The 60,948-nt window shown below is 40.8% G+C and overlaps 2 protein-coding genes across 17 annotated transcripts; one reads left to right on the top strand and one right to left on the bottom strand.

Annotated features, from left to right (window-relative positions):
* Positions 1-1,464: 1,464 nt before the first annotated feature.
* LOC108178570 (uncharacterized) lies at positions 1,465-27,153 on the bottom strand. Of its 15 annotated transcripts, XR_011383377.2 has the most exons (5): positions 25,723-25,882; positions 24,457-24,860; positions 24,048-24,110; positions 18,587-18,692; positions 17,105-17,634 (listed from the first exon to the last, which is right to left on the bottom strand). XR_011383377.2 is itself a non-coding variant. In XM_089317670.1 (4 exons), the coding sequence occupies exons 1-3, from the start codon at positions 26,272-26,274 to the stop codon at positions 12,665-12,667; spliced, it is 663 nt and encodes a 220-aa protein (XP_089173796.1). In that variant the 5' UTR covers positions 26,275-26,508; the 3' UTR covers positions 1,465-1,589; positions 12,542-12,664. The 15 variants fall into 15 exon arrangements, 3 of the variants coding, with proteins under 3 accessions (XP_089173796.1, XP_069916486.2, XP_089173797.1); XM_089317670.1 differs by lacking the exons at positions 17,105-17,634; positions 18,587-18,692; positions 24,457-24,860 and adding exons at positions 1,465-1,589; positions 12,542-12,712 and having other exon boundaries at positions 25,723-26,508; XR_016223957.1 differs by lacking the exons at positions 24,457-24,860; positions 25,723-25,882 and adding an exon at positions 27,082-27,152 and having other exon boundaries at positions 18,373-18,692.
* On the top strand, positions 25,973-36,349 carry KCNJ2 (potassium inwardly rectifying channel subfamily J member 2). Of its 2 annotated transcripts, NM_001082198.1 has the most exon segments (3): positions 26,100-26,149; positions 30,218-30,312; positions 31,132-33,327. In NM_001082198.1, a coding segment is annotated over 1 exon segment (1,284 nt). In that variant the 5' UTR covers positions 26,100-26,149; positions 30,218-30,312; positions 31,132-31,345; the 3' UTR covers positions 32,630-33,327.
* The last annotated feature ends 24,599 nt before the right edge of the window (positions 36,350-60,948 follow it).

Here is a 60,948-nt window from a genome sequence, read left to right as displayed (position 1 = left end):
AAAAAAAAAAAAACTAAATGAAAGATCTCTGTGAGTGAGATCCCAGTATAAAGAATGGGCCATCAAAGAAGGAGGTATCTTTCTCTGAAGGGAGGAGAGAACTTCCACTTTGACCATGACCTTATTTAAATAAGAGTTGGTGAACTCAAAAGGCTTCCATAGCCTTGGCAACTCATGACAAGAGCCTAGGGTGATTACTGACACCATAAACAAGAGTGTCAATTTGTTAAGTCAACAACAGGAGTCACTATGCACTTGCTCCTCATGTAGGATCTCTGTCCTTAATGTGTTGTTCAATGTGAATTAATGCTATAACTAGTACTCAAACACTATTTTACACTTTATGTTTCTGTGTGGGTGCAAACTGTTGAAATCTCTACATAATATATACTAAATTGATCTCTTGTATATAAAGAGAATTGAAAATGAATCTTGATGTGAAGGGAATGGGAGAGGGAGCAGGAGATGGGAGGGTTGCGGGTGGGAGGGAAATTATGGGGGGGAAGCCATTGTAATCCATAAGATGTACTTTGGAAATTTATATTTATTAAATAAAAGTGAAAAAAAAGAATAAAGGGATAATTAAAAAAACAGCATAGTCCTTCTTCATTGTTGACTTTAATTGAAGTCATTTATAAAATTGACTTTTATAAAATGTTCTTCCTATTATAGTGACTTTCTTATTTTTAAACTGGGATATGTTCCAGTAAATCAGAGGGGTCCTGAGAGGATCGGGTTAGTTGTCCGAAAATGATCCATCACAACCCCCAGAAAAGCTGCAGCTACCTGAACCTAGACAGCCTCGCTGTCTACAATTGCTGGTGGGTCCCTTGAATCTGCAACTCACTCAGAATACCTAGAACCACAATGTATGTTCTAGGAAAGAAGCAACATGTTGAACTCCCCTGGGATGGGGGAAGAACAATACATTTTTCTTTAAAATATGGCATCTTTTTGGTAAAACCAGGTAGGAGTAGATTCAAATTCCAGATGTGCCTGCTTGGCAATTTGTTAATTCCCCTTTAGATTGGCTTTCTTCATGAGTGTAAACACAGCAGATAATATTTGCCTTGTGGACTGTCTTAGTTTGTTTTGTGCTGCTGTAACAGAATACCACAGAATGGCTAATTTGTTATGAGAAGAAACTTATTTGCTCACAGGTTTTTTTTTTTTAAAGAGTTTACTAAATTTTTTTATTTATTTGAAAAGCATAGCGACATAGAGAGAGGAAAAGACAAGGGGGCAGAGATCTTCCATCCGCTTGTTCACTCTCCTACATGGCTACAACAGCTGGGACTATGTCAGTATGAAGCCAGGAATCAAGAACTCCATCTAGATCTCCAGCATGGGTGGCAGGGACCCAGTTCTTGAGCCAACATCTGCTGCCTCCCAGAATGCTCACTGGCAAGAAGCTGGATCAGAAGCAGAGCTGAGACCAGGATCCAGATACCACAACAGTGGGATGTGGGCATCATAAACAGTGGTGTAACCTGCTGTGCCACAACATCCACCCCAACTGGCTCACAGTTCTTTGAGGCTGGAGGTGGACGTCCAAGATTGATGGCCAGCATCTGGTGAGAGCCTTCTTACTGTGTCATCCCATGGTGGAAGATAGAAGGGCAAGAGAAGGCAAGACAGAGAGGAAAGGAGTCAGTGTGTCCCTTTAGTTATAAACCCTTTCATGGAATAAATGCATCAGTTTATTCAGGAGAGCGTGGCCTGATCATCTCTTAAAGGTCCTGCTCTAAATACTGTTAAAATGGCAATTAAATTTCAGCATGGGTTTTAGAAAGAGACAAACATTCAAACCATATCATAGGCTAATTATAAGAGTATATTCATATGCCATTATGCATACATATTGATAGGTGTCTATGCACATATATATGTATGAAGATATGTCAAAACATTCTTTGAAAAATAAAATTAAAAAATAAACTTTTTAAAAAGATTGATTTCTTTGGCTGGCGCCGAAGCTCATTAGGCTAATCCTCCGCCTGCGGCACTGGCACCCTGGGTTCTAGTCCCGGCGGGGCGCTGGATTCTGTCCTGGTTGCTCCTCTTCCAGTCCAGCTCTCTGCTGTGGTCCGGGAAGGCAGTGGAGGATGGTTCAGGTGCTTGGGCCCTGCACCTGTGTGGGAGACCAGGAGGAAGTACCTGCCTCCTGACTTCGGATCGGCACAGCGCCAGCTGTAGCGGCCATTCGGGGGGTGAACCAACGGAAGGAAGACCTTTCTCTCTGTATCTCTCTCTGTCTAACTCTTCCTGTCAAAAAAAAAAAAATTTGATTTCTTTGAAAAGATGAGAGAGAGAGAGAGAGGGAGAGAGAGAGAGAGAATTTATATCCACTATTTGTTAAATTCAGTTCCCAAATGTCCACAACAACCAAGGTTGGGTCAGGCCAAAGCCAGGAGCCAGGAGCTTCCTCCTGGTCTCCCACGTGAGTGCCAGGGATCCAGGTTTTGGGCTGTCATCTGCTGTCATCCAAGGCACACCAGCAGGAAACTGCTGGAGAAGCAGAGCAGCCAGGTCTAGAAACAGCCCTCCAATACGGGATGCTAGAGTCACAAGCAGTGGCTTAAGCTACTGCACCACAACGTCAGCCCCGAAAGGCAAGTTTATTTTGGTGCTTCCATACTGATGTGGTCGTTGATGTCTGAGGTCATGTTTCCAAATGTATCCTTTCCCTGGTCTCAAGAGAAATTGGGCTTGGTTCCAGCCCTGCTACTAATATACTCAACCTCTCTAGTCTTCTGCTTCTGACCATTTACCACACAGATGTTATTTAGATCTTTTCAAGGTTCCTTACAACTACAAAATGTAATGGTTTTTCCTCACTCCACTTCCAGCTTGCTTTTTTTCCTGTTGGATTTTTATGCTTTTTTCCATTAGTACATTGCTAAGTCTGAATGTGTGTGTCCACCAAAGTCCATCTGTTGAAGTTCTAACTCCCAAGGTGATGGTGTTAAGAGCTGAGGCCCTTGGAGGTGGTTTGTTCATGAATACAGAGACCTCGTGGGTGGGATTAGCGCCATTTCAGAAGAGTCAAGGGATTCCCCTCACCCTTTCTATGGTACTGAGGCACAGTCAGAAGGATCTGTCAATAGGCTGTGACCAGATACTGAATTGTCCTTGATGCTGGACTTTGCTGTTTTCAGACCTGTGAGAAATAAATTTCTGCTGTTGATAAGCCACTCCATGTATGCTGCTTTGTTATAACAGCCTGGAAAGAGTGAGACGCAGATGGAGCTTAGTGCCTTTCTTCTCCCATTTTCATGATTACTATCTGAATTTAACTGGAAAGTTTCAATTTCATATTCTTTTCTGCTTCTTTTTAAATCTTTCTTTAACATGCATGTGATGATGCAGTATATTTTATATGTCCCATGATAATAAATTGAAAATTCAGTTAAAGCAGTATTGCTTGAATTTAGTTTCCGGATCTCAAATTTGAACTATTTTAAACAGCAAAATTTAAGGGACTTAAAAATGTCACACAGTCTGACTTTTAAAAAAGGATGAAATACTGTTTTCTCCCCCATTGCAATGGCAGGAAGCAAGGAGGGTAGGAAGAACATAGGAACTAAGGTAGATCACTAAAATTCTGATCAGAGCAACATCCTTTTATGACATTAACAAAAGGCAGTAATCATGCTCTTATGTTTTGTGAAGTGCCACAGCTCTTAGTTTGTGGGAGCCAGGGGAAAATGTTCATTCAAGGGTGCTACTCATCCTTTATGGTACTATTAAATGGTGCATGTTCAACTGGGTGATTTATGCAGTGGGTGATGAGCCATCATACGTGGCCAGCCTGTGTTCATTTCTGTTTGGGAGAACGTGGCACAGCTCTTTCTCATCTTCACAGCAAGTGTATCTAACTTACAATACTACAGGCATATTATTATGCGTGATGGTTTCCTAGTTCCCTGAGCATGAAGAAAGATGCTTCTCAATGTGAAGAAATCAAAAGAAATGGAGATCACATTGGAATATTCTGAGTGCTCTTCCCAATATTATGTCTTGCATGAAATCCAGAGAGAAATAGCTATTCCAAAATAACCAGTTTGAAACTTTACTTAAGACAAAGTTTCTGGAATGATCTTTTTAATAGTATTTATTTGAGAAGGAGAAAGAGAGGGAAAGGGGGAGAGAAAGAGGGAGGGGGAGAGAAAGAGAGAGAGATCAAGCTCCCATCTACTGACCTCTCAAATGCCCACGGTGGCTGGGACCAGGATGACACTGAAGCTACAGCCTGGAAAGTAATCTAGGTACCACATGTAGGTGGCAAGAACCAATTATTTGAGCCACTTCTACTGCCTCAAGGGTCTGCATTGGCAGGAAACCAGGGTCAGGAGCTGGAGCTGGAAATTGAACTCAGCCACTCAGATGTGGGAAGTGGGTGCGTTAACCACTAGGCTAAACACCTGCTCCCAGAATGACTTTTATTCTTATGTTACAAAGAAATGTTAGTGTAATCATGGAATAACCAAAACCAAATTGAGAGCAAGATTAGATCCATCAAACATCGTAAAATTTTGCTCATCTTTATCCATAAATGTAACCTGTTATCTACATTATTCTTTGTTTCAAAACTTTGGGCAATAAATCAAAATAAGGGATCTGCCCTTTTGAGGGCTGATGATTGGAAGAAAGCAAACTATTAAAAAGGAAGAAGACAAAAAAATAAATAAAAGCACTATTTTAAACAAAAGGCGAGAGTAACATTCTAATGCTGTTCTTTCCAAATACTTAATAATAACGGCATTAATAATAACAGTTACGGAAATGCCTCCGGTAACTGCAATTCTGTTAGGAGGCTGAGGATTCTTGGTCACCATTGTGCCACCTTGTGGTCACAAGAGAACACAATTTTTTTTTTTTTTCCGTGAAGTAAACCCATTAAGTTTTTATTCCCTACTTCCCCTGCCACCCCACCCCCATATTGGTATGGGATAACATTTGGAAGAATAACTGGAAAATATGTTGCTAATGCCTATAAACCAAATATGATGGACACCACTCAAGTCAGAAAGTGGCATACACTGAAAAGCAACAAATGACATGGTCTAAGTGTAGATTCCATGAACTGAATTTTCTCCTGGCTATCTCAACGTGGGTTATATAATTGTAAGACAAAATTGGAGTTAGTTTAGGCTGCCATTCTCAATTCTAAAATAGAGACAGGGAAATCTGGATAAGGTCCATTGAGACTCTAGTAAATAATTCAGCAATCTATGCATTGCAAAATGAAGCAGCCAGAATTCAGGGACCAATTACCAATATTGCATGAGAATAATCACCATAAAACATTTATAGAAACAGCTTCATAAACACAGTTTTAATAACACGAGTAAAAAATTTCCTTTGTCAATATGTATATTATAATTTCACAATTTTTATGCCTTGTAATGAGTTTTGATATTTGTTTAAAGGATTTTTCTGTTTTCAGAATTCCACTTATGTCTGTATCCAGATGTGAAGAATGGAGAACGATAGGGCTGGCCACCTTCCCACAGAGTATTGTCTTCTAGGGACTAACATATCTGGTAACGAATTATGAAATTTAGTGGCCACTGTTTTATATCATCAGTGCTTGTTTGATCAAGGGTATAGATTTTCTTTTTTTTTTTTTATCAAGGATGAAAGTATTAAAAAGAAATAAGTTCTAATAATTCACTTATATTACTTAAGAAGAGGGTGTGTGTGTGAGAGAGAGAGTAATGAAAGAATGAGATACAGAAGAGTTTAACATGGCTTCACTGGTGCACTGCTGTACCAGTTTTGGTTTCAAGTGTCTCCAACCTTCTCTCAGTCTCTGCCCTCCATCTCTTTGTTTCTGTTTCTTTGACTTTATCAGTATCTCTGTTATCTGTTCTTTTCTATCTCTTATTCTCGATCTCCATAGTTTCTCTGTCTCTCATTCTCTTTGTTTCCTCATTTCACTCATTTAATTTAGATCAAAATCGAGGAGGTGCACTGACCTAGATTGGAATCCTAGCTCTGTGGATTATTGGTGGTGTGGCCTTAGAAAATTAATCAGACATCCAAGCCTCAGTTTTCTTATCTGTGAAACAGGCTTAAAGCACTTTTCTTATAAGATTATGACAATTTCATAATGATCCATTGCATGTAAAGGCATTTAAGACAACACCTAGCAGAGAGAAAATGGCCAAAATATGATGCCTATTTTTATTGGCTGAGAAAATATATGCTTTTAATATTCTAATCCCTATTGTTACAAAATGTCCCAACACATCTTATTTGTATGTATAATGTTACCATAAATTAAAGATACATCCCATTGAATTTTATAACAGCATCTTTCATGTATATCTACGGGCAACTTTATCAATGAAACACTCAGATGAAAAAGTATCTTGCCGGCGCCGGCGCCATGGTTCACTTGGTTAATCCTCTGCCTGCGGTGCCGGCATCCCATATGGGCACCAGGTTCTAGTCCCGCTTGCTCCTCTTCCAGTCCAGCTCTCTGCTGTGGCCCGGGAAGGCAGTGGAGGATGGCCCAAGTACTTGGGCCCTTGCACCCACATGGGGAGACCAGGAAGAAGCACCTGGCTCCTGGCTTCGGGTCGGCATAGCTCTGGTCGTGGTAGCCATTTGGAGAGTGAACCAACGGAAGCAAGACATTTCTCTCTGTCTCTCGCTCTCACTAACTCTATCTGTCAAATAAATTTAAAAAAATAGATGTCAACTTCCTACACATCCATCTATGTATGTGCACAAATGTGCCATAGATTTAAAAATATTCATAGTTATTATCAGCTCACGTATAAATGCTGTATCTGAATAAATATTACTTTAAAAAAAGAGAAGAAAAGGTATCTTGCCTACAATCACATAAGTAGAAGAATTGATACAGGAATCTGCATCTTCTACTTATACACTCTTACACAGAGTTCATTACAAAGTATAATAATTCTCATTCTAAATCATGACTTCATTTATCTTCCTCCTTTCTTCCTTCCTAGACTACAAATAATACAGCCAGTGATATCAGAGTTTTCTGTTACCATTATCTGCTTTTCTAAAGTTCATTAATTATATGCTCATATATTGAGCATATACTCAGGTCATTTATAGACATTGTGAAGACAATATGAAACTAAATAGACAAAAGATCTGTGCTTACAAAATTTAAAACATAGTGAAAAATATAGAAAGCAAAGGGACAAATATATAATTTATTGTTTGGTAATGTAAATGGCTATAAAAAAAACCAATTTACTCATGCAAAGGATAATAGGATTCCAGTTTAGACCATCAGAAGATGTCTCTCAGCTAAAGTCACATTCACTCAGGTGAATTCAGTCACATTCACTCACCTATAATAGAGAAAGCACACCATGAGGCTGCTGGCAAAAAGTTCTAAATCACTCAAATGGCCCTAAAGTAGAATTTAAGAATCTGAATAACAAAAATTAAGAATTAATAATATAGATTATAAAGAATGGACCTGGTGTGTTTTAGATTCCTATTTGGTACCCAAGTGGTACAAAGGGTAGAAAGTTGTATATATGAATTTTAAGTTGTTGGAGAAGAAGGACCTGCAGATATCAATTTGGAAGCCATCTACATAGGCAAATATTTAAAGACACAGTAGGCATGGGTGAGATCTCCCAGGAATTAACTGGAATAACTGGTGTTACTCAAACAAGCCAGGGCACTGCATCATTGTGATGTTGAGATATAAGGACAACTATTAAAAGAGGGTGAGAAGGAGAAACAAAGGAGGATTGAGAATATATGGAGTGGCTAATTAAAAGCCAAATAGAGAAACTAATGCAAGGTGAGAGAGTGATGGATTGTCAATGTGATGGAACCAAGCATCAGAGACAGTCTGGGGTAAAGGCTTGGCTGAATGAAGTTCCATAGAAAACAGGAAGTAAGAATGCAGAGACAAGTTTTGAGAAGTTTTGACATAAAAGGGAGAAGACAAATAGCAGGAGGGAGATGAAATCTCAAGGGAAACTCTCTCACCTTCTTTTCCCTTTCTTTGCCTTTTGCTCTCTTTTGTTAGTAGAAGATTGTTTTGTATGTTTATGAACAGATGGGAATGATCCCTCTCTAAGGAAAAAATAGATAATGTAGGAGAGAAAAGATAATTAAAGAAGCAGAATCTTTGAACAAATAAGAAGGGATGGCATCTAAACCAAAGGTAAAGAGAATGGAGATATCTTGGCTACAGACACAGAAAAAAAACAAGGATGTACCGTGGAGATGTAGAAGCAGAATCCATGTTGGGGTAGAGGTGACTGAGGGATGAAGTCTTTCTCTTGTCTCTGCTCCCACTTTTTCAGTGTAATAAGAAGTCATCAGATGAGAATGAATATTATTAGACATCTGAGTGGAGGCATGGAAGGAAGCTTGAGTGGACTGGGGAAATATAATAAGATTGTCAGGCAGTTACAAGAGGGTGAAAGTTTATGACACACAAAGTTTCTACAAAAAGTTCATGGAAATGTACTGTATAAAAAATGCACACACTTCAAAGTTTTTACACCAGAATGAACTTATAAACTTTTGATTCCATTTTCATGAACTTTTGGACATTGTTTTGTACTTTTAAAGTAACACTAGCCAAAATGTCTGTGTTTTTTTTCCTTCTTTTATAACATCTATTATAAAGATTCATTTTCAAGAACTTATCAAGAACTTGAAAAAGATCCAGCTTTCCAAAATAACATATTCATTTTTGTGAATTCATTCATAATTTAATACAAAAGATAATGAATTTGATCTTTCATTGAAATATTAATTAGGAGGATCTAGAAATAAATTACTAGATCCTCATTGTGGTTCAAGAGAAATATATTACCACTTAAGTGTACTAACAAGCGAGAACCTTCAACTCTTTGCAGTATGCCAGCTCCATTTGGCAACATATTACAACCAACTGTCGAAAGGAAGTGTGTGAAGCATGGCGGGACTGTCAAAAATACTTATACTAGCCCATGGGTCTGTATACTATTTCACAAGCTTTTTAGTATATCATATAAAGCATAATAAAAGAGGCTGAGTGCTGAATACACGAGTTAGGGAACTATGAGTCTGCTTAAACTGAAATTGTTCAAAACCAATGGCCACACGACTAAAGTAGGTTGATGACACAGCAAAAACCAATCAACCAAGAAATGGAATTTTCTAAACACCCCCACCCCCCACAAAGTGTTCATTTGAATGAAGGAACAACAGAGAGAGAGAGAGAGAGAGAGAAAGAGAGAGAGAAGGAGGGAGGGAGAGAGAGGCCTTCTATCCCTTGCTTTGTTCCCCAAATGCCTGTAATAGCCTTGGTGGACCCAGGCCAAAGCCAAGAGCCAGGAACTGCATCTAGCTCTCCCATAAGGTGGCAGGGCCTCAGTGCTTGGCCATCATCTGCTGACTCCCAGGTGCATTAGCAGGAAGCTGGATCTGAATGTGGAATTAGGACTCAATCCCAGGCACTCTGATGTGAGATGCAGGCTTCACAAGGGGCAGCTTAACCTGCCTGTCCTGAAAAATGGAAATTTCAATCAAATGCAATCCTTTATTACTTCTTAAATCCCATTCATGTTCATCTTCAATTTTCCTCCTCTGTAATGTTTCTTCATAGAATCAGTTCTAAATTTTTACCCATATATGCCACAGGATTTGAATGGCTGATTGTTCTCTATAGAAATACAGCAATTAAGTGACTTTATAAACATTAAGGAAAAATTTAAGAAATCAATATTAGGTAAAAAAATGATCTCAAGGAAAATTAGAATTTTCAGGAAGATTTTCAAGGTTTGTGGATTTAGTATTTCATATTGTTAATCATGCAATGGCAAATCTAGTGTAGAATTAATGGTGAAATATACTCTGATCTGTTTTGCCTTGAAAGAAAGTATTCAAATAAGTAGATGTCCAAAAGCCTTACTTATTTAAATGGGGTTTTGACCTTGAAATAAACTGACAGTTTGACTTTCATGGAATAGGATTCCATTGGACTTACAGGTAAATCTAACGGTGTTCATTGAGTGAAGACCATACACTAATCTTCATGCTCAGAGATTTCTAGTAGGAGTAAAGTCTTCAGTGCTTTTGTACCTACATTCCCAGAAGGGTTTGTCTAAGCCTTGCTTTCTGTGAAGCATGCTAGTAAAACCTGCACAACGAATGATGGTGAGAATGCATATTCCACTTTTTCTGTTTCCTTATTAAGCCAGTAAAGAACTTTCCTCATTTACTGTGGTCTAGAACTCTCTTTGTACTCATCCATTTAGTAGCTGAAGAACAAAATGGATGCATGATTCAGTGGCATTTCTAGACAGATAAAAGATATTTTTTCCTGATGAGTAGAAAAACAATTGCTAAGTCTAAGTGCATTGGAAGAATATTTACCCAATTCTCTATGTGGCTATCTCAAAAAATTAAAGATCAAGATGTTATCATGGCCTTAGTAAAGAATATAGACTTTAGAGAGACTATAAAAGGCATCATACCTTCTTTGTACAATCACAAATAATATAGCATATTAGGTTCTGCTCTTTGTTATGAAATGATAGAAACAGAAATATCAGAAAGTATCAATTAACAGACACATAAAAATAAGCTGTAGTTACAGAAAGTAGGTCATTGTTGTTAAATTATGTATGTGTGTATACTTCAAAAAGTTTATGGAATACAGAATTAAAAGATAATTTTACTCTGTAAAAAAACTGAAATCCATGCAGATATTTCCTTATACACATTTCCATGAACATTTTGAAGACTCCTTCATGTATGGAATTTCAAAGTATTTTGCACCAAAAGAAAGTTATCTTTTAATTTTATTTTCTACAAACTTTTTGACTCAGCAAAAATGCCATGGAGCCATCATCCATCCAACCACAAAGTGCCTACTCCTATCATAGGCTACTATGACTAGTCTGAATAAATATCTATACATATATAAATGACCTATTTTGCTTACCATAAATTATTTTGCATTGTCTTTGTATTATTTATTTTTTATTTTATTATTTGACAGAGTTAGACAGTGAGAGAGAGAGGCAGAGAGAAAGATCTTCTTTCCGTTGGTTCACCCCCCAAATGGCCGCTACAGCCAGAACTACGCCAACCCGAAGCCAGGAGCCAGGCGCTTCCTCCTGGTCTCCCATGGGGTGCAGGGCCCAAGCACTTGGGCCATCCTCCACTGCCTTCCTGGACCACAGCAGGGAGCTGGCCTGGAAGAGGAGCAACTGGGACTAGAACCCAGTGCCCATTTGAGATGCCAGCACTGCAGGCGGAGGATTAACCAAGTGAACCTTGGCGCCGGCCCCCCCATTGTCTTTGTTTTAAAAAGATAGTTTATTAAAGTATTACTCACCTTCATTATTGTGAGATTATTTTGGTATCTTTAAGTGTTACAACTGAGATGAGTATTGCCTTACTTGCCTTATCCTAATTCTAGCCTTGAAGACAAATATAGAAAGAGGCGTAGTTTCAAAAGTTAATATAAACATACATACTTTATCTCCAAGAAATGGAATCATGTAATAGCATTATCTTTTTCTTTTTCTTTTTTTTTTTTTTTTTTTTTTTTTGACAGGCAGAGTGGACAGTGAGAGAGAGAGACAGAGAGAAAGGTCTTCCTTTGCCGTTGGTTCACCCTCCAATGGCCGCGACAGCTGGCATGCTGCGGCCGGCGCACCACGCTGATCCGATGGCAGGAGCCAGTAGCCAGGTGCTTTTCCTGGTCTCCCATGGGGTGCAGGGCCCAAGCACCTGGGCCATGCTCCACTGCACTCCCGGGCCACAGCAGAGGGCTGGCCTGGAAGAGGGGCAACCGGGACAGAATCCGGCGCCCCGACCGGGACTAGAACCGGGTGTGCCGGTGCCGCTAGGCGGAGGATTAGCCTAGTGAGCCGCGGCGCCGGCCTATAGCATTATCTTTTTCAGAATTCAATAAAATTCTTAAACATTTTATAGGGCTTTTGAATCTACATAATTCAGTTTATTCAATTATTTATTGGGTTTGGAGTTATTTTTCAATCAGTAAGCACTCTCAAGGCAATACTTCATGATTACTAATGAGATCAGATTGAAGACATACTGGGTGGAGCAACCCAAAGCAAGAAACCTCATTGAGAGTTTCACAGACCCTCAGGCAGCTCTGTGCACCAGCAGGCTTAAAACAGTCTAGGTGCAGGGTTGTGAGGGTCAAGAAAACATACAGTATTGAAAAATAGGTCAAAATTTAACCTCTACGGCATTAGTTCCTACACTTCTTCATTTTTAATAATTGATATTAATAATAACTTTAAGTCTATTTTATGAACTCACTTGGAAGGCACTTAAGTTTAACATGTAAGGATATTTGATCAAAACATGTCAACTGTAATTACTTTGAATCAAAAACATTTACTGTTTGAGTACATATTTAGCAATGATTATATGGTACATTGTAAAATACATCTAAGGGCATTTTTATCTCTGCTTTAACACAGAAGTACCAACAGTTAAATAAATTGTTGGGTTACATATAGTCAGCTTCCAAGAATCAGAGGTAAGGAAAAGCTCTTACACTTTTACTTAGTTCCACCTGGTATTCCGTAGTATTTCCCCAGGTCAGTACTCAGCAAATGTTTTCCATAAAGGAGCAGCCAGTAAATGTTTCAGATTGTGTGGGCCACATATGGTCTCTGTATCATCTGCTCAGCTCTGCTGTTGTAGCTTGAAAGCTGTCACACACGATCTGTGAACAAATGAACATAGCCGTGTTCCAATAAAACTTTATTTATGATACAGACATTTGGATTTAATAAAGAGTTTCAAATGTCACGAAATGGCGTTCTTTTCCCACCTCAGAAGTATAAAATAAAACTTTAGCCCATAGACTGTATAGGTGGGGGGTCCTATTTGGTCTTTAGGTTTAGTTTGCAGAACTGTAATCTAGAATCATGAAGTGTGGCAGTCTCAATTTCAAATATTAGAAAGGCCCAGAGTTTTACTTTATATGAACCTAGTCTTACAAAGATATTGTGCTAAAAAGCACATATATCTCTGTTCTGGGTCCTTTTCGTAATCTAGCTTATTTTCCATTGAAAATGCTCAATCCTATTTTGAATACTGGCTCCTTAAAACCAATAATAATAATATGATCTCTGATGTTTCTTTATTTTTCTGCATTATTATCTTTCCTATTTTTTTTTTTTTCATTTGAGAGGTAGAAAGGCAAAGTCAGGTACAAACACATGCATGCACACACTTATACACACACGGAGCTCCCATCTGCTAGTTCACTCCCCAGATGCCAATAATGACTGGGATTGGGCCAGGTAGAAGCCAGGAGCCAGGAACTCAATTCAGGCCTCCCACATGGGTGTAGGAACCCAACCACTTTGGCCATCACTGATGACTCACAGCATCTGCATTAGTAGGAAGTTGGAATCAGGAGACAGAAGAAGGAATTGAACCAATATACTCCAGTGTGTGACTGAAGTCTTAACCTCCTAGCCAAATGCCACTCCTCCTTTTTCCATTTTAATTCAGTATTGTGTTAGCACTTTTAATCCAACAGTAACCCAAACTTCTCAAGCCAGCTCTTCTATCTGCTTTCTAGATACCTGTGCCCTGTGGTCAGGAAGCACTGTAGAGGTTTTCCTGGAGAAACTTGCAGCAGACAGCAGGCTGGAGGAGTAGAGGAAAGGGAATAAAGAGGTGTGCATTGGCAGATTTTTCCAGGGCAGCTGCTGTGGTGCCCTGACATCTGGGGGGTAGCAGGAATCCTCTGCCACCCTATCGCAGCTACAGCCAATGAATGCAGCTTTTCCCCATGTCCCTACTTTCAAGCTTGTGAAAAATTTCTGGAAAATAAAGGGGAAAGAAAGAAAGGAAGGAAAAAGGGTTGCTGAGTGATTAAAGACTGTGAAGAAAGAGGAGGCCGCAGTCCATCACAGCCCACTTTCTGCTGGCCGGGGACACGTACTACTGAGAGTTCAGTTTGCCACCAGTTTCCTGGGGTGAGCATCTGCTTCACTTACTATTCAGTGCATTTGACTTCATCTACAAAGGCAAACCAACGCGTGTCCTCTATTTGTCCCCGGCCACTTCTGACTTGCTTAGATGAGACTTTTTCTATATTTTGTAGAAAGAAATGGCAAAGCACTCTGCTTGATGAAAGGCGGTGGTATCACAGCCAGTTTGCTTGCTTTCTTCCTTTTTTTTTTTTTTTTTAAACTGAAGCCACTGCAGTGGCTTTTATCTGCTCATAATTCTTTCTGGAACCAATGCCTCTGGCTATTCAAACTATCCCCCTTCCAAGCAAGTTAAGGTTGGGACAAAACACAGTTCTAGAACTTGTCAGCCAGAATCAGAGCATGGCAAGCCAATGATACAAGGCCGCTCCCTCCAGCACAATGGTGGAGATTATTTTTCCATGATGTAATGAACATCTTAGATCCTCTGCAGAGAGAACTCACCAGCTACTGCATCTCTGTCTACAGGTCCTTTCTAACCAGAAGGTTGTTGAGTGGGTGAAAACACATCCTTTGGGAAGAAGGTTTTTTAAACCAGAAGCATTAGTTATGGAGGTTGTCATTGTTCTTGTTCCTTGCAAGGAAGAGAATAAAAGTGCACCCACACTAGGTCATGTGTAAATTTATGCTGTTTTTACTGGCTCTTAACCCTTTTCCTTCCAGGAATTGTTAAGTTCCTTTGCAGTCATATATCAGCCCTTGAGTACATTCTCACCGAGGGTGACTGATTGACGGTAAGGTCCCTCAGTAGATCAGCAGAATACAAGTCAGGTCATGCATCTGATTCCCTGGAAATTACGTAAGACAAATAAATACCCTGGTATTTGCAGAGAGGAAATTATGAAACTCTTATAGAGCATGAACTCAGACTTTCTTAAACTCTCCTGTGAGAAAATATTTTCTCGGTTGGAGGGGGTCTTCAGTGACATGAAGAGTAAAGTCTTTTGTAGGAAAGATCTCAGTTTCCATGTGCAGGGCTGCAGATCAGGCTGCCTCTGATGGAGACTCGGAAGGCGGTCAGGAGACAGGAGAAAGCATAGAGCACCTGCCAACGCCTGCAGCTCTTGCTTTTCTCTTTTCTTTCTCTCTTTTTTTTTTTTATGTCAAGGTCTATAAGTCAACTCACAGAGAGTTGCTACCCATGATGGAGAAATAATTCAAAAAACGATTTTATTTCTTCTTTTTTTCCCTACCGACTGGACTGTCTCAGGCTGTGGGGTATGGCTTGGTTTTAGAAGATCAAGTGTTATGGTGCTTTTCTGGTATGTTCCTCTGGTAGGGATTGCTTTTCAGTGAACTGGAATCATGTAGGTCTTTAACTGCAATTCCAGAGGTGAATCAAATACTGAATTATACTCATAATAAAATTCGGAGAGCTCTGCTTGGATCAACAACTGTGATTGGGTCCCGATCCCCTTTTTGTAGGACTTAAAATAATGTATGGACCAAGGAGAAGAAAAATGAACCAAGGCAACCAGTGCAGGAGAAATGAAGATAGGGCATAGAGAGCAGTAAACTAATTTCTGTGCTTGATTCACTTAGGGAAGAGCACTGATTCATTTTGAGCCCAGGATTAAGGAGACTTGCATAAATTTCCATTATACTGCCTGGATTTTGAAACTATGGATACCGCATTGGTGATTAAGCCTGTTGTGCTAAATGATGCTTTGACCAGGTAAATGTTCAGATTACTCTTGTAAGGAAATACAAAGAATATTTTCCTTGTTTTCTACTCTAAGGGGATGGCTTAAGTTATGCATTCTTAGCTCCTGATTTACTGAAATACTGAAGGCATTTAACCTCAGAGATTTGTAGTTTCTTCTTCTTTTTAAAAATACTGAGAGTTATCATTACCTATTTCTGAACTTTTCATATTTTCAGTGCACAAGAAATGTGTGTGCAATGAATGAGTAGATGATGTTTTAAACTGAAAATTGTGAAATGTAACCAGGCTGTAATCACCATAAAATCAGATTCATGAAAGCAATTTACTGAAAAAGGGAGTATTAGAGCTGATCACAGCTCTTCTGTCAGAACGTATCACTACGAATCAAAACTTAGCCTTCTGCCTCCTCTTGTGAGGGTTTTAGATGTGTCATTACTGGGTCAACAAATTTAGCTGTATGTATTATGTGCTTGTGAATGCATGGTATTTGCTTTCTGCCAACTAATAGTTAAGTATGAGTATATTCCTTTTTAGTTTAATCTGTATTAAGGCGGTACCTTCTTAATATACAAAATAATATGTAGTAAGAGTAATAGCTTTGGAGTTTCACCTTTGCCTAAGTGGGAAATCTATCATTATTTTTCAAGAATTTTTTGAAAACATGATTGTGTATGTTAACACATAAACCCACTTTACTCTCAGTAAATGAGAAAAAGCTAGCTCTCTGACTTGATTGCTTTCTTTCCCAAGTTGACTTAACAGGCCCCTTACAAGTTTTCACATATTTCAGACTACATATAGGGAAACCACAGTCAGGTTGCAAAAACAGCATTATTTACAGTGCTGGTTCCTGCCTTGCTTGAATTTGGTGATTCAGTTATGTAAACCATACAAAAGAATATACTTCGGTATAAATAAAGTTTTGAGTTGAGATCTTTGCTGATGAAAAGATCAGAAACTGAAACACTGATGGCAGAATGTAAATTCGTGTTAAAATGTCAGAGTTTCTCTGTTGCTAATGCTAGAAACCATTTCTAAAACACTTGTTTATAGTGCCATTTAAAATAGACTGGAGGTAGCTCAACTGCAGATGCAATAGAAAAAGTATCTGGATTTCATCCTGCTAAGTACATAAAAGTATCTAACTAAGCACCTACAAAATAAGCGGTGACATAAATAATTTGTATCTTCTTTTAATAACCATATAATGCTGTTAATGTTGTGTTACCATTAATCACTAATGTTATTGGTGGTAGTCGGATTCTGTGATTCTGCATTTTATTTTCTCATAGTTGTACTAAAAGCTTTATTTATTTGTGAATTATCCACAAGGTCTTTAAATATTAGAACAAACATATATCAGAAGACTAGAATTAATCATCAGTTGAGGATGTGTGCTTACAAAATGGAAACTATTCAAAGACAGAGGAAAAGTCCAATCAAATCCGCAGATATTGATCACATTTATTTTTAAAAAATGGAAGAAATTTTCCCACAGGGAAGTATGGGAATGGAGCCAAACATTTAAAACTGTGTCCCTTGCAAGGATCTGAAGTCAGGGTTTATACATTTTAAAATCAGAAGAAAAAGTAATTTAGGAGGAATTAGTAAATGGTTCTGAAAAATACAGCTCCTGCCCTGGGTTTCTAGATGCACCTGCACAGAGCTGCTATGAAAAGCTACTGGAATACCCTGCAGGGACATTGGATTTGGAATCAGCAGACTGAGAATCCGTATCTTTAGCTTCCACTTAGGTAAGGAGGTTTCCTGGAACATAATTTCTACATCTCTATTTCCTTTTAAATTAAAATTGAGATTAGAGAAATCATATTAAGAAAGAAAATAAAACAGAAGAAAAGATAAGTTGTCAGGGCTGCAGCCAGACGCAGTGGAGGAAGAACCGGCAGTCACACTAATGTTCCAGCTGCTCCGTTACATTTCTTCTCTTTCTTCTCAGGGTCTGTGGATCCCTCACTGGGGAAAGGAGAAATGTCAACTCAGCATTCTTTTCTGAAGAGTCTAAAATCTGGACCAAATATAATGTTCAATCCTAGTATCTCTTTAAAAATTCATGAATATATTGAAATTTTGGCCATCAATTGGAGAATTCATTTAACTTTCCTCTCTGTTTAATACCAACCTATATTTCCAAATACAGCTATATTATGTCCTTAAACTCCTCAGGTACTTAACTCTTTACTTATTGTTTTAGCACTCACCCGGGTATTGCAAATAGATTTCTATGTTATTTGAAATCTTATTGTATATATGTCTCCAAACTAACTTATTTCATTTATTGACTATCATTTTCATCATTATTCATAGCTGCTGCAGCAGTAGTGGTAAAAATAACTACTACTGTTTAGGTGATAACTGTGTGTCAGGTAATTTATGTACATTGTTTTAAATCTCTGTAATGATCTTTCATAGCTAGTAAGTGCCAGGTGAATCTTGCAAATGTAAGGTTAACCCAGATCTCATTTCTTTCCGCTATGCAATACTGGCACCATCATCAAAGTCATATTACTTAGAACATCCTTGACATTCAAATTGGATTTTGATGTGAAAGCTCCAAAATTAAAAAAAAAATAGTTTTAAGGGTTCATATCCTTTGACCTAGTAATTCTACATTCAGAAATCCATTCTAACAACAACGGGAAAAAAAAAAAAGAGGTGAAGATAAACATTAGTCTGCAAAGACAATTAAAGCACCTTTATAAGAGTAAAGAACAAGGGCCAGCGCCGCGGCTCACTAAGCTAATCCTCCACCTTGAGGTGCCGGCACACTGGGTTCTAGTCCCGGTTGGGGCGCCAGATTCTGTCCTGGTCGCTCTTCCAGTCCAGCTCTCTGCTGTGGCCCGGGGGTGCAGTGGAGGATGGCCCAAGTGCTTGGGCCCTGCACCCCATGGGAGACCAGGAGAAGTACCTGGCTCCTGCCATCGATCAACATGGTGCGCCGGTCGCAGCGCTCCGGAACCAACGGCAAAAGGAAGACCTTTCTCTCTGTCTCTCTCTCTCACTGTCCACTCTGCCTGTCAAAAAAAAAAAAAAAAAAAGTAAAGAACAAAATGAATAGTAATGTAGGTGATGATTATCTATGATTCTTACATGCTATGTACATAAAAATATGTGATATTAACCTAAATGCTTTCAAATGATTTTAATTACATAATATACATTTAGATAAATAAAAAAGTAATGTACTCATGTACCAAAATCAATTCATGTTAAAATCGTAAAGCAGATGATATAAAATACATATAAAAATAGGCAAAAGAGAAAGAGATATATCAAAATATTTGTAATGGCTTTCTACTAATGATAGAGATGTGGATTTATTTTACTTTCCATGTTTTCTGACATTCCTCTACATTTTAAAGTGCTTATTTTTATGTTTTCCACAATCAGCATGCATTACTTTGACAACAAACAAATCAAAAAATATTAAATAGACTCAAAAAATAAAAAAAAAATCTTTAAACTCTTAGAGTCTATATCTACAAATCTAAGCATTCAGGTAGACATCCTTTCTATCAAAAGCATCATTACAGTGCTGTTGAAGTTACTCAAAATATGTTTTGGATTCTCTTTGCAGTTTGTAGCCTAGTCTGTAAATGTTTATAAAAGTAACCAGTTTTGGTTGTGTGAAGTTTTTGTTTTGTTTTGCTTTTTGTCAGTTCTGGAAAGAATTGATGCTGAATGGCCTTCCACAGAGCCATTGCTAAAGCAACCGTCTCACAGGTATTTTCATAACCAGCATTGAATTGCTGATTTTGGTGTCTCTTACTGGAGGGTGTTTCTCACTGTGCTTGGAGGAAGACTATGGATGCTGGCAGCAGGGTCACCTTCTGTAAGGACTTTTGAGGGTGTTTCTGTTTCCTTTAGAGCCAATCATTTTTTTTTTCTTTGCCAGGCAGAGTTAGACAGTGAGAGAGAGACAGAGAGAAAGGTCTTCCTTCCGTTGGTTCACTCCCCTAATGGCCGCCACAGCCGGCGCTGCGCTGATCCGAAGCCAGGAGCCCGGTGCTTCCTCCTGGTCTTCCATGCGGGTGCAGGGCCCAAGCACTTGGGCCATCCTCCACTGCCCTCCCCGGCCACAGCAGAGAGCTGGACTGGAAGAGGAGCAACCGGGACTAGTAACCGGCGTCCCAACTGGGACTAGAACCCGGGGTGCCGGTGGTGCAGGCGGAGGATTAGCCAAGTGAGCCATGGCACCGACCAAGCCAATCATTTTCAAAGCATAGCTTCTTGTCTCCTCCTTTCCCTCCTGCCAGCCCTTTTTCATATTTTCCCATGCAGATATCCCTGTAACACAGAAGTATAATGTAGCGTGTCTTATAAAGCACACGAAGAAGGCTTACTGCCCGGAACACCCTCAATGCATGCCCATTTATTATTAGTCTTCTTATTAATATTTCATAACCATTATTAAATGATGATATTGAGCATCTGGTAATAAGGTTTTTGTCTTTCCCCAGTGGCAGTGTGAGTCTGTGTATAATGATTTGGATCTTCTCAGCTGTCTCCTCTTCTAGCCGATGGCCTGGGCTTAAGGCAGGACTAGCACCTAAGGAAGAGATGATGGATCAAGCTATAGGTTCATTACCCTTGAGAGAGCCAATGGATCACAGATAACACAGATTAAATGATTCTTGTCATCATGGGGTTAAAAAACATAGTAATAGGGCTGGCGTTGTGGCATAGTGGGTAAAGCCACCCCCTACAAAACTGGCATCCCATATAGGTACCAGTTGGAGACCTGGATGCTCTGCTTTTGATCCAGCTCTCTGCTATTGCCTGGGAAAGCAGTGGAAGATGACCCAAAGTGCTTGGGCCCCTGTACCCACGTGAGAGATCTGGAAGAAGCTCCTGGCTCCTGGCTTTGGCCTGGCCCAGCCCTGGTCAGTGTGGCCATCTGGGGAGTGAGCCAATGGATGGAAGATCTCTAATTGTGTTTCTCCCTTTCTCCCTGTAATTCTGACTTTCAAATAAATAAATCTTAAAAAAAAAGGAAGGGGCCGGTGCTGCAACTCAATCGGCTAATCCTCCGCCTGCAGCACTGGCACCCCAGGTTCTAGTCCTGGTTGGGGCGCCGGATTCTGTCCCGGTTGCCCGTCTTCCAGTCCAGCTCTCTGCTGTGGCCACGGAGTGCAGTGGAGGATGGCCCAAGTGCTTGGGCCCTGCACCCGCATGGGAGACCAGGAGAAGCACCTGGCTCCAGGCTTCGGATCAGCACGATGCGCGGGCCACAGTGTGCCAGCCGCAGCAGCCATTGGAGGGTGAACCAACAGTAACGGAAAACCTTTCTCTCTGTCTCTCTCTCTCATTGTCCACTCTGCCTGTCCAAAAAAAAAAAAAAAAAAAGGAAGCAGAATCATAGTAATGTAGGGTCCAACCCTAAAGTGAGTATGGTGTTTTCAGAGTGTAATTGTCTGACCTATGTGAGATAAACAAAGTCTTCCAGAGCATGAGAGAAGAGGTAATTTACTAAATAATAACTTGGCTGCTCTGGAGTTTCTTAAAGAACAGTACCATTTACAGTTGTTGATTTTAACATATGCATCTGATGAAAAGTAAAGTTCATTGATGGACACAATAAGCACTCGAATGTTTTTCAATTAATGAGTCTATAATTTTGTTGCACATAGACATATAGTTTCAAACACATTCAGAGGTCTTATCTGCTCATAGCACAGCAAATATAAGGACTCAGACACTAAGTGTTCTGAGAAGGTATCTTAAAATGTCATAAATCTATATTCTGAAGCTATTTTACCCCAAAATGAAATTAAGCAGTGGAAGGTTATTTCAAATTCAGCAATTATTTATGCTATTTCAAAAATACATTTTTAGATGCATTTGATCATATTTGCTTTTACTTTTCAAATATTTTTAACAACCTTAGTTACATAATTCCTCAGCCAAGTACAGATTAGAATCAACAAATTAGGGCACAGTGACAATCTGACAGATTCAAGGCACATTGACAGAAGCAAAAATGGGAAGGGAAGGCTCACACTCATGGAGAAGAAGCAAACAAGAGCTTAACCAAACTCATTCTAAGGTGATTTAAAGAAGGGTGATAGCTCTACATTATTTTCTAGTCTTGCTGTATGGCAGGTAAGAAGGAAATAACTTATGTTTATTATAATTGAGCTGAGTCATTATTCAAAAGTCAAATTGTACTCAGAAATATTGTTCCTTTTGTTCGTTTCATCACTCATCTGGCATTTGTGGAGACCGACTTACAACCCAGTTCATGTGCAAGGCAATGAGGATATTAAAAGAAAAATATACAGCTTTGGATTTGAAAAATTCCACCATTGGTAGATAGAAACAAAGACATGAAAAAATGTTTGTAATAGTATGAAAGACAAAATATGAAAGACTCCTAATAGATACAAAGTGCTACCAGGGCAACGCTAGAGTTAAAAAGTGCATACACTATTTTGAAGAATATATGTCCACCCAAACAAATTTGATTAAAAGTCATTTGCATAAGAGGCTGCATTCCCAGGTATGACAGATATATTAGACATCACCACTGTACATTACACTAGTGACAGATGGCAAATAAGGCTTTTGGAGTAAGTCTCATTGGTTTACACCAAACAATGTGTATTCAAACAAAGGAATTCAGTAAGAACAGGCCAATCTAGAAGCAACATGTAAGTTACCCGTATGATCACACATTCCTAGTATGATCTGGAGCAGATTGTGCATTTTAAAACAACAGGAAGCAATCCTGTTTCTGGTATGCTCTCACCATCCTTAATACCACCACACATGGTACCACGTGTGTCCTATTATTAAGCCTTCCATTTTATAGACCTCCCCATAACTCTCCATTCCACCTCTAAGAAATTCCCTAGAATTATTTTTGTCATAGTTGTTCAATCCACTTTTAGACCTTAATCACAGGATGCTTTGTTATTTTGGTTATTTAAATATTTTATTTGTTTCTCTTCTTAATTAGAAATTTAAAATAGTTCGAGACAAAAACTGTTCCTTCCGGGAACACCATGTCACCAAGCAAGTAGCTAAACTACAGAGTAGTTGTTCAACAAACACAGTCATTAAATTTAATGTGAAGACTAAATATCAATGAGGTATCAACATGGTAAGTGAAATTTCATAATTATTAAAGCCTAATATTATTTTAATATTAAACTATTAATAATTAATAATTAACTAATGCTAAAATTAATAATTGAATTAATATTAAAGCCTAATATTAAAGCCTAATAAAAGCCAATTGATAGGATTTCATTCAGTGCCTTAAAATACTATAGTACATGGCTTGTCTTCACAGCAGCAGATTGTAAACTCACCCTGTCTACATTACAAGCCAATTCAACAAGGATCGACTTATCACAGTTGATTAGTACTCAGAAGATTAATAAATAGTTCTTAATACCAAGCTGATGCAAATGCCAGGAGCTTTTCATCTCCTGTCATTGTGAAAATGAACTGTATGTATGGTTAACGGATGTCTGAAAATAAGTCTAATTGTTTGAGATAGTTAGTTGCAAGGGGAAAATGTGTGCTCCTAGTGAAACAATCGTCCTGTACATCACCAAACCATTCACAACCTGACTGGGGATCCGGACTGTGACTAATATTTGTGCCTAATGTTATAGGTGGTTACCATGGAGAGATTTAGTGACAGCATCATTGTCATTTCCTTGGAAAAAAATTTAATCCACAGATGGATCCCAACACCCACCTGCACTGGTGTCCAAATCTAATGAGTATTTTTGCTAAATAAGGCCTGACTCAGCCAAAAAAAGACAGACTCTGACTACAGAAATCTGCACCACACATCGCTCCAAAAACCAAATTTACCCAAGCACTGGATGCCTTTGGCACACAAAAATTTTCCCAATAGGGATATAGTGAAAAGTCATCTATTAATTAAAATGTGCATTAAAAATATTTTAAAAATGAAACAGTGGAGTGATTCGATGCAATAGTGCATTTATGAAGTTTGTCACAAAATTTAAAATATACCTAAATTAATTAAGGTAAATATCCTATTCAGATTGGGAAGCTTATTAAAAACATTAACTTTTCTCCAACTTTCTCTTTGAAGAAATAAGCCTTGCTGCACATGTTCAATCCATGGGAATGGGATGGGCAGTGAATGTGAGATTGAAGGTTGAGAAAAAAGACTGGGATGTATTTACTATGTGCTCCCTGGTATATAAATTTATACACCCAACTATAATTTCCTAACTTTGTGCTAATTTCTTTAAATACTTTCTGACATAGAGAGCCATCTTGGCCTGCAGTGTATGCACTTTATAGGATGCTGAAGGAAAACAATTTCAATTCCAGAAAAAGTGTCTTCCTTTCTCTGGGATTGCTTTTCAAATGGAGCTAATTACCTGGAAAGGGGTTAGGGGAGCGCTCCTTCCTCCGGGCACAACGGTTGGAAGATCCTTAGCCATCTGCAGATGCACCAATCAAATCGCAATGAAGAACGGAAAATACAAAAAAACGATTCCTTTCCCGCTTGCATCTAGGCTTAACAGCTTTAAGGCATTCCCTGGACCTGCAGCTTGTGTCTGAGAAGGAATCCAAGAGGGAGCACATTTCAGAAGGAGCGCGTTGTTGACTCCTTTGCCGCCCTGGAGCTAAGAGTTAATTTGTCTGACTCCAGCTTCTTTCGGCTTTGGGCGACAGCCTGGATTCTTACACATCCATCTCTCTTACAGAGTTCATTAAAGCTGTTTAGAAATAAACGTGACTCCCTTGTGGAGCCATCATTCTCACATACAAGGCTGCAAAACGCACCTCCGCTAGCAACGGGGCTGGGCGTGCTGAAAATCCCGACAAATGGGCTGGAATAGCGACCCACTGGGCTCTCAGAGCAGCCACAGCGCGTGCACGACCTGCTCCAGGAGCCTCTCGATTTCAGCATCTTGCTCACGGCTAGAAGAGGCAAGCTTGCTAACGCACGGGTAAGTTCATCTTTGCAAAACCTCAGCACATTTCACCAGCACCTCCTAGGGGCCACGTGAGGATACGAGCCTAGGAGGTGGGTACCCGCGCAGAACGGCTGCTCGCCTTGTCACTCTCGCGTCTCCCACACGCAAACACCCGCCGGGCTGTGCCGCCCGGAGTACAAGCTGCTTTGTCCAAGTAGCTGGATCACTCAAGGAGAACTTTATCAGCTGCCCGAAGGCCTTATTAGATCGCTTGAGGAAACAGACATTAAAAAAAAAAAAATTACCGGGAATGCAAATTGCGTGGAAAAAAAAAAAAAAAACTCCCAACATATCCCGTCCTTACGGAGCAAAGCTTCGTTGTGACCCCAAAGCACGCGCCTTGATTTACACACGTGCAAGGATTAATTCATAAAGTTCCAGGGTCCACGCCCGGCTAACTCAGCTCAGCAGCGTGGGTTTTTGTCTAGTTTTGCTTCTGTTTTTGGCGGGGCTGGGGGCGACACGCTCCTGCCTGGCTGCTGGGGGCGAGGGCAGAGCGCGGAGTCTGTAGGAGTTTTGCTGCTGCAGGGAGTTCAGGGCTCTCGGAGCGCTCCGATTTCAGATCCACAGAGCGTGCCCGGGCGGCGGTGGCGAGGGAGACGGCGGCGGGCGGACAGGGCGAGAGGGGACGAGCCGCTCGCCCGCGGGAGAGCCCCGTAAGTCACCCACCTCCGCCCCGCCATCGCCTAGAGGCCTCGCGGCTGCCACCCCGGATCGCCCACGCCCCGTGAGGATCCCGGGAACGCTGCGTTCCCCGTGGAGGGAGCGGCTCCTGGGCGAGCCGCAGGTGGGGTTTCGCCGGGCTGGGGCCGGGGCCGGGGCTGGGGCTGCGGAGCGGTGTCAGGATGGAGGGGGCGGGAGAGGAGGGGGAGAGGCGCGCCCGGGCTGAAGCGCGACCCTCGCTCGGGCCCTGGCATCTCGCAGGCCCCTTGCGCGGAGCCTGCCCCGCACCAGTCGCCACCGAGGAGGGCAGAAACGGCGACGCGTGAGGCTCCGGGAAGGGCAGGCAGCTTCGCCGCCCGCCAGGCAGCAATTAGGCGGCCGCGGAAGTCCCGGCCGCGGCGCTTCCCACCTGCTGCTGTCCCAGCTGCGCCGCAACTTCCTCCTCCCCAGCCCCGGCCCGACTCCGCGACCCGGCTCCGAGGGTGGAGGAGGAGGAGGAGGAGGAAGCCGCGGCAGGTTCGCTCCGCGGGCAGCTCGGCCAGCCGCGGGTGTAGCATCCTCCCCTCCCCGGAGCGGCTCCGCGCTGCGATTGGTCGGCAGCAGCCGGGGGGCGGAACCACGAGGGCCGACAGCGCATGGACCGCCTCAAAAGAGCCCAGGATATTGCAGAGCGCACTGGAGCCCTGGCCAGCGCGCAGCCTTCCCGGCGCCGGCAAGCTGGGTCTTGGGAATTCTGGTTTGTTTTGGCTCCCTCGCTTTTACCAACCACTGGATCTTCCATGCTTCTGTGCCCCCCACTTCCACTCCATGTCCCCATGCTCCGGCGCCAGCAACAGGTAAGGGCTGCTGTGGGTTTTCTCGCCTCCCTCTCGCTCGCTGCCTGTGTGTGCCGGGGAGTGGATTCGGACCACTGTCCCCTGCCTTGCGCTGCCCGGCTGCTGCAGAGGTGCCCAGCTGTCATGCGGCTGTGGCGCTCACCCACGCTCCGGAGTCCCAGATCATGCCTTTATAGTTTGTGTGCGCACCAGAACATCCCCAGAGCTAAAAATACTGAGACATGCTTGGAACAGTTGAGCAATAGAAACAGATTTCTCTGCAGCATCTGTTTGTGCTCATAACTTCCAATGCACCAGCTGTAGCGAGATACTGGGTTTAGAGGCAAAGGCGAGACAATCTACGTTGGATTCTCTAAGAAAAAAAATACTTAAAAAGGTGGTTGGGTGGGTCGGTGCCTCTTGAGCTCTGACCTCAAATCTTGGCAAACCTTGGGGCTCAGCACTGTTCTAGATCCTTGTCGTCTTTTCTTCTTTTTCTTTCTTTTTTTGGTCATTGCTTCGTGTATAGCTTTGAGTTCCAGAATTAAGCGTCTCAAAGTTGCTTTGCTTTGCTGGGAGAAAAGAACCTAGCCGGAGTCCCAGTTGGATTTGAGCCTCAATAGAGCAAAACTTTGACATCATATGTCACTCTCCCTTAAGCAATGTGCTGTTCTTAAAAATATTACTAGTGTGGTTTTAGGGAAGTAAAATGACCAAAACGAGTTGATTCTGCAAAAAGATTGCATCATAACATGAACTTATCATGACAATGGAGAACATAGAGAAAGATAACAAATGGGGAATTTGATGCCTGGTTCTGGGTAAGCAGATAGGAGGATGGAACCAGGAAAAAGATGTGAATTCTAGAGATTTCCTTAAACTCCGAATTTACCTGTCGGGAAATAAGGCAGTATTTGAAAACCTGTTTGGGGCAAGAAAAGCATGCACATTACCTTTTACCAGTTCCCCTCTTCGCTAACCATGGTTGTATGCTGGCTGAACATTGTCTTTACACTTGCTGGCTGCTTCGTGCTCACTTCCAGGTGTTATTTATATTTGCCATTATCTAGAAATTTCCTGATGCTCAAAGGAGTCAGAAATGCTACCCCGAGGATGGTGGGAGGGGTGAGAGTTAGGGTCAAGGTCATTTTACTTTGCTCTCCACCCCTCCTCCTCCTGTTTTGATGACACTTTCTTCTTCCTGTTTTTAAATGCTATTGCTATCCATAAGCGATATCTGCTCTACATTCTTATGAATTTGGCTTCTTCTATTTTAAAGAACAGTCTTTCTTCGCCCTTCAGACTCTCCAGTTACAGAATCTCTGGTTTGCTATAGAATCTTTGTAAGACTTTTGAGTAGCCTGAAAGATTGACCACATTCTCACCTGAACAGATTGTTTCAAGGTTTTTTTTTTTAAGAGCATATTTTATTTATGAAACACAAATATTTTTCAGCATATATAAATGCTGAGCTACATGCACTGTTGAATATAAGTGTTAGAAATAGTACTCCCAGAGATAAGTGGGTATCCCCTTCCCCTCCGTACCCTTCCTTCCCCCTCCCTTCTGTTTACTGAGCTTCTAAGAGGTTGCTTTGCTAGCAGTGGTGCTCACATAGCAACATGTGCCCAGAGCACACTCAGGCTGGTCTATATGGCGTCAGCTGGGGAATAGCTGCTCGAAGCACTCATTAGCAGACCTCCTTCTCATCCCAGTACATTTTCTTTTCTGTCTTTATTTCCTATCCTTACACTGAAAGTTTCTTATTCACTGCACAACATGGCCATACTCTTGGACCCATTTATTCTCATTTATTCTTTATGATGATGTTTCTCTATTCTTTATGTGCAATATTGGAAATATTTCCTGGATAAGGAAAAACAATTTAGATTCCTTCATTTGCACCATATGAACTCCTTGACCTTGTATTTATCTGCAGCTCTCTTCTTTAACATCTACCCATCTACCTAAGATTAAAGCGCTGAACTATTTTTTCCATTGCTTATGCTTAATTTTGGCTCAGCCTATAAATAGTCTTAACATGAACAGCACCACATGTAGCCTCTCAGTTTCCCAGAAATACTTTCTACATCATTGGTTGTGGCCTGGGTGAAATGATTATTTGTGTCCATTAAGTTTATATCCCAGCCTTTACATATTTTGACTGATCAGGGAATTCACACATTGTTCATCAAAGCAAGTATTGATTCTCCAGAGTGGTAGTCATTGGGAAGTCAATCACGTAGTGTTCTCATTTATTCTTAATGGACTATTTCTCCAAACATTATTTTGAGTATCTGTTTGAAATAAAGTTTCATGAAAGCACTATTTTTTTTATGTAAGCCTTTCCCAGATGCTCATAAATTAGTGATTTTCAATGAGAGGAGCTGGCAAGGACATTTTCAGGTTGCCTGATAGCACTTGGGCATTTGGGCAGGTTAACAGTGAAGGCAGTCTTTATGGAGAAGTAAAACCGTAACCCTATCAAATCTTGGCAGGTTCTAGACTTCTGCTATGTAATCAGTTCCACAGAAATCTGAATATGCGTAATGTGTGTGCACACATATGCACACATAAATCTGTTTTGGGGCATATCTATTTGAAGTGACAAAAGTTTCCGTTTTGCCAAAAAAAAATCTCTTATTTTTCTCTTTCCAGGAAGAAATGGTAAAATTTCTAAATGATGCTCCACATGTGGAACAAATTCTGTCATTAGCAATGGAAATAAGACAATAATAGTCGCTCAATACAGCCTCTTTTCAAGGCTCTAAATGTGGAACGCTATTCATAGGAAACTGGTATTGTGTGATTTGTGGAATTCAAACAAATGTCCTGGGGTCAAGATTTTTGGAAAGTCATAATTCAGCCTTTAGATTTCATATGGTTGTTATGTTTTAATCTGGAAAGAGTGCAGAAATAAGACAGAGGAAATTTGAGACAGTCTACTCACAGCCCCTCATGGTAACTCAAATGGAAGGATTGTTTTGAATCATGAAAAGGGAATTTCTTGTTGTCAACTTATAATGTAAGGTTTTGAAGTCAGTCACAGCTGAAACATACAGACTGTTTAAATGAGGCTCTCTTCCCTACTTTTTTTTGTTTCTGGAAAGTTCACCTGCCTTTGGTGTTATGTTGCTGTCTCTGTCTTTGCATGGAAATGCTTGGCAATTTCATGTGACCCACATAAACTGAAATCACAGTCTAAAGTTTTTTTTTTCCATGTCCAAAATCTAGAACCCCGAGGAATATGGTTCTTTTTTCCTTTTGTCCACGTGCAAGCTTCACAGGAAGGCAGACAAAACATTGAAGCAGGTGGAAGGTTAGGAAGGCACAGTAACTTCTTTTTATAAAGTAATTCAAAGGCACTTTCAAATTGGGCATCATTTAGGTGTCAAAAGCTGCCAAAATGTAACACACATTGCAATTTTCACAGATGACTAATCCCAGGAAAAATGTGTTGGGGCACATTCTTGCATAATAACTTGGATAAAGAGGGAGAAGTCAAAAGACTGTAACGAGGCATTTTCAAAGATAATGCACCTTGCCTCTTTTTTTCCAGGGATGCACAAAAGTAAGACAAATGGTTTACTTTATTTCCTTACATCTGGTTTGCTAGAATTGATCTTGTTAACAGCTTAATCATAATGTGGCCTTAGGAGAGGAAGAAAAACTGGAGCCTTCATTATCATAGCCACAACAAATTTCTGATTCTTTTGATGGGTTATTCAGTGTCTCCCTTAAATAAAGAAGATGGATGTGGTTATTTGAAAAGTTGAGAATCACCTTTATTTTGAGTTCTCGGGTATGTTAGTTTTGTACATTTGGTAAAGAAAACACCTTAAGCTTTCTCAAAAGCTTTTGATAGTCAAGGGAAAAAGAATAGCTTCGTTGGCATTAAGATGGAAAATTAAAAAAGATAGTTGTTTTTTTTTTTTACTAAGGGAGAATGAGGTGATATGTGGAAACTGAAAATTACCATTTGTTCATATTAAGTAAAGGTGAGTGCCTTCTCCATAGGAACCTATAGCAAACAACAGCACTCGAAGTGAAAGTAAGCTGATTGGCATTTATGATCTGCTTTGATTACAGAGTTTTCTCTGTTTGGGAGAACACAGCTTGGACCCACATGAAATGCGTTCCTGTCTTATCTCAATCCACTGAAGACCTGGTCCTTGGGCACAAAGGTGCTTACTTCCTAGCCTGTCATTACACATGGCAGTCCCATCCCAGGAGAATTTCAGGACTCTGATTGCTAGGCAGCAGAATCACTCTCTGTCCCCAGAGCAAACCTGCATCTTCAAGTCAGAATCACTCGCCCTAACAGAGATGTTATCAGGCATTTCTGCATAGTGGCTGCTTCAAGTGTGGGAAGTGATGGAACAAGCCCAAACAGTAACCAGAAATTGGGATCCATTTCAGATGATTATAAGGGCTGTCTGCAAAGTTTTATCATTTAAATAAAATAGTTTCTGCCTTCAGATTTCAAACTTGTCATCAAGGGCTCTAATGTTATCCCAGAATGCACGTCTAACTCAACATCATTGCTGCATTATGGTGAGATGTTCTCAACCCAGGTCCTTTTTCTAAAAGCTTTGTGACAAACACAGGAATTAGAAAGTCTTTCCTCTTCTGCTTAATTGCCCTGGACAGTCGCAAGTAGGATAGGCACAAGAAGAGAATGTGAGAGGAAAAGTAGACCTGAAAAATAGACTATTATAGACAAGTAACCAAATAAAAGAGAGAGAAAAGAGACTTAAAATTTTTGTTGAATCTCTGTCACATACAACCTTTCCATGTTAGGTAACTTTCTACTTTTAAATAAAATTAAAAAAAAAAAAAACACGTGATTTTAGGCTAGCAAGAAACCAAAAGCCCATAATTCAAAGGAAACTGTTGTGTTTATCAATATCTAATTTGATGGTTTCCTTAAGATCGGTTGCCTTGGAGAGTATACTGTTCAAGAATGATTTGTTTTGTAATTAACAGTTTCTTTCTTCTTGCAGGACTTATTCTCTGGATAGCATCTGAATTATTGAGATCACGCTGCATGTCAGTAGACAGACCTTGGTAGAACTTCACGGCTCCTGGAGACACTCATCTCTCCTCATTTTGTGTGTGTGTGTCCTCACTGAGCATTCAAAACTGTTTCTCCAAAGGTTTTTACAAAAACTCAGACTGTTTTCCAAAGCAGAAGCACTGGCGTCCACAGCAGAAGCGATGGGCAGCGTGCGAACCAACCGCTACAGCATTGTCTCTTCAGAGGAGGACGGGATGAAGTTGGCCACCATGGCAGTTGCAAATGGCTTTGGGAATGGGAAGAGTAAAGTTCACACTCGACAGCAATGCAGGAGCCGCTTCGTGAAGAAAGATGGCCACTGCAACGTCCAGTTCATCAACGTGGGTGAGAAGGGACAACGATACCTTGCAGACATCTTTACCACGTGTGTGGACATTCGCTGGCGATGGATGCTGGTTATCTTCTGCCTGGCGTTTGTTCTCTCCTGGCTATTTTTTGGCTGTGTGTTTTGGTTGATAGCTCTGCTCCATGGGGATCTGGATGCTTCTAGAGAGAGCAAAGCCTGTGTGTCTGAGGTCAACAGCTTCACAGCCGCCTTCCTTTTCTCCATCGAGACCCAGACAACCATAGGCTATGGCTTCCGGTGTGTCACAGACGAATGCCCAGTTGCTGTTTTCATGGTGGTGTTCCAGTCAATCGTGGGCTGCATAATCGATGCCTTTATCATTGGCGCAGTCATGGCAAAGATGGCAAAGCCGAAGAAGAGAAACGAGACCCTGGTCTTCAGTCACAATGCTGTGATCGCCATGAGAGATGGCAAGCTGTGTCTCATGTGGCGAGTGGGCAACCTTCGGAAAAGCCACTTGGTGGAAGCCCATGTTCGAGCACAGCTCCTCAAATCCAGAATTACTTCTGAAGGGGAGTATATCCCCCTGGATCAAATAGACATCAATGTTGGGTTTGACAGCGGGATTGACCGTATATTCCTGGTGTCCCCCATCACAATAGTGCACGAAATAGATGAAGACAGCCCTTTATATGACTTGAGTAAACAGGACATGGACAATGCAGACTTTGAAATTGTTGTAATACTGGAAGGCATGGTGGAAGCCACTGCCATGACAACACAGTGCCGCAGCTCCTATCTGGCGAATGAAATTCTCTGGGGCCACCGCTATGAGCCTGTACTCTTTGAAGAGAAGCACTATTACAAAGTGGACTATTCGAGGTTCCACAAAACCTATGAAGTACCCAACACTCCCCTGTGTAGTGCCAGAGACTTAGCAGAGAAGAAATATATCCTGTCAAACGCTAATTCATTTTGCTATGAAAATGAAGTCGCCCTCACAAGCAAAGAGGAAGATGACAGTGAAAATGGGGTTCCAGAAAGCACAAGTACAGACACTCCCCCTGACATTGACCTTCACAACCAGGCCAGCGTACCTCTGGAGCCCAGGCCATTACGGCGAGAGTCAGAGATATGACTGACCGACTCCTTCTCTGGAATATTTACTTTACTACACAGTCTGTTGGTCAGAGGCCCGAAACAGTTACACAGACGACGGTACTGGTCGAGAGGTGGGTCAAGTCTAGCGGCCACACAAGACTGAGGCTAGCACAGCAGTTTCAAGGGAAGACTGTAAGCTCGATGATTGACATAAAGCACTAAACATGCCTCCGCATGACCTGATGGCACATATATGTTGTAGAATAAGTTATGGGTTTTTATGTATTGTTTTGTGTTTTTACAAAACTTGAACTTGCAGGCAAGCCTTGGTTGGGTATTTGACTTATCCAGAATGCTTCTCTTTAGGGAACAAGAATGTTTTTAATGGCATAACAAAGGCAAGACTCTGCCTTAATTTTTGAAAAGCTGCTAACTACATGAACACAAATTGTATTTTTGTTGCAGTGTAGTTTTTCTTTTATGTAATTTAAAAGTCAGTGTTGAACTTTGTTGAAAGCTCATGATGCGCTTCAAAGTGGCAAGTATTTGGCTATTAACTGCCAAAAGAGAGCCTGATTTTCTGAGGCCAGTAATTTGTTTGCTAGAATTGATTTTTTTCTCTCTCTCTTTGGTTACATAAGGGCATTATGTAACACTAGCCAAATGGTAGCCTCTGGGTTTTTTTTTTTTCTTCTCTCTTTCTCCATAATGTTAATGGGTTATCTCAAAATTTAAGTTAGACTACCTAAAATAAATACCAAAGATAATGCATGTCTTTGCACAGTGGAATTCATGCTAAAAAGGAAGCAAAGCCCCCATGGGCTGTCTTGAAATTGAGGCAATAACCTTGAACCTCAGCAAGTCCTGGAACCACTTGTTCATTTTGCATCTTATTCAGAGAATAGAGATTTGAATGACTGTAGTGTTTTTTAAAATTTTGTCCTTTCATGAAACTTTTTTTTTAGTAGAAGGGGAAGAAGAAAGGGAAAGTAAAATTCATACACACACACACGCACACACATACACTAGTGTCAGCATCATTTCTTTCCTGCCAGATAGGCTTGACCAGGCTCATGCATAAAGTGATAGATGGTGATGTGCTCTTAGATTTTTCTGGGCTTTTCTATTTTGCACATTCCATGACTTATTCCAGAAGACAAGATCTTGGTAGAACTTTGTTAGCATCCTCAAAACTGAGCCATTCATCATGAAAGATAAATGCCTTTGTGGTTGAATTCATTGCTTGGAGTCAGGACATTTCTAGCTTGACTTCCCTTTAGAAAAGATTCGAATCATGTTCTGCAGGTTTGTTCTGATCAGCCTGTCTGCTGCAGCGAGTCCTGCAGTATCACCGAGGGCTGCAAATGCCCATGCGGGGAAGTAAGAAGGTGTGGGCAACCCCCTTTGATGCTGCACCTCAGCTCAGGTATTCAAGAAGGGGAAAAAAGGTGCTTGTTTTACGGCAGAGGACAAGAATGAGAATGTCTCAGTATTATAGAATCAGAGAGTCAAGAAACAGAACACAACCACAAGTAAAGGAGATCAGAGTCTTAACAGGGTTATTTCCCCCTTTGCGTCTGCATTTTTAGGATTAAATGCGAGCTGACCATTGTCTCTCCTGGAGCCTTAGAGCAGGTTACTAAGGACACCTTGCTTTCCAGAAGCCTCTCTACATGGCTGCCCGCCTTGCTAGAAACATATTCTTCTCTGCTCTAGCTCAATAATGGAACTCTTTTTTTTTTTTTTCTTTCTGGTTTAACGTTCCCTATTGTGAATTCTGGGGTTACCGACTTTTCTTTTTTAATTGGAGTCTCAAAATCAACTCCCTCATGGTATTATATCCCATGTATGCCATTAAAAAACAGCTTGTTCTAAAATCATGTATTTGTAAATTGGTGTCTGTGATGGTCTCTGGTTCTTGAACAGCCACATCCTAATGCAGTGCCTGCAAAACTATGATAGTTTTTGCTGTTTTCAGCCTTCAAAGTTGATGAGTTTGAAAACCATGGAGTTATTTTCAGTGTACCCAGGAAAGAGATGTTAAGCAAGTGGTGTTATTTTAAATCCAGATTCAGAGGCAGGTTTGGGAAGTTGTTTAAGGAGTTGGAGGAACTGTAGCTTGAGTGAAGAAGAGAGTTTATAGAAGAGGCAAAATTTGGCCGTTGACAGTGAAAAGCTATTGAAGGCATCAGCTGCTGCTATTAAGATGTTTTGCAAAGGAAAAAATAATCAAACCAAAGAGTATTCAGTGATATGTAAATTAAATGAAGATGCAGTGGAGAAAGGGGGTGACCATAAGAGAGGCTCCCCCAAAACATACAGTGCTGCCACTTAAAAAAGACTTGAGCTCTGTGAAAGGGGGTGGGTATGGGGGCAAGAAAGAGGGAGGGAAATCTTTCAACTTATTTCTGAAAAGAGAAAAAAATTAAAATTTCTGGTGCACAGGTTTGTTTTTTTTTTTCAAGAAAATTTTGCAGAAGCTATGTTTTTAAAGTGTACATTTTATAAAGTTTATCAGATATTTTCATATTTAAAGCCAAATGTAAATAGAAGTCTGTAAAGGAAAAAATTGCCATAGAAAGTATGATTTCAGTGCAGCAATTTCTGAGAGCTAGCACCTATATGCTACCGGTTAGCATGGTTTTAGCAAATATTTACCAGCCTTATAAGGTTCGTATTGCTATGTTCTTCTGTTATTTATTTCAGCATGGACTGTTCATTTGAAAGCTTTTTCTAGTTATTGGCATTTTAATAGTTATAAGCTTTAAATGGCAATTTTTCTTTTCTGTTTTTCCTTTTATTTTTTTTTTTTTCATCAAGAGCCAAGACACAGGTAATGCACAACATTTATTGCTGCGTTTTACCTTCAAAACATTTGTCCTTATTGACTGGGTCTCCTTTACTGGTGCACACATGTCACTAGAATGCAGATGGAAGGGACTCACGGTGAATATCTGGGGTCGATCTCCAGATGCAAGTTGCTTCTGTATTGTAAGCAAACCCCTAATAACTTACCTAGGATGTAATCCCTTTTAAAGAATGTTTGCCCATATCTGGATGGGCACTATATTTTTGGGGGAAGGCATAGATTCCTGGTTATCCTATTTTTAAATAAAAGGTAGACAAAGTGAATTCTATTTTGATTATTGAGAAAGGAATAGTTTTCTATCCCTCTAAGAGTATACTTGAATCAGACATTTTAAGGATGTCACTATAGCACTGTAGTTGTTTCCAAATTCCTAAGAAAGGTTTTTTACGTTGTTTTTGTTCTATTAATGCATTATTTCTTCCCTACCCTACTATTCTTCCCTATCCACTTCCATCCCAAATCCTGATGTTTATGTGATGAGCTGTCCCCCAAATCATGTTCGCCTTGCAAGTAGTAAGTGTCACTTCATATTTCATAGTAAACCACTCAGTAAACACAAAAAGCTTGTCCTGAGAAGTTGGGTGAGTTCTTTTTCACTCTGTGTCCAACAATGTTAAGGTGGGAAAAAAAAAAGTGTTGCATAGTCACCTCTCACCTCAACCTTTGGCAAACTAGAATTTCTTTTCTAGTAATGTTAGGTTTCTGCTCCAGGTTCTAGAGAGTGGAGCAATCCTGGTCTTTGACAATCATGATAGTTATTATTTTCCCATTGACCATCTTTTTGTATCTAAAGTCTTCCTATTGTACTGCACAAACCATGGACTGTACATATTTTTATATGTTATGTCTTATTTTATTATTTCTAAATAAAAAATTGAAAACAGACAATCAACTGGTGCAAGAATCTTTGGGCTTCCCGAATGACCACTGTGGAGATTCAGAAGTATAAAGCAAATGTTCCCACATAATAGGACACAAACCTTGATAATCCGGATGAATGGAGCCATAAGCCATAGATATTGCCTGGACAGACAGGTGCAGTGTGGTAGCAGAGTAGTTTAATCCAAATTAGAGGAAACCAAGCTCGTATTTTGTTTTGGGACAGAATGGCTAACAAGAGAAAGGATAGAAAAGACCAAAAAGCAAACAAACAAAACTAACAAAAAATACTATAAGCTTTAGATTTGATTCTCTTTGTTTTGGTAATAATAGTCTCTGCTGAGCTTCAACTAAAAGTGGGATTTTGCTTGGAATATTATTTTGTCATTGTCACAAGAAAAATTAGAGTATTATTAGGTTCATATTATATAACAGGACTCTTTAAGGGGCCAGGCAATAAATGATTTTGGCTTGATGGACCTGGATGGCTTTGTCTCAACTAAGCAATGCCACGCTGTAGTTGGAAAGCGCTCCTCTGCGATAGAAAAACAAACAGCATGGATGTGAACGTTTCCCAACAACTCTATTCACTGCTTGTGGGCAATGAGCCAGGTTGTTGTCCCCTACTACAGAGGAAGAAACTGAGTCTGAATGTTAAAGCTTACCAATCACCGAAGGAGTCAAATTGGAATTCAGGTTTTATCTGCCTCCAAACCTAGTTTCAGGTACTAAACCATATACTGTTACAGGACACAAAGTTACCAAGAGTATGTGGTCTCAGAGAAAATGCCACTTCCTGCAGGAAATTGGGAATAGCTTAACTACACGCTTCTCCAGGTTAGAAATATTGAGGAGATTTGCATTCTGAAACAATGGATGCTCCTTAATATTTTTTCTTTAACAAATTCTCATATGGCATTTATTACATTTCAAATGCAGCTCTGAGGCTGGTGTTGTGGCATAGTGGGTAAAGCTGTTGCCTTCAATCCTGGCTTCCCATATGGGCACCAGTTTGAGACCTGGATGCTGCACTTCCGATCCAACTCCCTGCTAATGCACCCGGAAAAACAGTGAAAGATGATTCAAGTCCTGGGGCCCCTGCACCCATGTGGGGGACCTGGAGGAAATTTAAGGCTCTTGTCTTCAGCCTGATCCAGCCTCTATTTTTCAGCCAACGGAGAGTGAGTCAGCAGATGGAAGACCTTCCCTCCCTCATATTCTTCTGAAACTCTGCCTTTCAAATAAGTAAATCTAAAAAAAAAAAAAAAAAGAAAGAAACCTGCAGTTCTACATTCTTTATGAATATTAAACAATTTAATATTAACAGCAACCCTATGACTCCATTATTCTTTTTTTTTTTTTTTTTTTTTTTTTTGGACAGGCAGAGTGGACAGTGTGAGAGAGAGACAGAGAGAAAGGTCTTCCTTTACCGTTGGTTCACCCTCCAATGGCCTCCACGGCTGGCGCCCTGCGGCCAGCGCACTGCACTGATCCGAAGCCAGGAGCCAGGTGCATCTCCTGGTCTCCCATGGGGTGCAGGGCCCAAGCACTTGGGCCATCCTCCACTGCACTCCGTGGCCACAGCAGAGAACTGGCCTGGAAGAGGGGCAACGGGGACAGAATCCGGCGCCCCAACCGGGACTAGAACCCGGTGTGCCGGCGCCGCAAGGCAGAGGATTAGCCTAGTGAGCCGCGGCGCCGGCCTATTCTTTTATTTTTAAAAGATAAATCTTCAAGATTAATAATAAATTTCCAAGTTTATTTATTTGAAAGGCAGATTGACTGAGAGAGGAAGAGAGAACTCTTCCATCTTCTGCTGGTTCACCCCGCAAAAGACTGCAACAGCCTGGGCTAAGTCAAGCTGAAAACAGGAGCTAGGAGTTGCATCCTGGTCTTCCACAAGTGGATGGCAGGTGCATAAACGCTTGGGCTATCCTCTGCTGCCTTCCCAGGTGCCTTAGCAGAGAGCTGGATGTCAGGACTTGAAGCAGCACTCCTGTGGGATGATGTCCTTGCAGGCAGCTGCTTGTCCTGCTGCATCACAAGAATGACTCTTATTGTCCTCTTTTAAGAAACAAACGAAGTCTCAGGCTAGTACCATGTCTAAGTATTCACAACCAATAGGTAAGAATACTTCACAAAGTTTGTGGAAAATGAGTATTATGGAAGAATTTGCATATATTTTAAATGTTTTTGCAACAAAATAAAGACATCTTCTAATTTTGGTTTGCAGTGAACTTTCTCAAGACGCCTTGTGTGGAGCTGAGATTTAAACTGAGGCCATTCAGCCCTGGATGGTGCTGCATTCCTCCTACAGGTGTCCCAGGTGCAGCTTCACCATTCAATCCAAGGCCTTTCTGCTTCTCATTGTTCTCCTCATTGATGAAAATGCATCCTTCGCTTCCTCACCTGGGACTTAGCACAGGGCTCCTGCCTCTCTTTCATAATCTGTTCCTTAATTCCTTTGTTAGTGTTTGGACAGTGGGAGCAACTCACAAGGGGTAGAACAATTATGAACCAAGGCACTGGTTGTGGGATTTGGGTAAATTTCAAACTTCAGATTAATTTCAATTAATGAGGAGTTGCTTGGGCCTGTCTCCAGGCAAAACCGCAAAGCTCTTTTCGTGCCCAAAACTGCAGGCACCTAGCTGCTCCTACACCACTGCTTTCTTCCCTCTGGAGCCAGCCAGGGATGTAACCTGATCCCCCTGGTGATGGGGACAATTAAGCAGGAGGCATAATGGTAATACCAGGTGGTCAGCCCAGTGCTGTATGGGCTTGACCCCTATTTTTATAGTTTTATTAAATAAATGCAAAACAGAAAAGGCAACGGTGCAGTCTGAGTCCTGCATTTGAACAATGACAAACAACTCTTCCAGAATCTTGACCTTAAGCAGCAGCTCCCTAGATAACATCTACAAAGAAAAAAATAAGAAATTTCCCACTGGAAATGCTCATATGAGAGCAGGCAAGCTGTTTAATCCATAGGTTTTGTTGCTTCAAATTTACGTATGTCCTTAGATACCGGAAAGTGAGCTCTGTGCACTTTCTGTGAGGTAAAGGATTAAGTTCATGATTAGATTATTTCCTGATGTCAGAATCTTGGAGTCTAGTGGTCTAACCGTTGGAGTAAGGGTTATAGGTGGTTACAGTGATTTCTTAAAACACTTACATAATTCCAAGGTAACACCTGCAAGGCACAGGTGGAGTAAGATTATCAGTGTACTTGGCCCTGGAATAAGGCGTCCAATTGTCCTGGGTTACCTGGGACTCTGGAGTATCCCAGGGCAGAACTTGTAGTGCTAGGGCCCAACTGGGAAGTGAGTTATCTTGTTTTGAAACTAGAGAAAAGATAATGATGTGTGGAAGGAAGAATTGGGAGAGTAAAGGAGGATGTGGAAGGTAAGCTTTAAGCAACATGAGCCAGGTTCCACACGAGTATGACTAAATGGTGAGAATAATCATGGTGAATAATTACACATAAGTGGCTCTTTCCCAATAACTGAAATTTGGTGCCTAGAGTATTTTCATTGTTTTGGAGGAATTTTTTAAGCTGTTATACCATTCTAAACCTTATTAAAGCAGAATATATATTATTTAATGTTTCTTTGTGTGACTCAAGTTAGTATGTGCATCTCTTCCTGGTGGGGAGTGTTTTCATGTTTGTGTTATTTACCATGAAACCATCCACTGTCAGAAGTCTCCTAGCAGCATTTAGATTTGCTTCTTACCTACTGTGTAAAGGAAATCACGTCATGATGTCATATCATGATATCATATTATATATCAGCATATCAAATATGATATAATAAGTTTATAAGATAATATTATATTATTATTATAGAATGTCAGGTAGGTCAGAAAGTCCTCATGAAACACAAAACATCTTGCTTGAATGCTTGTACTCATTTTCAGAGATCTCTTCTATTTCAGGTTTAAGACCTTTCTCTCTGTCTCTCTCTCTCTCACTGTCCACTCTGCCTGTCAAAAAAAAAAAAAAAAGATTATATTGAGGCGAAATTGTTTAACTACTGGAAAATTTTATTCAGTCTGATCAAAAATTTTGTTAAGGACTATTTCATGATGCTGGAAACTTTAATTTTTATAGATGGACTTTGTCTTCAATAAGTCAATGGTTTGAAAAAACGGACAGTATGGTTGTATATTCATTTTGTGTCAAAATTAAGAAAATTAACTGAATCTTAGTAATAACTACCAATTATTGAACACTCAGGATCTATTAGGCACTATGTAGTTCTTGCTTCCATATACAAAAATATTCAGTCGGACTATTAAATATTTTTACAGGGATGTCACTATGGATTCTATATTTTCACAACACCTTGGGAATTATTTTCACAGCATTTATTTGAATATTTTAACTGTGGTGAATTTTTGTATCTTTTTGGTTAAATTTTGCTTTGAAGAAAAAATCAGAAAACAATACGAACCACATTTAAATGATAAAGACTGATAATTAAGTTGTAAATTCCATTTTGCAGAAAGCTACCAATGTGGGGCTCTAAAGAACATGGAATGAGCCGGTTTGGTCTTAATTGTTGATGATTCTGATATAGCTCAGAATAGGGCAGAAGTCCTAAGAAATCTGCTGTACTCAGAGGGTGGAGTTGGATCAAGTAATCAGCCCTTTGACCACGATGACTTTGACGGACATTTCACATGTCCATAAATAAACTGACCTGCCCTAACTCTCTGTCTTCTAATTAGCAACAATCACCATCACGTCTCCCTTTACTTTCAGTTTTTACCTTTGACTTCCAGAGAAGTATTATCTGGGAGCATTTTTGTTAACGTAGGAGTTTGGTGATACAAACCTATTTTCTCAAGCTTGCAATATCTTAAAATTGGAATCTACAAGACTCATGGGACCAGCAATGTGGCTGCGTAGGAAGGCACTGCTGACTATGTTCTTTTTAAGCCTTTGACTATAATGTAAATTAAAAAATTATTTCAAAAATTAGAAAAGAAAAAGAAATTTGGAGGGAAGGCAGTATAGAAGTAGCATTATGTTCTTAGAATTGTATCTCTGAACTACTTTATATCTGCTCTCTTTATGTTAATATCCAGTGATTTTTTTTTTTTTTTTTTTTTGCAAAAAAGATGCCACTTATAACACTGGCTCCTGCCACCTTTACGGAACACCAGTAGGGAATTTCTGTCTCCAGGCTCTGACCTAGTCCACGCACAATTATTGTGCCCATTTGGGTAGTGAACCAGTAGATGGAGTGACTATCTCTGTTTCTTACACTCTCTCTCTGTCACTTTGCCTCTCAAAAAATTAATAAATCTTTAAAGAAAACCTTTAAAATATAATAACAAAAAATACCATTTTCTTCATCTTATAGCTTCTCTTGAGCTACCTTCTTTGAATGAATTTGCCATATATCATGTTTTAAAAACCTGATAAATCAACTCATTGTATACACAGCAATTTTATAATCATATAGAATCATAATCTGAACACATTATAATGAAATTTATCTTTTAACTATTACAATAGTAATTTTACAGATCAAATAGTCCCCTCAAGAAAAAAATTAAATATTGTGTGCATTGGATGGGTTTTGATAGCTGCTTTTTTTTTTTTTTTTTTTTTTTTTTTGTAACGAATACACCCACACAGGCTCCTAGTGGTATGAAAGTTATGGAATAGTAAAGCAAAAGTGTTACTACAACTTCTTAGTTCAGAGAAATCTAAGAAAATTAAGCAAAGAGATCCTCAAAAGCCGCATTTGAAAGATAGCAGGCATATGCTTCCCCTCCTTCCCTCCCTCGCTCCCTCCTGCTTTCCTTCCTTTTTTGAAGTCTCTGTTTCATACCCAACACTGTATTTCTGTTGCTATTATTAGCAGTTATCAAAGAAACTCAATAAAATTACAATCAAAGTATTGAATCTTAAAGCATAGTTACTTAGTGCAATATTCAGTTTAAAATTTTGCAGTGTTTGTTCTTAATTTTTTAAGTGAGTTGGTAGGGACTGTGCTCCCACGAACTCTGTTCTTTCATTTCCTCATGCTAAATGACTGCTCTGACCCCAGATTCTGCTTTGATTAGCTTTGTGAATCATCTTTGCCTCTGTACACACCCAGTGGGCCTAAAGACATCCCATGAACAAGTATCTGGGTTCATTCCTGTATAACAAGAAAATGAATCAAGTCTTAACTTTATTATTTTGTTTTCCTATTTTTTTTGCAGATAGAGTTCTATCGCTCAAATTCCAATTAAGTCACTGTTTAATCCTTCAAACAGAGTGTTTTCCCAAATGGTACATAGGAGTTCCCTTTAAAATATACAGATAGCTGTGTTGGGAACTTACCCATAAAAGCAGATTATTTACCAACACAGAAATGTCAAAGGCAAGTGTATATATGTCCCTAACCAGACACTTTTGGCAAGAGCACCCTCCTAAGCAGCCATTCATACACAAATGAGGGGAGGTTGGATCCCTCAACCTGCCTCTCTTAAGTCCTTTTAATGGCCATCAGATCAAAGAAGCACCTGGGCCTGCCTTTTCCAGGAGCAGCTGAAAGTTGTAGCCAGCATCCTTGGGGCACACCCAATCAATGAGGCAGCTGAATAAGATGCCCCAGAGTTGCCATAGCAACTGCAAGGCGCACTGAAGCACCTTCTCCTGCACACTGTTTAAATTCATCTGAGTGACTTTATTCCAGAACCAAAAATAAAAAGTGCACAAGGATATAATTATATAAAATCTTGTGTTCGATTATAAATACAGTATGTACTTTTGCTTCGGTCTACAGCTTCCCTCTCCCTTCCATTTCAAGACATTTGAACTCATCAAGGAGGAGTCTAAATCTGCACAGATTTCCCTGACAAGGGATTGAGGCTTCTGCATTTCTACACTTCCCTTCCTCACCCTTGACATCTGCATGAGGGGAGCTTTTATAACTGGGCCCATTTCCAGCACACGTTCCTGTTGGGCCATCTGGGCTCACCAGGGATGACTACTGAACTGGCTCTGCCTTCAGGCACTCACCAGTCTAAAACATTCTGTGGGTTTATAATCATTTTGCAGGATAATAAAAAGGAAGTGGACAGGAGAAGGCCAAAAAAGCAGTTAGGAAAGAAGGCCAGCAAAATCCTTTAAAAAACCATCCTGTTGCTACTTGAAATAAATGGGGTGGGAGACACAAGTACCTCACCACTGATTGTCTAGCAATAGTGATCTGGGTGGGCTGTTTGGAATTTAGGGGTCTACTTCTGTTGGCCTGAAGAGATAAATTTACAGGAAGTAAAAATACCTCTTCCTTCCAGTATTCTTTAGGGAAACAAGACAATCACAGACCTGCATGTTGGCATAATTTTTAAACTTACTTACGTTGCTACTTCCTGGTAGTGATTTTCATGAAGTGTGTGCAATACGGAATTTATTTGCCAATGAAAATGAAGACGTACAAAGGGTGTCCGACCAGCAAGTATACAAGCCTGTGTGTACTGTTTTGTGAATTTTGACATTTCTATGGTGTTACATTGATTCAGAGGACTCTACGTGTTTGTCCCAGACTGAGACATCCTGTAAAGCAAATAAGGCCTTCATATGAACAAAATATGAAGGGATATTCCCTATTTGGAGAACTGGAAACCTGCAGGTTAAAAAAAAATGTGGCTGGTTTGGCTAATGTCATTTGTAAAAATAGGCCTGCCACGTTGCTGAAATACCTACTGACAACGGCTACATGCTTGCAGAAAGAAAATATAGGTATACACAGTTGCAAAACCTCCTTAGCTGTCTAAGGTTGGGAATTTTTACCTTAAAGAATGTGGGATTCCCAGACCTTTGCATTCAGAGGATTATAACAACCACAAGAGGAAGTTCCTCAAATACAGCATTAAACATCTTTGTTGTTTGTCTGGTTCTGAGTTCAGATATGTTGTTTCTGGTTTTTTTTGTTTGTTTGTTTTTGTTTTTTTTTTGTTTGTTGTTTTATTCTGACTTCATTTCATTAATTTGTTTTTGTTTTTTAACCCCATATTAACCTTCAAAAGAAACTCAATCTACCTTTGCATTTTTCAAAATAATATAAAAATCCATAATTGAGCAGTGTCAGATTGTCAGACTTTTTTTAGTGAGAGATGGAGGAGGAATTCTAAGCAGATACTCCACAGGCAACATCAAACTTATCTTGCAGGCCTTATCTCTAGTGGAATTTCTTACTCTTAAATCTCTCTGCTAAGAGCACCTGGCTCTTAGAGCACCTTACTGTATTTCCTTTTAATTTTTTTAATTTAACATCCTGAACGCATTAAGTTGGTGAACAAAACAAATGACTCCATGGTTAGCTATACCCACATTGTTGGAAATGGATAATTCTACACCCACGCAAATTTATTTTTCTTTACACAATAACCATGCCACTAAGATGCGGAGATTAATAAAGTTTAATTGCCATGGTCCAGGTGTGTCATCATTCTCGCAGGCTCAGAAATCTGATTCCATCAGCTGGGTGAGATTTAACCAGCCTGGAGATGGATGGCTTCAAAATATTCATTTACAATGAGAACTGTGAATGCAGAGCGAACCACACACTTGAGCACTCTGGTCTTTGCTTGTTCTCCCTCTGGGTTTGCAAGGTGCTTGAGAGCAGGGCAAGGCAAAGTGATGTAAATTGGCTGTAGGGTGTCAGGAATGGTGACATCTTCCATCCACACCTCTGGTGGTGGGACCCCACTAGATCTGTTTATGTCCTGAGACAGGACTCCTGAAGAATGCTTGGTTAAGACAATCTGTGGGATTATTTCAGAGGCAACCAGTGTCATCAGCCCTCTGCCTCCATTTAATCAAAATACTACTTGTTTATATAAATGAATATACACAGTTCATTTAATGTTACATTTTGGAGGTCTATAAAACTCTTGTTTCATTTGTAATTTGTCATTTAATCATCCTTTAAAGCATATTTTACCTACAATAATTTGTGTGTAGGGTGCATCTATGTCAGTTTGATAAATTTGTTCACTCTTACAACTGTCAAAATCATCATATTTCCCTTACCTCCCTCCCTTTATTTTGCACCCTTCAACCTGACGCTTGGCCTTGACCTCAGGAAATCACTTATTAGTTTTTGTTACCAGTTAATTCTGCTTTTTTTTAAAGATTTATTTATTCATTTGAAAGTCAGAGGTGCACAGAGAGAAGGAGAGGCAGAGAGAGAGAGAGAGAGAGAGAGAGAGAGAGAGGTCTTTCATCTGATGGTTCACTCTCCAATTGGTCACAACAGCCAGAGCTGCATTAATCTGAAGCCAGGAGCCTCTTCTAGGTCTCCCACGTGGGTGCAAGGGCCAAAGGACTTGGGCCATCTTCTACTGTTTTCCCAGGCCATAGCAGAGAGCTGGATCAGAAGAGGAGCTGCTGGGACTCGAACTGGTGCCCATATGGGATGCTAGCACTTCAGGCTAAGGTGTTAACCCACTGCACCACAGTGCTGGTCCCAGGAAATCTATAATTCTAACACATTCTATAGGTTTTATTCAACAGGTTTGATTTTCCCCCTTCTTATTTATGTATAACAAATTTTAACCTCACTTAGGAAATGTTACTAATAAACAGACTCATCCTCTATGGAGAAATAGCCACAAAAATGTTGTCTTTCAAGACAAGCACTTAGCCTGTTAAGACGCCTGCATCCTGCAACAGAGTGTCCAAGCTCACTTCCCAACCCTGGTTCCTGATTCTAGCTTCCTGCTGATGCAGATCCTGGGGGCCGCAGTCATGGCTCAAACAGTTGGATCTCTGTTACCCACCTGGGGAACTTGAATGGCTTTCCTGGCTCCTGGCCTTGTCCTGGCCCAGCCCCTGTGTTTGCTGACATTTGGGGAGTGAACAAATGGATGTGAGCTCTCTTTTCTCTGAGTGTCTCTGCCTCTCCCCTACACCCCAATCCTGCCACCACAAAAAACAGTCGGTTTGACAACTTAAGGATTGTGAGCCTTGGTTAGCTCTCTAAAAAAGGAAATTTAAAAGGAGTTTACATAAAAATATTTCATAAGTTTTATAGTACTCTATGCATTATTTTTATACTTATTGAAATTTTTCATTTCCTGATATAGATAGACTTTATGACAAATTCCAAAGATTTAAGTCTATAAAAAAAGAACTCTTCTCATTTTTGAAGCATTAAGGGCCCAGAAGTATGATAGGTGTTGGGGATTCAATGATATTCTTTGCAAAGGGCTTGCCTTGGGGTGAAGGAGAAGGAAGACAATTATTGTAACCTAATTTTAGATTTCTATATTTGTGCTCTTCCCAGCCCTGGCTGAGACAATCCATAGCCTTACCTACTGTGTTATATCAAATGCTAAGGTGGTTTTTTGGTTGGTGGTGTTGCTTTTTTTCCTTTCTTCTTTTTTCCTTTTAACTTGAGTTAATAAAGTTGGTTTCTGCACCTGGACCATGGCACTATTTGAAGGGAAGGCGTTGTTCTTGGCAAAATGCTCAGTAACAGGCCTATCAGATTACCCAGTGGATTTCCTTTATCTTGGGGCATTGGATTCCATTCAGGGGACAGGAGGGATAGGATTTCACAGCTTGTTGGGACATGTTCTTCCTTTCTCATTCTCTTTCTTTCTGAGAGAAAAAGTGCAGTCTTTTGGCATATGCCTTCATAGAGTCAGTGTTCCAACAAGAAAGGCATTGGGGCCCTAAATGCCTTTTGCAGAACAAAATTATTGTACTGACCAAAGGTACAGTAACTCTTCTCCAAGAGTGAAGGCTGGGCCTTCCCAGAACTTCTAGGCAAATCCCAGTGCCCCTACTGCTCGGCAAAGGTTTAGTCCTTTTTTTTTTTTTTAATCAGAGTTCCTTACATGAGAAAACTTCCCCTACACTCTGTGGTTTCCCTTCACTGGGCTCCAGGTGTTATTTTCCCTGTCATTTCCTTATAGGTATTATTTTCCCTTCGCTGTTTTCATCACTTCATTTAATAGGTCAAATCTTTACCAAATGCTCATGTCGCTGAAATTTTTCTGGAAAATCTGCCAAAAAACAAAAAAACTATTTCCTTTCTTTTGAGAGCTTCTTTTAAAAGGAAAGCAGTATCCTTGATAAATATGAAGAGGTGCATTTTGCCCACCATAACACATGAAGATAGACACACACAACACTTGCACATAACCCTTTGAAACTAAATCCACTCCATGGTGGTTCTTAGAATCCTCACTCTTAAAGGACCTCTTTTATGACATTTGTAATATCAAAGGAACACTTCATCCCTGAAATCAGAGACATTGTGCAATTTGGTATATTTGGCCTGCTTTATTTGTTGTCCTTGATCTCTGGTAGAGTTACAGGGCAATAAATAAATGAATAAATAAGTAAATAAGTGTAAGATTGTCAGTAATTCTCATTTTCTTCTCTATTTTCTACAAGAAAATATATAACTTTATGATGTCGTTTCCAAAGTTGTTGAATTGAACACATGGTTGATTTTTCCCAATCTTGTTTCATAATAAATATGTTAAACTATATAAAATATCATCAGAGTATCACTTGTACCAAAATCCATAGATTTTGATATTTTGCATTAAATTTTTAAGTACTTGGTAATTAGCCAAAGGTTTATTGAAATCCATGCAGTTTTTTTCATAGTACACATTTTCAACTAATTTTTGAAGATATCACATATATTATTTTAAAGTACAATGACTAATTTTTATAAATACACCATGGCTATTTGAAATAAAAATGTATTCTTAGGTGTACATTTTGAATACTCATACTTTTTAATAATATTATAATGTTTATAATTATATATTATATAATTCAAATTCTCAAAATATTAAGTACGTTTTATCTGTTTAATCTATTGACTATTGAAATAGCTGTGCTTAGTTATCTACACTGATGGTGGAATAGTCTAGTTTTGCTTTAGTTTCTCTTTTTTACAAGTTTTATTTTTTGAGAGGTGGTGGGGAGAGACATCCCCCATTTGCTTCACTTCTCAAATGCCCAGGAACTGGGAAGACTATTTAGATCTCCACACAGGAAGCAGGAACCCAATTACTTACTCCATCATGGCTGCCTCCCAGGGTCTGCACTAGCAGGAAACTAGAGTGAGGCGCCTTGGGGGACACAGAATCGCAATCAGCTTCTTAACTGCTAGGCTAAATGTCCACCCCATTTTTTTTTTTTTTTTTTTGCTGTATTTCTAATTGCACTTACTTCCTGTGCTTCTGCATGATATATTGTTAGGTGCATTCAAATTTTTGATTTTTAAATCTTAGGGGTACTGTAATTTTATCTAGCAAAATAACCTTCTTTTTCTTTTGGATTATTTTTGGGAATATATTAATATATGATCATGTTATTTTAGATTTCTTGATGTTAGTTCAGTATATCTTTTCTTTCTCTTCATTTTCTACTTTGTATGTCATTTAAAATTATATTTTTATTTTATTTGAAAAGCACAGTGATGGCAGTAAGCAAAAATAGGAACGTTAGGAAGAGACTTTCCATCCTCTGGTTCATTCCCCTAAATGCCTGCAGCAGCAGGGGCTGTGCCAGGCTGAAGCCAGGAGCCAGGAACTCCAGCCAGGTCTCCCATAGGTGTGGTAGGCATCCAAGTACTACAGCCATCATCGGCTGGCTTTCTAGTGCATTAATGGAAAGCTAAATCAAAAGTGGAACCTCCTGGACTTGAACTCTGGCTTAACAAAATATATCTTTATTTATTTATTTACTTACAAGTTAGAGTTACACAGAGAAAGAAGGAGAGAGAGAGGGAGAGGGAGGGAGAGAGAGAGAGAGAGAGGGAGGAAAACAGAGAGGTCTTCCATCTGCTGGTTCACTCCCCAATTGGCCGCAACGGCCAGAGCTGGGCAGATCCAAAGCCAGCAGCCAGGAGCCAGGAGCTTCCTCTAGTTTTCCCACACAGGTGCAGGGGCCCAAAGACTTGGGCCATCTTCTACAGCTTTCCCAGGCTGCAGCAGAGAGCTGTATCAGAAGTGGAGCAGCTGGCGCTCATATGTGATGCCGGCACTGCAGGTGGCAGCTTTATCTACTGTGCCACAGCGTTGGTCCATATATCATTTTTATATGTCTCATTTTCATATCAATTTTGAGAATATTACAATTTCTATGAACGCAACTATATTTTTTATTTTTCTTGCTTCTCCTCCTTTTCTTTCCTCTACTTTACTGAAATTTAAGTCTTTGTTTTTTTATATATTGGCTTATAAATACAAATTATACATAAATATACATCTTGGTACTTTTAATAGTTGTCCTTGGTAGTTAGTAATTGTATTTAAATAAATAATTATTTTTTTGACAGGCAGAGTGGACAGTGAGAGAGAGTGAGACAGAGAGAAACGTCTTCCTTTGGCCGTTGGTTCATCCTCCAATGGCCGCCACGGCCGGCGCGCTGCAGCCAGCACATCGCGCTGATCCGAAGCCAGGAGCCAGGTGCTTCTCCTGGTCTCCCATGGGGTGCAGGGCCCAAGCACTTGGGCCGTCCTCCACTGCACTCCCTGGCCACAGCAGAGAGCTGGCCTGGAAGAGGGGCAACCGGGACAGAATCCGGCGCCCCGACCGGGACTAGAACCTGGTGTGCCGGCACCGCAAGGCGGAGGATTAGCCTAGCGGGCCACAGTGCCGGCCAAATAATTATTTTTTTAAATTTATTTGAAAGATGGAGTCACAGAGAGGGAGAGAGGCAGAGGTTGAGAGAAAGAAGTCTTTCATCCATTGGTTCACTCCCCAAATGTCTGCAATGGCCATGGTTGGGCCAGACCAAATCCAGAAGACAGGAGTTTCATCCTGCCCTCCCATGTGGGTGCAGGGGCCAAAGCACCTGGGCAATGGTCCACTGTTTTCTAAGTGCACCAACAGGGAGCTAGATCAGAAGTGGAACAGCCAGGACTTAACTGGCACCCATATGGGGTGCCAGCACTGCAGGTGGTAGCCCAAACTGCCACACCACAGTGTCGGCCCCCAAAATAAATAATTCTGAAGAAATCTAGAACCTTTTAGCATTTATATCTCTTTTATTCCCCAATAAAACAAAAGCCTAACATGCTTTCCATTCTCCCTCTTGTCTTCATATCCCTATGCTTGGAATGTCTGCATCCTGTAATGCATAATAAAAATGAAAAATTGAGTGAATTTTAGTGTTTTTATTTTAAATTTGGTGCAAATTCGTTACGTGACCTTAATTAAGATGAAACAGACACTATAGTAATTAAAGTGGGATACAATTTTTTACTGCAGCAACAGAGGAACTCTGGATTAAGCTGTAAATTCCAGGAAATAGGTCAGGTTGTTAATTTGATACTGAGCACAGCTGCCTTTCGCAGCCTGCTCTTGAGAACACACACAAGTAAACTTTCACCCAATATTGCACATGGTAAATAATCAGTCTGTGTTTGGGTGGATCCTCCAAGTCATTCTGATGAACTAGGATTTGAAAGCCCCTGCAGGATACTGAGCACAGACAAGCGACCCTGTCCACTGGGTTTCTAACTTGGTTTGCGGGGCATCTGGAGTTGTGAGCTTCTGAAAAGCTCCCATGCTGAGCATGGGATGCTGGCCTGGGGACCTCACACAAGGAACAACTGCTCTACTCCACAAAAAAATATGAACAGGAGCCCTGGGTATTCTCCTACACATAACAGACTAGGTGTGCCACCTCAGGAGAGCTCTATGCCTTTAAATATTCCAGTTACCTCAATGGAGGCCCTGAAGAAGGACCAGTTAGCTTCTAAGGTTTAGCTAGCTCTAGCTGTTATTCCTCTCTCTCTTTCCTTCTCTGTGTCTCTCTGTCTCTCTCTCTCTCTCCCCCCCAGATGTGCTTCATTTTCTACCACATTTGATAAAAGAAGGGATCACCACATTATTGCATTTATCAACGAGATAACTTTGAGACAATTACATAAGGACTCTTAATATTATAGGCCAGTAAAATTTTGTACAAGAACATCCAATAGATTTATTTTGGAAAAAAAATATGAGGTAGAGTTCTAACAAAATAAACAGTAATTGATTTAAGTCACACCATACATATTTATGTACATTTAGCAAGCCAGAAATTTGTTTCTTTAAAAGATGCTTATCTAAAAAAAAAAAAGATGCTTATCTGTTTAGCATTCAAATTAAAAGGAAGAACACAATAAACATAAATGGTTTCAGGAATATACAAAGTGCTATGGTGATCCAAAGGTGAAGGAAAAGACTTGTATTCAGGGACACTGGCCAGAACAAGTGAAGACTGATAACAGGGAGCTGCTAAGACATGCAGTAAATGACGGGTATGGTTTCAGTAGACAGAGATGACAGCGAAGACATTCTGTGATGAGCGTCCACTGCCGGCACCAATACGGAACTGGAAACCTAAGGCATAATCCTGATAACCCCAAGAGATGCATTTTGTGTAAGGCAAGAATTCTTCTCAATGGGAATGATGACAATGCCTGGAATATTTTTGGTTTTTAGAACTGGCTGAGAATTGCCATTGTCATCCTCTGGATAGAAACCAGAGACATCTATTGCTAAACATTCTACAACGCTTGGGACAGACTCCCACAACAAAGAGCTATCTAGTCCAATAGGTCAGTAATGTTAACTTGAGCAACTGTTCTAGGCCATAGCTACTTTTAGACACTAACAGAGAGAAGGGTTGGAAAAGTAGCTTAAGGATTTTAAATGCTAGGCTGAAGGGCCAGCGCTGTGACTCAATAGGCTAATCCTCCGCCTACAGCGCCAGCACCCCAGGTTCTAGCCCCGGTCGGGGCACTGGATTCTGTCCCTGTTGCTCCTCTTCCAGTCCAGCTCTCTGCTGTGGCCTGGGAAGGCAGTGGAGCATGGCCCAAGTGTTTGGGCCCTGCACCTGCATAGGAGATCAGGAGGAGGCACCTGGCTCCTGGCTTTGGATCAGCGCAGTGCCCTGGCCGCAGCACGCCAGCCGTGGCGGCCACTTTGGTGGGGGGTGGGGGGGGTGAACCAACGGAAAAAGGAAGACCTTTCTTTCTCTCTCTCTCTCTCTCACTGTCTAACTCTGCCTGTCCAAAAACAAACAAACAAACAAAAAATAAAAAACAAACAATAAATGCTAGGCTGAGGCCATTATACCATTATACTTGAAATAGAAGATTGGAAACAATCATTGAAGTCTTTTGATCAAAAGAATGATATAACTCTTAGAGCACCTTTTAGGAAGATAAAGTGACAAATAAATAGAGTTGAGTGGAAGAGTAAGAGATGAAGACATGAGATGTGTAGCTGACTTAAGAGCCTATTGCAATATTTCAGGTGAGAGGTAGTAAGCCCTTGAGCTTTGGAAAGGAAGGAATCGAATCCAGAGACATTTCAGAAGAGGAATGCACATGACTTGGCACCTGTTATATTCACTGGAGGGGAGAAGGTGGCTGGGGGAGAGAGCACTGCTGAGCTAAGAAACAGGGAGTCAGGAGAGAGGATGGGCTGAAGGAGAAGAAATAGGGTCTGGGTTTGAGGTGCTGGGCAGACCATTTACAGGTGGATGCATCAGGTAGGCCGTTAGAAGGCAGATATCCTTGCCATATATAGGATTTTTGTCTACATTCCTGGACTCTTCCAGTTGAGTTGAATCCAAGTTGCCACCCTCACTTGTAACAAAGGTATCTTTCTTTTCTCAGGCATTAGAGTGGGACTTTGAGAACCCAACCAATGAGGCTCGTGCATCCAGTCTCATCCTCCCAGCACAGTACTGGGCTTCGCTAATGTTGAACGCTAGTCAGAGGGAGTAATGGTCTTTGCTCTCACTGTGTCTGCTTCTGCATGCAGCTTCTGTGAGTTCGGAGTTGTGAATTTGCAAGTCACATTTGTGTTCTGGGCATGAGTTCATGTTTATGTAAATCATCTTCACATGCTGCTACAAATCCACTCACGTCGGCTGCTTAGCACATCCCAACATGTACATTTGAGAGGTTTCCATGAATTGCATTCTTTGTTTTAATCCAGCCTTGACTCATTCCCATGAATTTACCATCACTCTTGCAGCAACTTGACCCACAGAGCTTTGTTAGCCTTTTTATATATGTCTTTCTTTATAGTGGGCAAAGAGGCTATCCCTCCTCTCACAGTATGACTGAAAGGAGAGGAGGCCAGGGATTAATCACTGCCCACAGCTGATGTGCACTGCTGCCAGGAGCAGGCATTTTGATATATTCATTAGATGGAAGCATGAGCAGTTTAATTCCATCTCACTTATGCAAGGCATTTTTCCCTTCATTGCATGATTCCTTCATGCCTCCAGCTCCATGGAATCATGCAATGCTGGGATCCATGAATTTGATGTCTTCCAATCACATTCTTGCCATGCAATTTGAGTATATAGTATGGACAGCAAATAGGATATAAGGTACGTAATCTAGGAAGCTATACAATTTCTTTCTCTCTATGGTCTAAGAGCCTTCTCTCAACTAGTTTATCAAAGTGCTGTGATTTTGCTGACTGTCCTAACTTTGGTATCAAGGATCTTAAGTAAGGTATTCCTCCCCACATACAGCAATCAACTTCATGCCCAAGATGAATATAAACCAGGGTAAGACACTATGCAGCCTGCTTAGAGACTTTCTTTATGACAAAAGATACCCAGGAGTAGGAATGCATAGAGAAGATATTTTCTGTCTGTCTGCCAACTGGAATATGCCATGAAAGAAACAACTGCTAGGCAGACAGATTGGTCATTGCTATTGACTCACTGTGCTTGTATGATCCTTCCCCAGTGGACACATCAACCCCTCACCTGGCCAAGGATCCTGAGAAACTCTGGATATTTTTGAATGTCTGTCAGGCTATAATTCCCTCCATTGCCACTTTTGTGGGGAGCAACTCGGACTAGACTAAGTTACTGGAATTAAGACTTATTCTATGCATCTGCTCTCCCACAACATGGCGCTGAGAAGGGAGAAACAGCTTCTACACAGCTGCCTCCAGTTCAACCAATAAACTGTAGGACCTGCTCCTGATTGGAGGAGAGCAGCGTACTCGGCGTGTGGGTAGCAGAGTTGGGATTGGTGGAAGAGGACTATAAAGGAGGAGAGAGACAACATGCACCAGGAACATCTAAGGGGAACATCTATCTGAAGGAACACCTGTGCAGCCCCCGAGAGAGCCGGCCGGCGGTGTGATGCTCCCCTGCGGAAGTGGGGAAAGTGGCAGGGGGCCCGCCCCTCCACGGAGGTGGAGGGACGGTAGCCAACCCGGGAAGAACCAGCAGCAAACCCGGGGAGGGCCGAGCAGACGAAAGAACAGTGCAGGGTCCTGTGTCGTTCCTCCACGAAGACAGGGAGCGACATAATGGTGCCGTGACTCGGATATGAAGCCTAGGCAGGATTCAGTGTCGTTCCTCCACGAAGAGGGGGAGCGACAACTTTCATTTTCTTGTGCCAGTTGCATTATGTACATTCCCAGAAGTTGTGGGAATCAAGAGCAAATACTTTATTTTTTTAAAGATTTATTTATTTATTTGAAAGAGTTACACAGAGAGAGGAGTGGCAGAGAGAGAGAGAGAGAGAGAGAGGTCTTCCATCGCTGGTTCACTCCCCAGTTGGCCACAACGGTCGTAACTGTGCCAATCCGAAGCCAGGAGCCAGGAGCCAGGAGCTTCTTCTGGGTCTCCCAGGCAGGTACAGGGGCCCAAGGACTTGAGCCATCTTCTACTGCTTTCCCAGGCCATAGCAGAGAGCTGGATCGAAAGTGGAGCAGCCTGATCTGGAACCGGCACCCATATGAGATGCCCATGCTTCAGGCCAGGGCATTAACCCACTGTACCACAGTGCCAGCCCTGAAAGCAAATACTTTTGAAGTGTAAGGTAGCTCAGTGAGTGGCTCCAAGGTAGGGCAGGCAAGGAGACAATTCACTATTGTCCAGGTTCTCCAGAACTAGTCCTGCTTCTCTGATTCAATTTTCATTAAGATTCATTTTATTTTTTTCAAAGTCAGAGTTACAAAACTAGAGGGAGAGACAGAGATGTTTCGTCCGCTGGTTCACTCCCTAATTGGCCACAATTGTCAGGTATGGGCCAGGTTGAAGCCAGGACCCAGGAGCTTCTTCTGGGTCTGCCACGTGAGTACAGGGGCTGAAGGGCTTTGGCCACCCTCTGCTGCTTTCCCAAGTGCATTAGAGGGAGCTGAATTGAAAGCTGAGAGGCTAGGACTTGAACCTGCACTCAATGGGATACCAGCACTGCAGGTAGCAGCTTTACCTGCTATGCCACAGTGCTGGCCTCTCTCTGGTTCATTTTTAAGTTAAAATTTACTTGAACATTCTTTTTGAAGAAGAAGCAGAATTATAAAAAAAAAAAAAAACCAGTAAGGAGTAGGATTATTAAAAAATTGAAAACATAAATTCTTGAAAACCTGGGAGAGACTGAGATTTTTGATCTAAAAGGATTAAGATGATTGAGTGCATATTTTATTTAATTTCCATATGTACAGCAGACAGGGATCTCCCTGGGGCTCTGGAAAGACATTCTGGAATGGTATATGTAACCAACTAGTCTTAAAAAAGAGAAAATACCTTTAGAAATTCCTCTTTCTTCCTTAGAAGACCTAGTTGGCCACACTGTTTCTTTCCACTTGTTTTTACTAATATGGGATCATCTTTGAGAGAATGTCAGCTTCATACTCTAAAATTTAGCAACAATAATACAATTTTTGTGAAAGATGAAATTGAAATTATAACACTAACACTATCTTACATCTATAATTTCTAGAATTCTTCCTGACCCATTGAGGACTCCCATACAGACTTTATGAAGAATGGCCACCAGGGCTCTGTGGGGAGCTTGACCCTTTTGGTGTCTAATAATAATTTTGGTGTGAGCTTCACTGGGATCTACCAATTAGGCTTTCCAGTTTTTACTCTGCATTCAGACAAGCACACTAATTTGAATTCTATCTAGACATGTTATTTTCCATTGTGTCTTCAATATTTTCTCCATTACCTTCTTCTCTGTGATAATCTCAGTTGAAAAATCTCCCTCGAACATGTTCTTTCTCTTGAGAATAAAAAGGGTTTTGTTAATTCCGTAGAAGTAACCAAATTATCAAAGGCCTCTATTCAACTTTAGTATCATCTAGGATCCATAATTACTAAAGAATTTACACTAAGATATTTAAATTTTCAGCAATTTTTTTTTAATCCAAAAAGCATTGGAAAATGTGGGTCATTACTTCAGGTCCTATGAGTAAGTTTGTCAATTAACTCAAATTAATAGAAGCTGTCTAGTGTGAGTATCCCAGGATAAAGATATTTATCTCATAAATAACCTACATTTCTTATTTTCACCAGTTAATGGGTTAGTATCAGTAACTAAAGATAAATATTTTTGATGGCAAAGAAAATGAGTCTGCAAGGTCACCAACTTGATATCTTGCAATCTTGTTGTTAACTTTAGGTCTTCCTTTTAAAGAATTACAGGAAAGCTTAAATTGTTCAGGATAATTCTGGACAACCTTTGGAACTTGTGAAAACTTTAATAAAAATACCATTTGTGAAAAGGGCCACCATGATCTTGGAAAAGTGTGGTCAAAAATGTGTTTGTAAATTTTAGGTAGTACTGACTATGATTCATGGATAGTGAAATTACTGAGAAGGGAATTGTTTTGGCATTATTATAGAAACAAATCAGCAACTACTAAATGAACATGACGTCAGACTAAAAACAAAGCTGTTTTTTTAGAAATTTCAATTGGCAGTTATGCATGTACTTCCAAAAAGTTCATGTAAAAATGTACTTAAAGCAATTTATATTGATGAAAAAAATTGAAATCCATTGGTATGAGTGATCTTCAAAATACTCATGGAAATGCATATTACAGAAAAACTATGCATAGATTTAAACATTTTCTGCACCAAGACAAAATTGTCTTTAATTCTATTTTTCCACAAACTTTTTGAAATCCCCTTACATGTGTCATGTCAATCAAAATATAATAGTTGCGGGGCCGGCACTGTGGCACAGCAGGTTAAAACCTTGGCCTGAAGCGCCAGCGTCCCATATGGGCACCGGTTCTAATCCCGGCTGCTCCTTTTCCGATCCAGCTCTCTGCTGTGGCCTGGGAAAGCAGTACAAGATGGCCTAAGTCCTTGGGCCCCTGCACCTGCGTGGGAGACCTGGAGGAAGCTCCTGGCTCCTGGCTTCAGATCAGCACAGCTCTGGCCGTTGCGGCCATCTGGGGAGTGAACCAGCGATGAAAGACCTCTCTCTCTGTCTCTACCTCTCTCTGTAATTCTGTCTTTCAAATAAATAAAATAAATCTTTAAAAAAATATAATAGTTGCTTAAGTGTAGGTGATATAGAAGTTCAAAGGAATTAGAAGTTGTTTCTTCAGTTATTTTTAGTAAATTGTTTCACCTTGTTTGTTTCTTAGACTATCTTCACAAGTATACCTTTGTCTACAATGCCAAAAATAAGTGTTATCTGATAGCTTAGAGCTTTAGATAGATAGATACAAATATATTCACTACTTTTCTGATCATTAGAATGAGTTTTCAGACCTTTTTCTGTTGTTAGTCAAGTGAATTCTGTGATAGAACAGCAACAATAATGAAGTAAAAGCAATCTGGGTGTAGGCTGTTATCCTGGCAATCAACACACAAGTTAGTCTATCTTCACCCCATTCTGGAGTATTAGGGTTTCGTTTCTCACCCTGTCCCTACTCTAGCTTCCTGATGGTTTGAGTGCTTGCACCTCTGTCACCCACATAGGAGGTATAGATTGATTTCTGGACTCCCAGCTTTAGCCCTGGACCACCTCTGGCCCTTGCAGGTATATAGGGAATAAATCAGCAAATGAGAGCTGTATCTCTGACTCTCTCTCATGTTCTCTCTCTCTCTTGCTGTGTGTGTATCTCTCTCTCTCCCTCTCAAATAACAATTGTGCCACACATTACTATGAACATTTTACATACAATATAATCTCATTGAATCCTTCAAAATATCTTTGAATTAGATCTAACCACTACCATTTTTACATAAAGAATTTAAGAGATGTTAACAAACCTACTCAAAATCAAATTATTATGGAGTTGCAGATCCAGGATTTTAATCCATCTTCTTGACTCTGACCAATCCTAACTTGTGTTCTACTGTATGGAACCACAATTTGTGTGATTGCATTAAATGGGAATTATGATAATCCCTTATTAGAACTTTATCTGACGCCGGTGCCACGGCTCACTAGGCTAATCCTCCACCTTGCGGCGCTGGCACCCCGGGCTCTAGTTCTGGTCAGGGCGCCGGATTCTGTCTCGGTTGCCCCTCTTCCAGGCCAGCTCTCTGCTGTGGCCAGGGAGTGCAGTGGAGGACGGCCCAAGTGCTTGGGCCCTGCACCCCATGGGAGACCTGGAGGAAGCACCTGGCTCCTGGCTTCGGATCAGCGCGGTGCACCGGCTGCAGCGCACCAGCCGCAGTGGCCATTGGAGGGTGAACCAACAGCAGAGGAAGACCCTTCTCTCTGTCTCTCTCTTACTGTCCACTCTGCCTGTCCAAAAAAAAAAAAAAAAAAAAAAAAAAAAAGAACTTTATCTGGAATGGGGCTATCATTGTGGCAAACTACCACCTGCAATGCTGGAATTCCATATGGGTGTCTGTTGGTGTCCTAGCTGCTCTACTTCCAATCCAGCTCTTTGCTAATGGCCTGGGAAAAGTGCTGGAAGATGGCTCAAGTGTATGGGCTCCTGCCACCCATGTGGGAGACCTGGAAGAAACTCTTGGCTCAAGCTTCAGCCTGGGCCAGCCCTGGCCATGTGGCCATATGGGGAGTAGACCAGCAGGTGGAAGATCCTCTTCTCTCTGTCTCTCCCTCTCTCTGTAACTGACTTTCTTTTATTTTTAAGATTTATTTATTTATTTGAAAGTCAGAGTTACACAGAGAGAGGAGAGGCAGAGAGAGAAGCAGAAAGAGAGGGAGAGAGAGAGAGAGAGAGAGAGAGAGAGAGGTCTTCCATCTGATGGTTCACTCCCCAGTTGGCTGCAACGGCCGGAGCTGCACCTATCCGAAGCCAGGAGCCAGGAGCTTCTTCCAGGTGTCCTATGTGAGTGCAAGGGCTCAAGGACTTGGGCCATCTTCTACAGCTTTCCCAGGCCATAGCAGAGAGCTGGATCAGAAGTGGAGCAGCTGAGTCTTGAACCGGTGCCCATATGGGATGCCGTGCTTCAGGCCAGGGTGTTAACCCACTGAGCCACAGCACCAGCCTCTCTGTAAATGACTTTCAAAAATAAATAAATAATTCTTTAAAAAAAGAAATGTATCTGGGTTGATATTGACCCATGTTAATATGTTTGCTCTGTGTTTTGTATCATTGATTTTGTTTCTTTTGACAAAGGCTAGGTTTCTTTGAAAGATAAATCTGTTATTGAACTTGCATATGAATTCTGACTTCCCATACATACATATATTTGGCCCTCAAATTGGTGACAACTTATAGTATGAGTTAGATAACTGTCAATCATTTGTTCAAATCAGAAAGGACAGGGGTTTGGTGTTTGTCACAGCTGTGAAGACAGCTCTAGGGACACCTGCATGCCAAATCAAGCGCCTGGGTGTGATTTCAGTACCAGTTTGATAGTAAAGCATGCCCTGGGAGGCAGCGGGTGATGGCTAAGGTATTTTGATCCCTGTCATCCACATGGCAATACCCACATTGAGTTCCTGACTCCTCACTTTGGTCTGGTCCACCACCTGCTGCTGCAGGCATCTGGGGAGTGAACCAGCAAATAAGGCCCTTTTCTTCCACATCTTCATCCTCATCTTTGTTCTTGTTCTCTTCCACTACCTCCTCTCTGCCTTTCAAATAAAATAAATAAGTAGATAATACTGATGAAAAATAAAAAAAGGGAGGCCGGCGCCGCGGCTCACTAGGCTAATCCTCTGCCTAGTGGCGCCGGCACACCGGTTCTAGTCCCGGTTGGGGCGCCGGATTCTGTCCTGGTTGCCCCTCTTCCAGGCCAGCTCTCTGCTGTGGCCAGGGAGTGCAGTGGAGGATGGCCCAGGTGCTTGGGCCCTGCACCCCATGGGAGACCAGGAAAAGCACCTGGCTCCTGGCTCCTGCCATCAGATCAGCGCAGTGCGCCGGCCGCGGCGGCCATTGGAGGGTGAACCAACGGCAAAGGAAGACCTTTCTCTCTGTCTCTCTCTCTCACTGTCCACTCTGCCTGTCAAAAAAAAAAAAAAAAGAAAGAAAAATAAAAAAAGGGGGGAGCCAATGTGGTGTAGCGGGTAAGGCCAACACCTGCACTGCTGGCAACCTATATGAGCACTGTGCTGGCCACTCCATTTCCAATCCAGCTCCCTGCTAGTGGCCTGGGAAGAGCAGTAGAGAATGGCCCAAGTCCTTGGATTTCTACCACCCACGTGGGAGACCTGGAAAAAGCTATTGGATTCAACCTGACCCAGCCATGGCCATTGCAGCCATCTGGGGGAGTGAATCAGCGTGTGAAAGATCTTTCTCTTTGTCTCTCCCTCTCTCTCTGTAACTCTGACTTTCAAATTAAAAAAAGTTTTTTGAAGAAATGCATAGTAAGTATAGGAAATTCTCCCCAGAAGTCAATTAAAAAGTCTGTAGCAGTAAGTTACACAGTACCACA

This window comes from Oryctolagus cuniculus, chromosome 17, assembly GCF_051225735.1.
Source record: "Oryctolagus cuniculus isolate XC-2025 breed Fujian yellow rabbit chromosome 17, ASM5122573v1, whole genome shotgun sequence".
Classification (NCBI taxonomy): domain Eukaryota; kingdom Metazoa; phylum Chordata; class Mammalia; order Lagomorpha; family Leporidae; genus Oryctolagus; species Oryctolagus cuniculus.
The sequence above is the reverse complement of the archived record's forward strand: the minus strand, read 5'-3'. Positions and strand labels throughout refer to the sequence as shown.

What these genes read in the sequence shown, in the direction of transcription:
- LOC108178570 (XM_070060385.2), bottom strand. Translation starts at nt 26,274, where the DNA reads ATGACAGCTGGGCACCTCTGCAGCAGCCGGGCAGCGCAAGGCAGGGGA. An exon ending in CGCAGCTGGGACAGCAGCAG is followed by an intron (nt 24,111 to 25,722) that starts GTGGGAAGCGCC and finishes GTGCATCTGCAG; the next exon opens with ATGGCTAAGGATCTTCCAAC. An exon ending in TGATCGATGGCAGGAGCCAG is followed by an intron (nt 17,635 to 18,586) that starts GTACTTCTCCTG and finishes TCCTTTCCCCAG; the next exon opens with TGAGGGATCCACAGACCCTG.
- KCNJ2 (XM_017348806.4), top strand. Translation starts at nt 31,346, where the DNA reads ATGGGCAGCGTGCGAACCAACCGCTACAGCATTGTCTCTTCAGAGGAG.